General features: G+C 33.5%; 4 protein-coding genes, 1 long non-coding RNA gene and 2 pseudogenes across 9 annotated transcripts in view; 4 read left to right on the top strand and 3 right to left on the bottom strand.

The window, feature by feature from the left end:
* Window positions 1-2,951, top strand: part of LOC148549334 (pentatricopeptide repeat-containing protein At1g20230-like) — a 13,366-nt gene extending 10,415 nt beyond the window's left edge. Inside the window, exons 2-3 of the mRNA XM_088495721.1 lie at window positions 2,543-2,702; window positions 2,772-2,951. Coding sequence (XP_088351847.1) covers window positions 2,543-2,702; window positions 2,772-2,951 — 340 coding nt within the window. The remainder of the gene's footprint in view (window positions 1-2,542; window positions 2,703-2,771) is intronic.
* Window positions 2,952-4,124: 1,173 nt separating this feature from the next.
* Window positions 4,125-5,645, bottom strand: LOC107611386 (pentatricopeptide repeat-containing protein At1g20230-like; annotated as a pseudogene).
* Window positions 5,646-20,558: 14,913 nt separating this feature from the next.
* On the bottom strand, window positions 20,559-26,169 carry LOC107612589 (glutamate decarboxylase-like; annotated as a pseudogene). Its single transcript, XR_015896775.1, has 6 exons — window positions 24,270-26,169; window positions 23,878-24,082; window positions 22,894-23,086; window positions 22,232-22,706; window positions 21,758-21,810; window positions 20,559-21,281 (listed from the first exon to the last, which is right to left on the bottom strand). The product of XR_015896775.1 is annotated as a glutamate decarboxylase-like (transcript).
* Window positions 26,170-37,833: 11,664 nt separating this feature from the next.
* LOC107612588 (pentatricopeptide repeat-containing protein At1g20230-like) lies at window positions 37,834-42,886 on the top strand. Of its 2 annotated transcripts, XM_088497091.1 has the most exons (4): window positions 37,849-38,132; window positions 38,694-38,817; window positions 39,795-42,293; window positions 42,858-42,886. In XM_088497091.1, exons 3-4 carry the CDS (start codon window positions 40,036-40,038, stop codon window positions 42,883-42,885), a joined length of 2,286 nt encoding a protein of 761 aa, XP_088353217.1. In that variant the 5' UTR covers window positions 37,849-38,132; window positions 38,694-38,817; window positions 39,795-40,035; the 3' UTR covers window position 42,886. The 2 variants fall into 2 exon arrangements, with proteins under 2 accessions (XP_016169764.2, XP_088353217.1); XM_016314278.3 differs by lacking the exon at window positions 42,858-42,886 and having other exon boundaries at window positions 37,834-38,132; window positions 39,795-42,808.
* A 94-nt stretch (window positions 42,887-42,980) lies between these two features.
* Window positions 42,981-48,522, top strand: LOC148549333 (protein RBL-like). Of its 3 annotated transcripts, none has more exons than XM_088497094.1 (8): window positions 42,981-43,038; window positions 43,127-43,209; window positions 43,345-43,795; window positions 44,254-44,358; window positions 44,668-44,766; window positions 46,346-47,433; window positions 47,522-47,780; window positions 47,967-48,522. In XM_088497094.1, exons 4-8 carry the CDS (start codon window positions 44,340-44,342, stop codon window positions 48,146-48,148), a joined length of 1,647 nt encoding a protein of 548 aa, XP_088353220.1. In that variant the 5' UTR covers window positions 42,981-43,038; window positions 43,127-43,209; window positions 43,345-43,795; window positions 44,254-44,339; the 3' UTR covers window positions 48,149-48,522. The 3 variants fall into 3 exon arrangements, with proteins under 3 accessions (XP_088353220.1, XP_088353219.1, XP_088353218.1); XM_088497093.1 differs by having other exon boundaries at window positions 44,169-44,358; XM_088497092.1 differs by having other exon boundaries at window positions 43,345-44,358.
* Window positions 48,523-48,662: 140 nt separating this feature from the next.
* LOC107612378 (uncharacterized) lies at window positions 48,663-49,781 on the bottom strand. Its single transcript, XR_001613726.3, has 3 exons — window positions 49,630-49,781; window positions 49,479-49,533; window positions 48,663-49,393 (listed from the first exon to the last, which is right to left on the bottom strand). It is a non-coding gene; the product is annotated as an uncharacterized LOC107612378 (long non-coding RNA).
* A 17,151-nt stretch (window positions 49,782-66,932) lies between these two features.
* LOC148549332 (uncharacterized) lies at window positions 66,933-67,259 on the top strand. Its single transcript, XM_088496594.1, has one exon. It carries the CDS (start codon window positions 66,933-66,935, stop codon window positions 67,257-67,259), a length of 327 nt encoding a protein of 108 aa, XP_088352720.1.
* Window positions 67,260-72,089: the final 4,830 nt, after the last annotated feature.

Raw genomic sequence — 72,089 nt, 5'->3', positions numbered from 1 at the left:
TGTTAAATACGTTGGCTCTTGAAAGAATGATGAACATGAGACATGTTATTAATAATCTGAAAAATCATAAAAATGATTCTTGAAGCAAGAAAAAGCAGTGAATACAAAAGCTTGCAGAAAAAAAAATAGAGAAAGAAAAAGAAAAAGCAAGCAGAAAAAGCCAAAGCTCTTAAAACCAAAAGGCAAGAGCAAAAAGCCAATAGCCCTTAAAACCAAAAGGCAAGGGTAAAAAGGATCCAAGACTTTGAGCATCAGTGGATAGGAGGGCCTAAAGGAATAAAATCCTGGCTTAAGCGGCTAAACCAAGCTGTCCCTAACCATGTGCTTGTGGCGTGAAGGTGTCAAGTGAAAACTTGAGACTGAGCGGTTAAAGTCAAGGTCCAAAGCAAAAAGAAGAGTGTGCTTAAGAACTCTGGACACCTCTAATTAGGGACTTTAGCAAAGCTGAGTCACAATCTGAAAAGGTTCACCCAATTATGTGTCTGTGGCATTTATGTATCCGGTGGTAATACTGGAAAACAAAGTGCTTAGGGCCACGGCCAAGACTCATAAAGTAGCTGTGTTCAAGAATCATCATACTAAAATAGGAGAATAAATAACACTATCTGCATTCTAAGTTCCTATAGATGCCAATCACTCTGAGCTTCAATGGATAAAGTGAGATGCCAAAACTATTCGGAAGCAAAAAGCTACTAGTCCCGCTCATCTAATTAGAATCTGAGCTTCACTCAAAAACTCTGAGATATTATTGCTTCTTGACTTATTAGTAGTCTATTTTATTTATCTAGTTGCTTGGGGACAAGCAACAGTTTAAGTTTGGTGTTGTGATGAGCGGATATTTTATACGCTTTTTGGGGTTAATTTCATATAGTTTTTAGTATGTTTTAGTTAGTTTTTAGTTTATTTTCATTAGTTTCTAGGCAAAATTCATATTTCTGGACTTTACTATGAGTTTGTGTGTTTTTCTGTAATTTCAGGTATTTTCTGGCTGAAATTGAGGGAGCTGAGCAAAAATCTGATTCGGCTGAAAAAGGATTGCTGATGTTGTTGGATTCTGACCTCTCTGCACTCGGAATGGAATTTCTGGAGCTACAGGAGTTCAAATGGCGTGCTTTCAATTGCGTTGGAAAGTAGACATCCAGGGCTTTCCAGCAATATATAATAGTTCATACTTTGCTCAAGGATAGACGACGTAAACTGGCGTTCAACGCCAGTTCCATGTTGCAGTCTGGCGTCCAGCGCCAGAAACAAGTTACAAGTTGGAGTTCAACGCCAGAAACAGGTTACAACCTGGCGTTGAACGCCCAAAACAGCCCATGCACATGAGAAGCTTAAGTCTCAGCCCCAGCACACACCAAGTGGGCCCTAGAAGTGAATTTCTGCACCATCTATCATAGTTTACTCATTTTCTGTAAACCTAGGTTACTAGTTTAGTATTTAAACAACTTTTAGAGATTTATTTTGGATCTCATGACATTTTAGAAAAAAAATTTTGTACCTTTTGACGGCATGAGTCTCTAAACTCCATTGTTGGGGGTGAGGAGCTATGCCGTGTCTCGATGAACTAATGCAAGTATTTCTGTTTTCCATTCAAACATGCGTGTTCCTATCTAAGATATCAATTTGCAATTCAATATGAATGTGATGAACGTGACAATCATCATCATTCCTCCACGAACGTGTGCCTGACAACCACTTACGTTCCACTGTAGAATGAATGAATATCTCTTAGATCTCTTAATCGGAATCTTCGTGGTATAAGCTAGATTGATGGCAGCATTTAAGAGAATCCGGAAAGTCTAAACCTTGTCTGTGGTATTCCGAGTAGGATTCAGGGATTGAATGACTGTGACGAGCTTCAAACTCGCGAGTGCTGGGCGTAGTGACAGACGCAAAAGGATAGTAAATCCTATTCCGGTACGATTGAGAACCTGCAGATGATTAGCCGTGCGGTGACAGCGCATCTGGACTCTTTTCACTGGAAGGATGGATGGTAGCCATTGACAACGGTGATCCACCAACACATAGCTTGCCATAGGAGGACATGCGTGCGTGAATCAGAAACAGAGGAAAGCAGAATTTCAGAAGACAAAGCATCTCCAAAACTCCAACATATTCTCCATCATTGCATACAAGTATAATTTGTGTTCTGCCCTTTTATTCCTTGCAATCAAATTTGATAAGTGAATTATTTTATTATTTTCCTGACTAAGAGTTACAAGATAACCATAGATTGCTTCAAGCCAACAATCTCCGTGGGATCGACCCTTACTCATGTAAGGTATTACTTGGACGACCCAGTGCACTTGCTGGTTAGTTGTGCGAATTTGTGAAGAACTGTGATTTCCAATTTCGTGCACCAGGATGCCCAACGACTGTTTGATGAAATGCCTGAGAGGGATGTTGTCTTTTGGAGCGCGATTATCGCGGGTTACTCGTGACGTGGGATTGTTGAGAGGGCCAAGGAGATGTTTAGTGTGATGAGGAGTGAGGAGGTGGAGCCCAATTTGGTATTGTGGTATAGGATGCTTGCTTGGTTCAGCAATGTAGGGTGGCATGTTGAGGCTGTGGAGTTGTTCAAGACAGTGCTGAACAAAGGTTTTTTTCCTGATGGGTCAACCGTATCATGTGTGCTTCTTGCTTTGGGGAATTTGGAGGATGGAGTGGCTGCGAAACAGGGATTGGGATCGGATAGGTTTGAGGTCAGTGCGCTGCTTGATATATATGGGAAGTGTAGATGCATATAAAGGATGTTGCAAGTGTTTGATAAGGTCGATCATAGGGAAGTTGGTTCTTTGAATGATTTTCTAAATGGGTTGTCGCGAAATGGTTCTATTGACACTGCATTGGAGGTGTTTAGGAAGTTCAAAACACCTGCAATCTGGTGTAGTTTGCTTGGTCGATTCGATCCAGTTTGGTTACTTCCGATCCGGTCTGGTTTGCTTGGTTGATCCAATCTACCTTGGTTTGGTTCAACTGTTGATAAACTGTTACTCATTTAAGGTATTAGCCATTTATACAGACATAAACTGCAATAATGTTTAATGCTCCTTCAATAATGTTTATCTGCACCAATCATGCAATAAACAATGGCATTAAGTTCTTTTTCACGAGACATTACTCACAATTACTCAGAGTTCTTGCAGGAGTCCAAGAAGCCCTTCAAACCATAACAAATATTGATAGAAGTTTTATACTTACCTGATTACAACATATCATTAGAACAAATCACAATTTCATGACATTGGCAAAAAATAGATTGATCAAGATTGTATTATATGGACCTGTGCAAATAGGGTTTCACTATCAAGATCACCAAGGATAACATTAGAATAAGAAATAAATGAATGTTGTATTAAATATCAAAGATACCTTCTAAATTAATTTGATGTTTAAACCATACAATCAAGCAGTTAGGGTACTTTATAACTTGAGCGGGGCTGAGTATCACGAACTGTGCAATGAAATGCCTTCTAAAGACGAGCAGAAAACAACACTCCCATGCCCAGAATACACAATTTCATTCAGCAGAAACAAAAAAGATGCTGTTGACTTCATAAAATATAGAGATCAGAACGCAGTGTCATCATCATACCCAGATGAATTCAAAAATAAAAGTAGGATTGATAGTAATAAAATTCTATCCCAAGTTGACAGTAATGTTATTTATAACCGATGAAACACATGGTCAGCTCCACAAAAAATACTGGACGCTGTGAAGGCTAGCTTGTGAGGAACATTATCTCTAATTGATGTCTTTAAATTTTCTAATTGATGCTAAATCATGCATCTGCCAACAACATGGACAGAACTAAAAAGGAAAATCTGCTGATATAGACTACTATCGCCTTTTGGTATAATCTAGATCATACGGCTGACAGAAGATCTCCGTTAACGGAACAAGGGACTGAACAGAAATATTTATTTGTCAAACTGAAACCCACTGGGGACAGCTAACTATGATCTAACTGCCAATTGCTAAAATGACAATGCACATCCATTGCTCTCAACTTGACACTCCATCGCATCAAATGTATACAAAAATAATCTTGATTAGTGTATTCTGTGTTTGGCAGAAACGTGATGTCTCTAGAAATGAAGTTCATGAGAAATTACCAATAATCTCAATAAAAGCAAACACCATCCTTGAAATGGTAAAAATAATTTGTGTCTCTCATAAAAATTTTCCTCCCTTCCAAACTACTAATAAATTTTATAGCGGCATGGCAGTCACCACAGATTCTCAGGTTCTAAATCACTTGAAGAGGCTGCCCCGAACTCGTGTTGAGTAGTCCTAATACTACTGCCAACTTCTCACTGTGCCCACACAATATTTGCTCCTTCTCTTGTTCCTCCACATCGTGAAGCACAAGTCCAGTCTTAGGAAGGTGAACACATTTCTTCATCTCAACACTCAACTTTTTCGATTTTTCCAATATCTCTTGCATTTGTGGGTGCGTCTTGTCACCAGCAGCAAGTGTGTGTACTTTGTTTCCAATCTCAATCCAACTATAGCCAGGATTTTTCCTCAAATCCTTACTCTTCATTACATCACGAATTCTGTCTACTTCATCCCACATGCCCTTTGAAGCATAGATGTTGGACAGAAGAATGTAGTTTCCCGGGTTATCAGGTTCTAACAGGAAAAGCTTTTCTGCAGCAATCTCGCCTAAACTCAAATTATGGTGAACTCTACAGAAACTTAGTAAGGCTCTCCAGGTACAAGCATCAGGTTCTAATGGCATTTCTTTGATGAGAGAATAAGCTTCTTCAAGTTTCCCTGCACGACTAAGAGGTATCACCATGCAAGCATAGTGTTCCGTTTTAGTTTCAATGGCATGTTCTTTTGACAGGCTATTGAAATATTGCCTCCCTTCTTCAGTTAAGCCATTTTGGGCACATGCGTATAAAACACACGTGTAGAAAATCTCATCAGGCTCCATGCCACTCTCTTGTATAATTCGAAACATCTCAATTGTTTCCTTAGCCTTCCCATGCATTGCATATCCTTTCATTACTGCATTCCAAGAAACCAAATTTGGATCCAACATTTTATCAAAACAAAGCCGAGATAACTGGATTCTTCCACACTTCGCATACATATCTATCAATGCACTACTTACGTAAACATCATCAAATATCCCCTTCCTGAGAGAAATGCAATAGGTTTGCTTCCCATGCTTCAATGCTGAAATATGTCCACATGTAGGAATCAAGCTTGGTATCGTTATAGCATTAGGCTCCACTCCATGAGCCTGCATCTCTCTAAAAAGCTCCAAAGCTTCCATGTCCTTCCCATTCTGCACACAACTGTGTATCATAGAGGTCCATGTCACAACATTCAATTCAACTCCTTCATGAAGGAACTTCTTGAACACCTCCAATGCAGTGTCAATCAAACCATTTCGCGATAACCCATTTAGAAAAGCATTCAAATAACCAACTTCCCTCTAATCGACCTCATCAAACACCTGCAATATCCCCTGTATGCATCCACACTTCCCATATATATCAAGCAGCGCACTGACCACAAACCTATCCGATCCCAATCCCAGTTTGATCTCATAACCATGAACTTGTTTCACAGCCACTCCATCCTCCAACTGTCCCAAAGCAGGAAGCACACATGATACGGTTGACCCATGATAGGAGCAGAAATAAGCCAATTAAGAAATTAATATACGAAATACGTTGCGAGTACAGTTCTTAACCAGCTAAAATCCGTTTATCAATTTAGAAAGGTTGTCACAAAATTAGAATAAAAAAATACTGGGAGTATGAATCACAGGTCGTCTCCCAACGAGTTGACAAAAGGGTGCTATCTTATTAATCAAGAGTTTTCCGAGAAATTTTGAGAGTTGAGTGACAGAAAATAAATAATTGTAAATTAGCGCAATGAAAATTAAAAGAGATTTATATATTCAAACTAAAAAGCCTTGACTGGGAGAATGATTAATTGGAAGTTCTATCCTTGTTGGACTTCTCTCAAATGTAGTATCAAAAGGTTGTTATTTTCACCTAGTTAACACTTACTAAATAAAGAAAAGTCAAGTGATTGAGTTAACTCTTATTCGCAAATCCTAGTCCTCTTTCTTGGGAAGGACTAGCGTTAGTAAATAGAGAATTAGCTAACAACTTCCAATTTAACTAATCACTTGAGCATTCCAACTCAAGGGTCTCCTTTTAATCAACCCCCAAGTCAAGTTGGGAGTCTACTCTGTCAACATGAATACCATCTTCGTTGTTTTATAAGAGAAGTAAAAAGGGAACATAGTAATTAAAATCAATTGGAAGCAATTAAACAAATAATAAAATTTAAATAGAAAAGTACTTCTTGCATTAATAAATTCTAAAAGCAATCCAATTGTAACTCTGAACAAAGATTAAGGATATGGAAGAGTAAGGGAATAAGAAAACAAACTAGAATAGCAACTTCAATGGAGGTAATCCACTCTAGTCTTCTCTAGTCATGCTTTCTAAACTTTGTTCTTCATCTAACCAATCAACAAATATTTAATGTAGCAATGCAAACATCATGAGGTCTTTTCAAGGTTGTAATGGGGCTAAGATAAAGGTGAGAGTATATATACGGCTAAATGAGCTATAAATTGAATCCTTGACTAACCTAAGCTCTCACCTATACACACACTCTATATACTTTTAAAATCATGCCTGGCTACCCAAAATTCTCACTTTTGTATATTTTACATACTCATATACCGAATTTTTCTTAATTTCACCCCATATGCATTGATCTTTTATTAAACTTGACATTGGAGTAATTTTGTCCCCTTATTTATTTATTTATTTTATATTGTAATAATATATATATATATATATATATATATATATATATTATTTTTTTATTTTTTACTTTTTGAATGAAAAAAAGCAAACATAATATATCAATGCACATGGGTTTTTAATTTTTCTGGTCTCAATTGAGTAGGTACCCAAATTCCCAATATTTCATCATAACACATTTCCTATTAACCCATGTTCCCACAGTTTTCTCACACTTAGTTGATACACAATCTCTATCTTAAGCTAACCAAAGATTCAATTGAGGTAATTAATTGTTTTTCGCTTAAGGCTAGTGATGTGGTAAAATATAAAACAAATGGAGATTAAAAGGCTCAAAGTGGAAAACAAAGGTAGTTGAAAGGGTAGGCTATTTGAGATAAGTGAGCTAATAAAATAATGGCCTCAATCATATGCATGCATATAAACCCATTAAACATTGAACATATAGAGTGGAACAAAATAAAGATTACAATCATAGAGAAGAAAACACACAAGAATAAAATGTTATGGTTAAATAGTGTAACCATGTAATTAAGCTCAAGTCTAACAGGTTGTGTGTTCTTAACTCAAAAACCATGTTCCACTTTACAGTCTTTAAACAACTTTAACACAAATTTTTCAATTTAAATTAGTGAAATATTATAAAATAGAGTCATGAAAAGAAATTTATTACTTTAACCAAGCAAACATACATGCAAACAATTATTATCATGTAATCTATTCTATCTAACCAAAGAAAAACTAAAATGTTGGTGTTAAGAAAAAGCACTTACCTCCGGAAGTCAGGTACTGACCGACCTCCCCACACTTAAAGCTTGGCACCGTCCTCAGTGCCATCAGTCAGGAACAAAGGGGGCTGGTAACAACGTCTCCACCGTCGGGATTGTCATGGCTCCCGGTGCTGGTAGGTGAGGTGGAGTCCGGAGTGTCTGGTTCTTCTTCAGGTGGGTGGTTGCCAACAATCAGCTCCTTGAGGCATGTAAATTGGCGCTTGTTACGGCGCTCCATTCGCTTTGTCTTCCGGTCAAGCCGGTCCAACCTCTGAAGTATTTGTAGGAGCATCTGATTTGTTGAAGGTGCTTGTGATGTGGAAGGAGAAGGAATATCTCCGGCCAGGTCTGCGGGCCGGCTGGTAGTGGCTGCTGGAGGTCTGATTTACCTCCTGTTGGGGACAATTTGATCATCCCGCGGAAGTATGGTCTTGGTGTCCCCAGCTCTATAGGAGACTCCGGCTGCTGAGACTAGATTTGAAACCAAGGCGAGAAAGGGTAGGTTGCCCGCAATCTGTACGTGTCCCATGGCGTGCCGGAGGTGTCTTGGTAAGTTGAGAGGCTGGTCTATAAGGATACACCAGAGGAGAACAGCCATATCTACAGTGAAGGAGGACTCGTGAGTGCTCGGAAAGACGTAGTGGGACATAATCTGTGCCCACACTCGAGCTTCCAGGGTAAGTGCTGAAGCCAATATGCCCTTAGGTCGGGATTGATGGTATCCATAGATCCATCTGCTGCCAGGTTATGCTATAACTCTGAGGACGTCGTCCCAGTCAAATTGGTATGTCTGGCACTTGATGGAGGCTTCTTGGTATACGTCCAAGACTGCAGGGTTGGCATGTGAAAATTGGAGTAGAATTCAACTACCCATGAGAGGTTAACCTGCCGTGGCTGTCTCCGTAAGAATCTTCATTGTCTGCACTAAATGCAGGGCTCTACAAAATCAACAATGTGGGTAGGGAGGATGAGTAGGTGCTCGTTGTTGTAGTTCCGCTCAGCCAAGATGGGGAACATCTGCTCACAGTAGTGGTTAGTGAACCGCACAGTGTCCCTTGCTGGAAAGGCTTTCTCTGTTTCATCGACCCAGATGATCCTCTTGACTCGCTTTGTAGCTGGCTTGACTGATGTTGAGGATGGTTCTGCAGCTAGCGCTCTTTTTGTTCCTCTCCTTGCATGTGATTTGGGAGCAGCTTTCTCTTTACCCTTCTTAGTGGCCATCCTGAAAAGGGAAAAGGAAAGTAACATGTAAAGCCAAGGGTTAAAGTAAGGAGGAGGACAGTACAAGTGATAATCAATGTCAATGTAAAGAGGGATGTCGTTAACACATGGTCGCGACTACATGTGATCAGTTCATCAATAGAAATATAGCAAGTGCATATTATGGCAAGTAGATGCAAGATGTTTATTAGCATGCCGGCAAAGACATGAGTAGCATAGATCAAGCATCAATAGCTAAAATGTATTATCACTCGTAACAAACTAACAATCACGTTTGTATTGACAATTATATTCGATTAATAAAATATTGAAAGGATTTTGTGAAAAGCAGACATTAGAGTAGAAGGATAGAATAATTAAAAATGCACAATGCCATACGGGCTTTTTTCACAAATACTTAGTATGCATGGTAAATATGTTATTGAAAGTATTAAATTTGAACATGCAAACAACCCAAAAATAATTAGTGATAATTGTCAAACAACTCCTTAATAATCTACAAGCAATTATGGAAGAAAATAATCACCCAATTAGATTTCTAACACCAAGTAAAATAATGCAAGAATAAATAAATAATAAGAGAAGAAAGAAAATAGAAAGAAAGAACCTTGAGAAGAAGGTGACAAAGAGAGGTAATGGAGAATGTGAGGTGAAAAAAATATGATGGAAGGGGGAAGAAGAAGAAAAGAGTAAAGAAAGAAGAAGGAGAAAAAGAATGGAGAATAAGGAAGAAAGAAGAGAAAGAAAGAAGAAAGAAGAAAGAAATTAGGATTGGAAAAGAAAAGATAAGAAAAGTGGCAGCGCGGGGATCTAGTGGTATTGCGCGAGTGACACGCACGCGTATGCGTGGGTCGCGCAAATGGGGAGGCAACGCGTAGGCGTTGGTCACGCGTATTAAGAACAAAATGGAAAGCAAAAATTATTGAAAAGACAGACTACAATTATCAACTCCAAAAACTATACCATCCCATGCATCAAACACATGATAAGATGAGCACAAGTATTAAGAACTAACCAATAACTGCCAAACTTGTCCCATCCCAAATTACAAGATAGTGAAGAATAGGATCTAAAAGCATCAACAAATTATTTTTATTAGTGCAAAACTTCAATAGATTTGATTCACCATAAACTAAATTCACGATTATTAATAGTGCGTAAAATTGGAGAAAAGTAAATGAAATAGCATCTTAAAGAAATACTAAGCTTGAACATTTCCTGACAAGCAGATATCCAAAGAATGACAATATCAATATAAGAGCACTAGGATGAAAAAGATACTAAAATAAATTATTGACAATGTGTCTTCTTTTAGGAAGTACCAGCACATAGGAACCAAAAAATTGAATGTCTTCAGATTTATTGATTAATTAGGCCAAAAAGAAAGAAAGAAGGAAACCATGGAACTATATAATTCTGCATCACTAAAAAATACAGGTACTAGCTATGTGTTATGTTATTGCTAACTTGCCAAGAAAGAACCTAAGACAAATCCTGAATGCATATGAGAGGCCATACACAAAAATTCATAAGGAAAGCTATATGTATTAACGAAGTAAATCTTAAAAAGAGTTAGATGAAAATTTTATCAGAAGAAGGGATGTACCTGCTCACTATGTCTCTGGGGAAAGTAATTGACAAACGGATTTTCTGTCGGTAAAGAATTTTATAAAAATAATCACGTTGTAGGTATAGCTTCTAAACCAACAAAGAATCCTTTCGTACAAAAACTTTGGTTGTCACAAGTAACAAAACCCAATAAAGTTTATAACCGAAGTATTTAAACCTTGAGTCGTCTCTCAAGGAATTACAGGGAGGTATATTTATTATTGGTTATGAGTTTTCTGGGAAATTTGGAGTTTGGGCAATGGGCACAAGCATATGATTGTAAATTAAAGCAATAAAAATTAAAAGAGATTTATATTATTCTAAATAAAAATCCTTGAATGGAAGAATGATTAATTGGAAGTTCTATCATTGTTGGAATTCTCTCAAGCGTAGTATAAAGAGGTTGTTGTTTTCACTTAGTTAACCCTTACTAAATAAAGGAAAGTCAAGTGATTGAGCTAACTCTTATTCGCAAATCCTAGTCCTCTCCCTTGGGAAGGTCTAGCGTTAGTAAATACAGAATTAGCCAACAACTTCAATTTAACTATCCACTTGAGCATTCCAACTCAAGTGTCTCCTCTTAATCAACCCACATATCAAGTTGGGAGTCTACTCTGCCATCTTGCATACCATCTTCATTGTTGGGAGTTTGGAATAGAAAAGAGAGATGATAATTGAAATAAATTGGAAGCAATTAAATAAAAAATAAAATTAAATAAAAAAGTACTCTTTGAATTAATAATTTAAATGAACACTGAACCTGAAATTGAGAAGAAGAAGTCCTAAAATTAAGAGAAATCCTAAATCCTAAAACCTAAGAGAGAGGAGAGAGCCTCTCACTCTCTAAAACTACATCTAAAACCTAAAATTGTGAATTATGAATGTTGTTTTGTTTATGAATGAATGGATTCCCCTACTTTATAGCCTCTAATCTGTGTTTTCTGGGACGAAAACTGGGTCAGAAATAGCCCAGAAATCGCTGGGGACGAATCCAAACACGTGCAGGTCGCTGGTTTCGCGCAGATCCACGCGTGCGCGTCACTTTTATTCAGGGAAACTATGGCAAATTATATATCATTTCAAAGCTCCGAATGTTAGCTTTCCAACGCAACTGGAACCGCCTCATTTGGATCTCTATAGCTCAAGTTATGACTGTTTGAGTGCAAAGAGGTCAGGCTAGACAGCTTAGCAATTTCTTCAACTTCTTGTATTCCTTCCATTTTTGCATGCTTCCTTTCCATCCTCTAAGCCATTCGTGCTCTGTAATCCCTGAAATCACTTAACGCATATATCACGGCATCTAATGGTAATAAGAGAGGATTAATATTAGCAAATATAAGGCCAAAGAAGCATGTTTTCAATCATAGCACAAAATCAGGAAGGAAAACGTAAAACATGCGAATTGTATGAATAAGTGTGAGAATAATGGATAAAATCCACTAGATTAAGCATAGAATAAACCCTAAAAATGGGGTTTATCAGTAATAAACAAGACTTCCCACTTGAGGCAAAGAGACAAGAGAGCCAGCACAAGCATGCCACAGTTATGAATTCAAAGTCTTTCTCACCCCTGAAATTACCATCATCATAAAAAGAAGGCAAAAAAGGTTAACGGTGAAATATTGAGCTTTATGAATGATGAAACCATATAATTAACCATCCATGATTAATTAATAGGAAAATATTAAGTGAAAAGATAAAACAAAGATTACAAAACAGAGTGCTCTTGCATTTCCTTGAAGTACTTCATCTCAGTAACTAGAGTTTGACCCCGCAACAACACTAACTCCACAAGTTTTAACCTTTTCTTTTAAGAAAGACATTAATGTTACACCACTCTCTATGTTTTTAAACATAAACCACCCAAAAAAGGAACCTCTTTTTCTACTCCTTCATAAACAACCTTAAAAAAAACTTCACATAAGCCTCACCCCCACCAAACCAAACAACCCCCCAAAACACAAGCTTCAAATGAGGATGATTTTCACTATCCCATTTTCACAAACACAAGTGATGCATAAAAAACATAATAGGGGGTGTTTGAGTTGGGACCATATACTAGTATTAGTATTAATGATGCCGTTGTTAACATGAGAATGAGAATGAGAATCTCATGGTCCTTATAAGTTGTTGAAGGAAACAAAGAAGAATCCAAAAGAGAACAAAGAACCTGCAAAAAGTGTAGATCTTTATTTTTTATCTTCTCATAAAGAAGAAAAGGGTGGCATGTAGTAGAAGTAGCAAAGTGGACTGGGATTAAAGTAAGAATGAGTTAAAAGCCATCATCAATTTGCAACACAAGATTTACTTGAAAGTTAAGGCAATGAAACTAAACTAACTTTAATCACAAGTTCCTGAAATAATGTGAGTCCTCTTTATACACTCCTCTTTATTCTCTTCACTCAAAAATCTCTTCATCATAGAATTATCCAATAAATAAATTCCAGATTCTGTAGCTCCACCAAAACAGAAATAATGAATAAAACAAAACATCCCACTATATGTTCACTCCTGGGTCAGAAGAATCACAATGTCAGTCCTTCAACCACTGAGAACTATCGTCCTTGTGGTTATCAAGGCAACATCTCAGTTACAAAAAAAAATAACAGTCGTTGAACAAGAAATTATTTCTCAAATTTTAAAACCTTCCAAAACTGAAAAAATTGAACAAAGAATCAATCCTAGTGGATTATAGCAACAAAGGTAACTGTGTTACTTGCGCTATGTAATACTAAAAAAATCAAAATGGTGAATTGATACCAATAATAAAAACATTTTCAAAACTAAACAATTCATCAGGACTCAATCCCTCAAAATTGAATATATTAAGGCAGTAAGGCAGTTTTATGTTTTAACGCTTAGAAAAACAGAATCAGAATCGGTTCATTTGATGCTAAATCTTTGGAAAGACTAAAAATCTAATTGGATCATGGTGGCAAGTAAGTTCAGCTAGAATTGGAAGCACACCGGAGAATCAAATGAGGGAGTGAAAGAGATTCACCTGGGAATCGTTGGGGCAAAAGGCGAAGCATCGATGTACAAGCGAAGAAGAGTAGGACCTACAGGAAATGTTGAATTTATAAATGACTAAGTCGAGACCAAGGGAGGAAGGGAAATGGCAGAGTCCGACGAGGAAGGGCGAGGGTAAGGAACTGAGGATAGAGTGCTGCTGTCCGATAGAGATTAGGGCTGAGGTTGTACTTTATCAGTAGATTGGTATACAAAGAAGCTGAACAATTTTTTAGATATATTTTTTCTTTTGGTATGAAGAGGTAAGAGAGATTAGATTAGGGTTCATGATAAACAAAGTAATTTTTTAGTGTATATGAATAATGAAATGTATTTTGGTGTTAATTTTTAAATTGATTTAGATTTAAAATTATAAAACTAAAGTTAATTGAATTTTGATTAAATCAAAGAATTAGGGTTGTTTAACTTGTTTTTGTCCAATACAAAAAAAGAATATTGAAGTCTTTTTGTAAAAATTAAATAAAATTTATTTTTATTTTTATTTTTATTTTTATTAAAATATAAGAGTGATTTAGTAAAATTATTGATATGATATGTATTTAAAAAAAATAATTATTAACGTGAAAAATATAATCTACATATCGTGTTTTAATTTGCCTATATTTTTATTGTACTGATACGTATAAATTTATCGTAGTACAGAAGCAAACATCAATAAATATTTATAAGCAAATACTCTCTACATCAATTCATTATGGCGAAAACAATAGTTATTAGGATCCATCATGCACTGACATTGCTTATTGCTCTACAGAGCTACACATATATACATATACCGAAGGATTCAACCTCGTAGCAACATGCACACACACATATATAATATTCTGATAAAAGCAAATATACAAAAACAACACCGTAAAAAAAAATATAGGCAAAAACAACTCACACAAAGGCACCCAGAAAATCAAAGATCTCATGATGAGATGCCTAACATGCTCCAACTCTTTTGCCATCCACAAGCCTCCTCCAATACAAGGCAATCTCTTTCCGAGTCTCAAATGCACTCTTCTTAGCTTTTTCACTTGTCTCAATAAGACACTGCTTATTTGGTACGTTTTAAATTTAAAAATTAGAATCAAACACAAATTTTTTGGAGTCAATAATATTTCGATTTCAATTTTTTTCACAAATAAAAGTGGAACAATTAACTTTCCAAAAATTTATAATCTCGTTTCTGAAGTAGGTACTCGACTTCTAATGTAATTAGGTTTGTGTGAATTTTTTTTTTGAAATAACTACTCATCTTCTGAAATAGTTAGATTACTTATTTTCTGAGATTGATTTTTATTTAATATTTGGTTTACTCAAATTGTAAACTATGAGTAATTAATAAATAATTGGTTAATAAATTAATTATTATTTAAAAAATTAAAAAATTAAATTTTATAGTTTAAAAATATATAAATAATTAAAATATAAATTTTAATACTAATTATAAAATTTTTTGTCTAAAATTGGACTAACAGAACAAGTCGGTTAGATCGAGTCCAAATCGGACCCAAGACCCAATATATAAGGGTGGCAATGGGGTAGGTAGGGGCGAGTTTTTACTCTACCCGACCCCGCTCCGCCCTATAATAACTCGCATAGAACCCGTCTCGCTCCTACCCGCAGGTAGTAAAAAGTTGAACCCGCACCCGCCCCGCCCCAGCAGATATCCACCCCGTCCCTATCCGCCCCTATAATTATTAAAATTCGATAAATAAAATTAAATTTCAAAATTTATATAACCATCATCACATACATAACATAAATTAAAGTAAAAATTTAAATATGATACAATATTATTAATTATTTTACTAATTATTTTACATATATTACACATATTATATATCAAAATTATATATATTATATATATACCGGAGCGGGTAGGGACGGATATTACCTAAACTCGGCCCCGCCCTGCCCGTCTAAGAACTCTCCTCGCTAAAAACTCGCCTCGAGCGGGTAGGGACGGGGTGGGTACTCGCAGATTCGGGTGGTGTTGCCATCCCTAAATATATAAGGCTATGAAACTCAGCCTCCTTCTATTCATTTCAATGGAATCACGCTGCAAATTGGGGGAAAGGGGGAGCAAATAAAACTCTAACCCTCACCTCAACTTCAATTCCACATTTCTTTCATTTTGAAGCTCTGATTGACGAGTCGTTTGTAGTCACGCATTCGTCTTGAAATCCTCTTCAATTCTATCCAAACAAAGTGATAAGAAACTTTGTAATTCGTGCTCAATTCTTCCCTCCCTATATTTTTGTGAATTTGGATTTTGGTATTGAGAGATTTTGTAATTTTGATGGTTCAAGATACTCTAGCGGTGGATAATTGTTGGGTTTTACCTCAATCATTAATGGGTAATATCGGATTTGTGTTAAATTGGAGGTTGAATCGGTAAATTGGAGCGCTTGAAATCAATATTTGGTGGCTGAAACTTATAGCACTTGATTTGGAACCTTAGAGGCTGGGAACCCGATTTTGGTGTGGTCTTGGTGAAGTGAAAGCTTGAGGAACGGTGGAATTGAGGTGTTTAAGTTTGAAAAAAAATCGGTTAAGATATGATTTTGGTTTCTCGTAGTTAATATATAATGTCGTGTAAAAACTTAGGCTAGTTGACTTTAGGATAAGTTTAATTATGTCATTAGTGCATGCTTAGTGGATACAATTATTGGATGTTGAAGGGATATGAATTGTAATTGAAATGAGTAAGTGGTATTGAAGAATTGTATGTTGTATTGATATGGTGTAGTTTGAGTTGATAAAATTATTATGTAAATGCATGAATGTGGTAAATAAGATGTTGAGTTAGTGAAGTGTTGGTATGTTGGGTAATTAAATGATTAATGAGTAATGAGTTGGTGTTTGATGAGTTATGATAATGTTTGAGATGGCTTGGTTTAGGATTGAGTTGAATGTGGTTTGGAAAACTTGAGTTTTAAAGTTTTGGCAAAAACAAATTTTTAATCAATTTCGGCAAATTATAATTTGAGTCTCAGATTTTGGATTTGAATGGATTTTATTTCAATTTAAAGATAATTTTAAGAGCTTTAAAACGGTTTAACGATTGTGAAAATCAAAATTTTGTAGAGTAAGTTATAGACGTCAGAAGTTGGCTACAGAAAATTGAATTTGGCTAAGTTGCAGAAAACTTGTAATTCTGGTGTGCATGAGTACGCACGCTATCTTGTGCACGCACGAATAGCGTATGCACAAGAAATTTGCAAGTTATGTATACGCACCCAATGATGTGTATACATAAGCATGGGTAGGTCGTCTGGTGCGTGCGTACGCATACTATGATGCGTACGCACGATGCCCTATTTTACGACAAGCCTATAAACCTCCAAAACCACTATTTGGATGAAAATTCATTATTGGAACTATCAACCATTCTTCTAAACTTTTCAAACCTTTGAAAACTCTGTTAAAGGCCCGATAGTTAGGTTGTAGGCTACAGAATAGGGCTAAGGATATTAATGGGCTAGTTTTGGTATCAAAGGAGATTTGAAAAGTGAATGATTAATTCGATGAGATGTTGAAGGTCATGATGAGACATGAAGAGAATGATTGTAATATTATGAGATGATGATGAATGAGTTTAATTGAGATATATGCGAACAGGTAAGAGGCAGTGGCGTTGTCCACTTGTTCCGGATAAGAGATGAGGAAGAAGAATGATGAGAACTGAGTTTAATTATGAATCTTGAATGAATATGAAATAATTTAAATGATATTGAGTAATGGTTTTGGGGATAGATGAGTAATCCCTATTCGGGTTATAAGTTTGAGAATAGATGAGTAATCCCTGTCTGAGATGCGATCTTGAGGGTAGACAAGTAATTTCTATTCGAGTTATGGTTTGAGGATAGACGAGTAATCCTTATCCGGGTTATGGTTTGAAGCACCTACCTAAGTAGATGAGTAATGCCTACTCTGGGTTGGGTGAAACACCGGCATGAGTGGACGAGTAATACCTATTCCGTGTTGTGGTGTTCTGTCCAGGGTTGCTACCGGACATGTCAGGTTTGGCTATATAACTGACAGATGATATCATCGGCCATAGGGCAGACATGCATCATATGCACTTGTATGTTTTGTTTGAGTATGCTTTGTTTTGGTTTGCCTAATTGCTTATCTGTGGTTAACTGTTAACTGATCTAATTGTTGTAACTGCTATCTATATCTGTGCTTTCCTTGTCTATTTTGTTTGTCTTTGCAACTGAGAGATCCCTCATGCTGGCGGAGGTGACGCTGAGGGTAGTTCCACTGATGACTCGGAGGCAGAAAGTGAAGCATTGAGTTAGGGTTAGATTTAGAACTTGAATCCCCTGAGATAGATTATTGAGATTTCTGGTTTAGAATGAATTTTAAGTTTGAATTTGAGTGTCGAAGTTCTAGAAATACCTCTGACTTTTCTGAAAACTTATATATTATCAATGCGGGCACCTACCATATTGAGAACCCTCGGTTCTCATTCCATACATGTATTGTTGTTTTCAGATGTAGAACGTGATACACCATGTTGAGCTTGCTGGAGACTCTTGGGACGTGAAGATCTATCTTTGGGACTTTATACTTTGTGTTTTGTATATGCGCATGTATATAGATTCTTCGTCGTGTATATATTATATTTTTGTCCCTCCTAGAGGTTGACTTGGGAGAAAACAGGTGTTGTCTTGTGTTCTGGGATGCTTTTGGAATGTATATATATGTATTTATATTTTGGATGGCTTTAGCTTCGCAGGTCAAGCCTAGAACTTGTTATTTATATCGTTGGAACTCTAATCTTATATATATTATCTGTTCCATTCAATCTCATCTACCTTTCTGCGTTGACCCGATCGAGAGTGATGCGCTTTTCTGTTAGTGTTTCATTTAACTTTTTTTTCCAAGGCTCCTAGTTAAGCTATTCTTCATATATATCTATTTACATATTTTTGTTTTAGAGGTCGTAGCGCCTCACCACCTTTGATTTACGTCCTAGGCATAAAGCTCGGTGTGGTAGGGTGTTACACAAGTTCATATGATACTTACAAAAATTCCTTAATTTATTGGTATACTTAAATAAACGTTAGTGAGTATATTAATAAAAGGGTTAAGTACGATTTTGGTCCCTAACATAGAGGCCGAAAATTTTTTTCGTCCCCGGCCTTTTTTTGCTACAAAATGGTCCCAAAGGTTTAACTTAGTTTTAAAATCGTCTTTCGGACGAAAATGCCCTTCTCCCTTCTTTCCCAAAATGCAGAACCAGAAGCAGAACCACCACCACTACCACCCTTCTCCCTTACTCCCACAAAATACCAATAATCAGATTCAAGATTATTCAAATGCAGAAACTAACAACATCAAATTCAAAAACAAAATCAACACATAACAACAATAAAATCAGAAAAATAACAAATCAAAATCAGAATCAAAAGTAGAATCAGAAGTTGAAGCAAAGCAAAAACAAAGCAGAAGTAAAAGCAGACACAGACGCAGAAACAGAAAAAAGAAGCAGATCCAGATCCAGATCCAAATACAGATGCAGAAACAGAATCGAAAGCAGAAACCGAAGCCAAAGCAGAAGCAGAAGGTAGCAGCAGAACAGTGGCGGAGAGGAAGGAGGAGCAGAAACGGTGAGCAGCGCGCAAGTGGTGGCGCCAGTGCAATAATGCGGTGGTGCAGCGGTGTGGCCTCCCCTTCCCCCTTCTTCCTTCCCCTTCCCCTCGATTCTCTTTCTCCCTCCCTCCTCCCCCCCTCCCAAATCTCTTTCTCCCTCTTGAGGCTTTCTTTCTTTTTCTATTTTATAATTTTTTTAATGAGGGGTAATTTGGTAATAAAAATAAAAAATTGGTAAAAAAGATGATTTTAAAACAAATTGAAATCTTTGGGACCATTTTGTAGCGAAAAAAAAGTCGAGAACAAAATAAATTTTCAGCCTCTACGTTAGGGACCAAAATCGTACTTAACCCATTAATAAAATTATTAAATTATATTTAAATTTAGTAAATACTTTTTGATCTGTCACAAATTTATCTTTTTCCCAATTAAACACTTTTTTTGTCATATTTGATATACACATTTTTCTTTGAGTAATGTTACATAACTAGCAAATATTATATTTTTTGTCGGTACTTGGCCAGCAAAAATTTGCACCCATATTTACAAATATTTTGTGCATAAAAAATATTTAATTTGCACCTATATTTACCATAATTTTATATACACTTATATTTACCGAAATTTTGTACACAAATTATACATTTTGCATCAACATTTTTCAAAATTTGCACACATAAATTAATAAAATTTATTTATTAAAAATAATTTACTATTTGTGCTGTCAAATAATAGTCAAAAATAATAAAAGTTACTAGCCTCCAAAAATTTTTCTTATCTTTTACTTTATCTATGTATATGTTTAAATTTATTTATTTTTCTAACGAAGCTATTGTTTCTGTCTTTTTGTATTCAAAAAAATTAATTAAAATAATATTTTATTTTTTATAATTAATTGGAAGAATATATTAATATTAAAAATATTTATTAATGTAAATTATATAATACACGTATCAATGTTCATTGTCATATAATTTCATCGTACTATAGCAAAAAACACCTAGCAAAACACTTCCACTTTGAAGACTTCATCGCTTCATAATTTTTTTCCATACACACACTTGAAGACTCTTCAACCATAACCCAGCTATTGGTGGAATTGAATTCAAATCTAGTATAACCTAATACTCTGACACTTGTCTGATAGATGTGTTTTTGTGTCCAATAGAATTTTAATAAAGAATAAAAAATTTTTTTCCGAACACGTTTGGACACTGTAAATACATCACCTATCAGTATATCCAACCTCATTCTTAACATGTATTTTTAAAATGAATTTAAAAATAGTATCTATTATTAATTATTAAAATAAAAAATATTTTAAATACTTTATATAATTAAAAAATTTAAAAAAATTATATTTTAACATTAATAAAATATTAAAATATTATTATAATATATATATATATATATCAAATCCCTATATCTTATAAAAATTTTAAATTCGTGTATCCACATATCCCGTGTTCATATCCATACGTCATAGGTATATCTATCTAAGACAAAAATTTTACCCCTGATACACAAGCCTCAGCCACGAAAGCTTCACAAATATTTAATAAGCAAATGTTCTACATCAATTCATTATGGGAAAAACAATAGTTATTAGGATCCAGCATGCACTGGCATTGCTTATTGCTTTATAGCACTACACATATACATACCGAAGGACACAACCTCGTAGCAACATGCTTACACACACATAATGTTCTGGTAAAAGCAAATATACAAAAACAACTCATCACACAAAGGCACCCCAAAAATCAAAGATTTCATGAGATGCCTAACATGCTCCAACTCTTTTGCCATCCACAAGCCTCTTCCAATACAAGGCAATCTCTTTCAGTCTCTAATTCACTCTTCTTAGCCTTCTCACTTGTCTCATTAGCAACAGCTACCACATGTGCCTTTTTTGTTGATAGAGGGCTTGGAAGTGTGTTCAAGAGATCCACAACTTTCACCATGTCGGACACGAGTCTCTCCACCAATCCACGGCTAAAATCCTCCCTGATCACCACCCGGAGGACCGCAATGTGCTGCGTGTCTGGCAGCATTGTGTAGGCCGGAACTATCCAGCCGAATTTTCTCAGATGGTCTGACACCTCAAACACTGTGTTGGCTGCTGTCTTTCAAAGAGAAGGCGACAAGCGGCACGCCAGCGTCCTTGGAGACGATGTTGAACTGGCTCGTTTTCTCGATTCCCTCCCTCAGAATTCTTGCGTTCTCCCTGCAGTTCTCCATGATATTTTTGTAGCCCTTTTGTTTTACAAGAGCAAGAAAAACAACCATGTGTATTTAAGTTAGACAGATATTGCACAATGAAGCAGATATGTAAAGAAATAAGGGGCTAATATGTGGGAAGTTCTGTCTAGGATGTTGATTATGTGATTCTCTATGTAGTTATAATTTTTAAACTTTGGTTTAGTGGTTGAATGGTGGCAAGTTGGCAACTGTTCAATGAATTTTTATAGTCGTCAATTATTTTCCTATTATATTTTGCCTTTATCCTTGCCCTTTTATTATATTCATACAAATTGGAAGCTAAATCTCTTCAAATACTTGAGCAATATTAACAAGTCCGTTCCATTTAAAACAATTTATGTAAACACAGGGAAACTTATGAGTAATCTTAGACCTTTCATGTAATATCCTCGCTATCTGGATTAACCTAAAATATAAGGAATTATCATGCTTATAATTAAAATTCAGAATAAACACAATACTATAGTTACCTCAGTGCCAAGCCGTATAAATTGGTAAAATTGAGCAATAATTTGACTAGAGCCTGCCGAAAGAAAATGAAGAACAAACAAAAGCAGGGTTGTGTTGTTAAAAAAGATAATTGCTACAGAAAGAAAGGACACCATTCAATGAGACATAGCTTCACATTCTAGGTGGGGACAAGATTGTTTCAGCTCACTTCAAATTTGATGGATTCTAGTCTCTAGACAGACACATGCAGAGAGATACTGAAAACAACTCTTGGATTTTGATAGCTCCTCGAGCTGAATACTTAAAGGGTGAGTACTATATGAAGATGATAGTCGAGAACTGTTAAGTATTTTGACATATTTGATTAAACTGTTTACCATAAGCACGTATTCACATCTTAGCTATTATCTTCGTGAACATATTTTCATATGAACCGCCAACTACTTAAAGATAAAAATATATCAATTGCAAAAATTTGGCAACTCATCCATTACCTTTGGAGAAATTGAGGGTAAATGTTGGCTGATCCGATCCGAGATAGTTTATGTGAAAAACAAGTTCCTCTGGCAAGTCATCTTTCCTCCTCCAAACAACCCAACCGACACAGGGGTAGACAAGACCATACTTATGACCACTAACATTGATGCTCTTCACTAATGGTAAGCGAAAATACCACTCAAGATCAGGGTAGAGAAATGGAGCAATGAACCCTCTGCTGGCAGCATCAACATGAGTCGGGGTATTCCATCCTGTCTTCTTATTCTTCTTAGTAAGAAGCTCATTCATAAGCTTCACATCCTCAAACTCCCCGGTCAGAGTCGACCCCAAAATTGCCACCACAGATGGTGTTCTCATCAACCATTTCAACTGTTTTCACAGGGTCCATCACATAGTATCCTTCTGTGAGTTTCACTTCCTTAAGCTCAACCTCGAAATACCGTGCAAACTTCTCCCAACAAACCTGTGTAGCACATTTCAAAGAGTATTAAATGTCAATATCTAAAGGGACAAAGCTTCCAAAACCTGCCGCCACAAATCAATTAAATCACTTCCTTTCTACCATATCTCAAAATTAATTCACAGACTATGTATCTCCTATCCGATGATAGGAGCGTGCGACGAAGACTAAATAGAAGTTGAGATCGACCTGCACAAATAGCGCCGGTAACTATGTTAGGCTTATCATAAGGTTTGCCTTCTGCTTTTCTCTTTGCCTGCCATTTCCTTTTAAAAGCTAGACCTGCCAACATTATTGCCTCTGATGATCCGACGGTTCCCACACCAACTGCAGCCTCATCATCACCGATAGGAGCATGGTATAGGTGCACTATCATATTAACGCACCTATTCTGCACAATTGAACAAATTATACTTGTCAATGTCTCATGTTTAAATTGTAACTACCAGCTAATAAATTATTTACATATATAATATCACAGCTTTCAATAGTTCAATGTTACTACTTCACATAAGATTCAGAATTCAGTGGCTATTTCAGTTATAGCAATTCACTCCATTTTCTGACCAGAAAACACGAGATCTAAAAAGTTGCCAACAGAAACACCAATTTTTTAGGGCAAACATCATAAAAACCAAAATCTATCTATCATATGTAAGAAACTTTTTTATTCTAGTCTATGCTTTGACATAAAAAAATAAAAATAAAAAAAATCCCCCTTTCTCCAACACTTGTTACTGATAGATCTATTCTCCAACCAACGAAAATCTCAGCCTAATAAAATAAACCAATCAAATAATCAAGCTCTTTCAATATCACTTTCCCTCAATAAATTTATAAATTATAAAAACTTAAGGGTTTAAATATGGTTATGATCCATGTAAAATTTAGCAATTTTATGGTAAACTAAACCTATGGTTCCTATGATTCAAAGACAAGTAATCATATCCAAATTTATTTAATTTTGGATGACAGAAGGGACTAATTTCACTTCTGAATACTTTTTTTTTTTTTTACCAAAACCACCAAAAGAAAAAATCTATAAGGCCAAAAAACCTATTTAAGCCATGATTCAACAATCTTGTTCATGATTGAAGAGATCTCACATGACCCCCAATTAGTTTTTTATGATCAAGTGAAGTGATAAATAAATAAAGAACGAAAGAAAGAAACAGAGAAAACCTGGAGCTCAGTGGTGACAGGATACTCATCCATGGCAACGTAGTTCTTGTTAAGCGAAGCCATGATGAGCTTATCACACTCAGGCTCCATCCAAGTGGTCACAAAAGATGCCAAGTTAAGCCTTGGTGTTCCATCCAACATCAACTCATCGTTTATGATCTGATATGCTGCATCCTTTGGTATACACTTCTCTGGCATCTTGAACCTTCACCAAATTACTTTAATATTGATCATTTGTAAAATTAAGATTATTAGAAATTACTTGTGGAGAAGTGATATCATGACAAAGATTATATAAAATTAAGCATATGAGTGTTGAATTTGGTGAAGAAATGAGTGTGAAGTTGTTACTAGTGCAAAAATAAAGGGGAGATATTAAGATATATATACACCTGGGAATAGGGTCACGAACATATCTGGAAGCAAAAGTAGAGTGCAAGCTTTGTGTTTGTTCTTCAGGATCTGTGACAGCGGAGGTGATCACCATTTTCGATTGTTTTCTTTGTGAACCAACAAAGAAGAAGAAGAAGACAAAAACACTGAAGTGTGAAAACTCCTAAGAAAGCGAGAGTAAGTGTGTATTAAAGTGTGGAATGACAGGTAACAAGAGAAGGAAGAGTTAGAGATGAATGGATAAAGAAATGGAAAGAAAAGTGGTTGGTAATGTGTGCATAAAGAATCAGGTTGAGGGATCTCTCAACTCTCAACACGTAGATATGTGATTTGTCACCTCTGGCAACTTTCGGTTTTCAATCAACCTTAAATCTATGGGAATAATTGTGTATATAACTATATATAAATGAATTTGTTCATACGTTTTCATCTGTAACCTGTTCTGGAGCATGTTTGGCAATAAATTACTTGAGAAAAATAAGTGTTTTATAAGCTTTTGATATGGGTTGCTTTAGAAGCCAATCTAAATGCAGTCATGGATTTGCTAAAATATAACCAATTCTTCTTGTTAGAGATCAATTTATGGTTGAGATTTCTTCTTTTTCCTTCTTTGCAGTAAAAACAAAAGCAGAATAAAAGGAAAACATGGATATCAGTTAAAGTTTGGAAAATATTTGCATAAATTTGAAGCATGCTTACACATTTTTGGATTTCTGATTTTATCCATTGAGATATAAATTAAACTATTTTAACGGTTCAGATAGACGTATTGATAGTTAATGTGGACATCAAACAGTGAAGTTTCCTGAGTGCAAGCAACCGATTGAAAAGTTTTGCTAAATTATTTAAAATCCTAGTGTACTCTGCATAAAATCCACGTCCAAAAATGGCGTAAATTGTTAAAATATATATATGAATATATATAAAAAAAATATGCATGTACCTATAAATATTTTTATATATTTAAGGCACAAATTATTCATATGTATTTGTGTATAATAATAAAAGAAGTCTAGGAAATAAACTACAATATAATATAAGCCAACTCTCTTTTGTTATTGGATTTGGATCCTCTAAATTTTGAATTTCACTTTAGAGGGTAAAGTGTGATCTCTCACCATTTATTTCATAGGTGGGACCAAGAGAAAATATGAGAGAGAAATCATTCAAGGGTGAAAGATCACACTTTACCTTCTAAAGTGAAAATTCAAAATTTAGAGGATCCAAATTTTTTTGTTATTATCAAGGTTCTGAAAACCGGACTGGTTATCAAACCGTTTTAGTCACTAGTTCACTGGTTCATTGGTCCAACTGGTCTAACCGGTGATTCAACCGGAAAAACCGTTTTAGAATAAAATAATAAATAAATTATAAAGGACCAAAGATGAGGGTACTCCAAGAACTCCTATTAGATGCAACAACATTCAACATTATCACATATTCTCACACACACATACAAAGCCTTAACTCAAAGAACAACCACAGCAAGTGACATGGAAAGAAAATGTAAACACCGAAACAATCACAAGCATACAGAACATGTGAATATTATTATAGCAAACATAATAATAAAATAGCTCTTCTAATGCGTCTCTGAAAATATCCCAAATCAAGAAAACTACATAATCTGATCCACTTGATTCAGAAAGCTACATATATTAGAAAAATTAAGAATCAACTAAAAGAAAAAGAAAAGGAAGGCCTGGTTGATTCGATTCAATTGCCTGAAATGAAGAATCAAACAGGGCTGAGAAGCTGAGAGTTTAAATGTTAAAACTCAATATTCAAATAACATGACTCCGTTATTGTTATTATTACACCCTTCTAATGTCACAAACTCGATATATATTATAGTCCGTTGACACTTGTGTATTCACAACTTGGCCTCATCATTCTGATTCATACCTTAAGTAGAAGAAAAAGTCCCAATCAGCTTTCCTTACAATTTTATCCAGAGAGTTGGGGTTTTGGTTCGGAGTTCATGCCAATGATAATGACGAGAGGGACGAATCCGTGAATCAGTAACATAGGCAGTGCAAATTTTAACAAAGTTCATCACAATGATTAACAACAACAAAAAGCACTGAAGAAACACTCAGTAATATAGGCAGTGCAAATTTTAACAAAGCTCATCACAATGATTAACAACAACAAAAAGCACTGAAAGAACAGTGAATCAGTAACATGGGCAGTGCAAATTTAAAATTTATCATCAAATACAATCAGTGAGCAAAGCCAATCAATCAAGCACTGACTGAGCATTCTGTTCTGATTCTGTGACTGGGAAGCAACAAATTCAAGTTACAGCAACAAATTTAACAAATCCTAGTAAAGTCCCGATTTACAGCAAAAAAGCAAATTTATTGATTACCAATTCAGCAACATGCAGAAATACAGGTAGAAGGGAAATCTGGAAAAGAGAGAACACTAAACCAAAACATTAACCAATAATCACAAAACACTAAACCTTCACCCAGCAATTACAAACATTAGCACATTATAAAACATTCCAAAACACTAAACCTTCACCCAGCAAAACCAGCAACTACAAACAAAGCCATCAGTAAATTTGAACAAAAAAATTAAGAGCCATCGAGCCATCAGTAGATTTGAAAAAAAAAATTACAGCCATCAGCAACCAGCAAATACAAGACAGATCCATCAGCAGCAGACAATTACAATTTACAAAACATTACAAGAAAAATGGAACAAAAATTGAACAACAATTTCAGAACTTCAAACGAAGAAGAAGACCGAACATTCAGAAATTAAAAGGAAGAAGCGGAGGCGAAGAATTGAAAGCAGGGCCACTAACCTGGGTTCCGCGCCGAGCAGCCAGCGAAGATGAAAACGACGTGCCGAGCTACCTGGGGAAGAGGAAGATGAAAACGACGTGCCAGCGAAGAGGAAGCAGCGGCGGCGCTGAGGACCTGGGGACGGCGGCGACGATGAAGGGCTAGGGTTTTCCTTGGCTTCAGAGGTCTCCAGGGAGTGCACGAATGATTCGGGGAAGAAAGAAGGGGGGGGGGGGGTGTTTGGGTTCATGCATGGTGCTGCTTTTGTTTTGTTTTGCTTTGTTGGGGGGGGGGGGGGGGTTTGGGTTCATGCATGGTGCTGCTTTTTGTTTTGTTTTCAAATAAACAAAACGGCGTCCTTTTATTTGAACCGGTCAGTTATGGTCCGATCCAACCAGTTAATAACGGCTGGATTGACGGTTTTTAAGTGGTTTTCTCTAAAGTTCTAAAAACCGGACTAGACTGGTCGATTGAATTGATTTAACTGCGAACCGGCCATGTAAGCGGTCCAGTCCTCCTCCAATAACCGTTGGAGATAAAACCGCTTAAAAACCGTTGAACTGGCCGAAAATCGGCCGGTTAAGCTGGAGTGGTGACAGACCGATTCCTCTAAACGACGCCGTTTTTTTAATTGGTTTTAAAAAATGAAACCCGCGTACTCGACCCGCTCGTGACCCAGAACACCCCCCACCCCCCCCCCCCCTCTTCCCCCATTCATTCATCTCAGATCTCACATTCTCACTCCATCGTGAACCCTAGCCCTCTGTAGCAAAGGAATAACGTACCCAATACCCTAGCCCAGTAGCCCTCGATCGTCGCCGCAGTTCACAGGTCGTCAGCGTCGTCACCGTCGCCAGGTCCTCTGCACCGCCGCTTCAACCTCTTTCCCGTGTCCGGAACCCAGTCACTCGGCAGATCCTCTTCGTCTTCGCTGGAAGCTCGAACCCAGGTGAGTGACTCCTCGTCTTCATCTTCTCTGAACTTCTTCAATTTTTGTTCCTTAATTCTTCAATTCATCTTGGGTCTTGGGTCTGTGTTCTTCGTTCTTCGGTCTTCTTTTATATCCGCGTGTATTTAATAGGTTTTATGGGACAGGTACTTATGTCCATGTTCTCATTAGGGGTGGCAAATGGGGGAAGCCCGCCCTGCCCCTCCAAAAGGTTGCCATCTGGTAGATTGGACCGCTCCACCCCGCCTAGTGAGGCAGTCCTGAATTCCTCCCTCGCCCCGCCTAACGGTAGGTTGGCAGGTTGGCGGAGCCAAACCCGCCAAATCTCTCATTTTTATATAAATCATTAAATATTAAATAATATATATAATTTCACAACCATTTTAATAAATTTATAATTTCTAAATTCACAAACATTAAAGTCTTTATAATTATAAATATATAATAAACATAATTATAAACCAATTTTTTTAAAACAAAATAATAAAATTAACACTGTGCAAAGCAAAACAAATATTGTTGAAAACATATAATTAAACATCTTCAAAGTTATAATCAATCAAATATAAAATATAATCCAAAATATAACTTATAATATCTTTAATTATCATTTTTCTCCTCTTGTAGATCAATAACATTATTGAAATTTGTAAAAAAATGGCCTGACAAAAAAATGCTTGGCCTGGCATGGAAGTCTGCCCGCCTCGCCCCACCGAAACACGCTAAAACCCATGAATTAGGCGGTACAGGGTAGGCAGACTTTTTAAATTTGGCGGTCTCAAATTTTCAGCCCACCCCGCCTTTTTTGGCAAGTAACACAGGCCAATCCAATGGATTTCTACCCGTTTGCCACCCTTAGTCCTCATCCATTTTCACGTGGCAGGTTGTGAGAGTTTTTCAGGTCCCATCTAGCCCTAAAACACGAGTAATTCCTGCAAATACACGTTTCGGCTGTTTTTGTAATTATCCTTATTGCTAGCATTCGTTGGCTCGTGACGTTGAGCTATTCCAGTCACTTAATAAATGATTAGATAATCAAAATCTAGGATATATCCCTTTTCATAAAGTCACATGTATCCTTATTATAACAATATTAATAGGAGATAAATGGATAAACACTAAGCTATTTTTTGGATATAAGATGAAAAATAAAAGGAAAAAAATAGAAAGAAAGAAAGTGAGAGAAAAGAAAAATGGAAAGAAAAATATATTTTTTTGTGTTGTTTAGATGAAAAAAAATGAATAAAAAGAAAATAGAAGATTTTTTTTTTTTGCTTGGATAGAAAAAAAGTAAGAAGAGTATAAATTATAATTCAAAAGGTAACTCTGTACTTTTATCCATATTTGCACTTCTCCATCAATTTTTTTCACAACTTTAAAGAGAAAAAATTTACATAAATTCTATATACACCTTTTTTGTTTTCCATTCAATTTCTTTATTGATGCAAACAATGAAAAATTAATTTTTCCATCCATTTTCTTCTTCAACATTTTATTTCCGTACAAATTCTTTTAATCCAAATAATACGCAAATAAGTCACATTTTTCATATGTATAACAATAACTAATATCATATATTATAACTTGTAAAATCATAATATTTTGAGAAGTCATGTATAGACAACTTAAATATTGATAAGTCTAACAACTTTTAGAAAAAAATAAAAATATAAAAAAATTGCATGTTGATCCATAAATTTTTTTTAGTTTGTCCATAGTCTACGATTAATAAATTTAAAATTATATATATGTTATTTATCTTATATATTTTTTTATTATATAGAGACTTATAATTTTTTTATCGGCGATATTAGTGGTTATAGAGAGATTTTTACTTTTAAATAAACTTATAAAAAAATAAAAAACAAAATTGGTTGCGATTTTTTTTTTTACAATTCATTTAGTTTTTAGTTTAAATTAAAATTAAATTATATATTCAATTTATATTTGTTTGTTTATCTTAATGATTGTATATAATAGATAATATATTTAAGTATGTTTTGAAAGAAACTATTGAATTTTATATAATTCAATTTTCATATAATTTTATAGATAATATATTTAAATTTAAATTTTTATAAATTAATTTATTTTTGTTAAAGTGAATTACGCAATAAAAAATTCATATATTAAAGAAAAAAATAATCTATTTATAAATAAAAAATTAAAAAATTATTTTTAAAAGTTGAATATGCAGCTAAAAAAATAAATTATAACTTACAAAAATTATCTCTAAAATTTATTATAATAAATAGTAAAACTATAAAAGTCATATATCTATATAAATTAAATTATATTAAATTATATATATATATAATCAACTTAACTAATTAGTTATAATGGATTTGATTTAATAATTTAAAAAAAATTGAATAATCCTTTTTAAAAATATGCCAATTCAAATAATATAGATTGAAAATAGCAAAAAATATAACTAAATTATATAATACAATATAATATTCCTAGAAGTTTATTTTATAGTAGATCTAAAGCTAAGATATTTATCACTATCTGTGATATAATCTAATTTCACAATTATTCAAACGTTGTTTTTATGAAAAAATCGTATTATTTACTTTGAAAAAAAAAATATTTGCTCACTATTATAATTTAAATAAAATATATAATAGATATTAAACCAAATTATTTTAATAATTACTCAGTCACAAATATTCATCAAAGATATGAGATTTAAGAACAAACAAAGTAAATATAACACCTACAACTTTTACACTATCATGATAAGATGATTATCATAAGTCTTTTTAGCATAAATTAAATAGAACAACATATAATAATAAAGAAATAATCAAATCTAAAAAAGTTATAGAACACCTATCCTACACTATGAATGTTAACATTGAGAAAGCTTTAACCATTTATTCTTTTATTAGCTATCTTTTTATCTACTTTGTACTTTATCTACGAATATGTTAAGGACTAAACCTATATTTCAACCTTTTAAAATCTCATATATTCTTGCCGAACATAATATTATTATGCGTCGTCCATATTTACCAAAGAACCGAAAATAACAAAAGTATCTATTTGTTCTTTATAGAAACTATTGAATGGAAGAACCGTGGATAAAAAGATAATGTTCTCTTATAATATGTGTGATTTTTTATGATGATAAAATAAAAATAAAAGGCATGGAATAATATTGTGTATATTTAAGTTAATTTTAATCTTTTTTAATAACCAGATTTGTCATAACGTATTTAATAAATATTGACAGTTAATATGGATTATATATATTTTAAGTATAACATACATTTTATGATTTTGTAGGAAACAATATTAGTTTTAATTTATATATTTATTATTGGGTGTTAAAAATAAAAAGTATTTGTATTATTAGCACTTTTCAAACCTTTCTCAACTCCGACTGTGATTAGGTCTAAAAGGTTACCCATCTCGTCGAAAATAAATATAAGGTTTAATTACTCTGCAGGTCCCTATAATTTCACCGAATTTTCAATTAGGTCCCTATACTTTTTTTCTTTTCAATTGAGTCCCTATACATTATTTTTTTTCAATTTAGTCCTTATTAACGCTAAACGTTAAAAAATGTAAGTGAATTGTGAAATTACTTGTATACTCCTAGGGACCTAATTAAAAAGAAAAAAAAATATAGGGACCTAATTGAAAATTTAGAAAAATTATAAATATTCAATAAAAAATATTCCTATAATCCCTATTTAATGATTCTACGACATAAAAAATATTTCTATAATTCCTTTTATTTTATCACTATCATTTTTTTCTTATTTATATACAAATTGTACCAAAAATACTGTCTCTTTATTTTTTTGACTTTCAAAATACCTTATCTTAAGAATATACAAAAAAAATAATGGTTAAAATGAAACAGAGAAATAGTAGTAATAAGTATAATATAAAATTCAATTTTTATCACTCAAGTATTTATTATGACCAACATAATGAAAGAACTTGTATATGGCATATGGTAACAAGAATCATTGATAGAATAATAAGTAAAATTGTTTACAAAAATTGAGTTCTGTATAATTCCTCAAACAAGAGAACCAATTTGGCTGACAAAAACTCAAAAACAAGTATATTGAAGAAATGAATTTTCCTTATGGTAACAAGTACCATCCGAAAGAAATCCATCCGAAAGAAATCCCAAAAGGCTGCTTGCTCTAGCATAAACAGATATTCCATCTCCGTTGGATATGATCTTTGCCATTGCAACTGATGCCAAGTGACGCACAGGCCGTCGACAACCAAAAGTGAGCAGAGAATACAATGCATCCTCACACTGTCTTTGCCACAACAAAATATTTTCCTAGAAGATATGATAAATTGTAACATTAGAAAACACACTAAGATTTTTAATGAAAACCCAAATCAACAACAACAAATAATATCAAATGAATAGCACCAAATCTTAATTAAAAGCCAATTCTCAAAAGGTATGTTTTTTATTCCAATTTTAAGAGTGGCTGGTCTATTGAATGGACAGAAAATCCACATTGCAATGTCTGTGAAAGTTCCACCAAGTGCCGGCTGCACATGAACATAAAGCCTTGCACTTTGCAAGTCTCCACATTTGAGAAAGTCCTTTCTAGGAACAAAACCCCTGTACAAAACCCTTGGTCCATTCAATCTGCAACAACTTAGTTTCAGCTTGTATATACAAAATGATCTGGATGCACACAGCTAACGATGTTCACAGCAAAATTAAATCATAGGGATGGGGATACTTCTTAGCTCCTACTAAGAGTCCAAACAGAAAGAAGCTTTAAAAAATAAGTATGCCAAAGTAGAATTCATTTAAGACATCAATGATAGGAAACCATCATTTGCAACAAAACTTGATCATTACCTTTGTCAAGCAATTTATGCAAGTAACAAGAGTTTTCTCATCCTCACTAACCAATAGGGGGACAATAACCTGAAATATTTTAATTATTGATATCATTATTAAGTTAATAAAGTAACCCAAGTCCCATTCATTTGAAATACATTTACAAGCAAGAAGAGCCAACAAGTGAAAAATTCAAGAAATACATACACTTAAACATCTGAATAGATCATGCTAGGATAAAACAATAGTCAGGCAGTGCTCTGCTTCATTTGAGACCTGAAAACAGGACGAAATTTGCTGATTAGGAGAAGAATTAACAAGAAGACAAACAAGAACATCATAATGCTGGATACCTTAGGAACTCTATCCTTTGTTACATTAAGCAGCTTTTCAATAACAATTTCGACTGAACTTTCCATGGCATCTTTCTGGAAAGAATAAACAGAAAGATAGAACAACCTCTTATTATATTCCAAAAAGCCCATAAAAGAAATATGTATGGTTGCATTTACCAATATAGGCAAGGGCACAATGAAACAAAGTGGAGTGCATAAAAGGGGGTAAGAACCTGGTTTTTAAGCATTTCAACAAGCATTGAAAGAGCAAGCTCTCTGATTGAAGAATCTGAATCATCCAGCACCTCAAGCACAACTGTCAGAATCTGATTGAAGTACTGCAATGACGATGAAACAAACATCACAAAAGACAAAAAAGAAAAATCTAATATACTGTGCTATGCCGCAAGCCCGCAATGGTGAAATTTTCTTAGTTTTATCCCGACTGACCCCATTCTCAAAAATGTTATTATTTTTTCAAACTATTAATTAGCTCGAATTTTAATTTCTCAGGCTTGCATTCACAGTCCAAATCCCAAAATGAAAGCTTAGAATTAAAATTAAAAGAAAAAAAGATAAAACAAAAGTATCCGTCCAATGCATGTGTCCATCAGCAAGTATGAAGCTTTTTTTTTGGGGGGTACATGCTAAGACCTCCAAATTACAGGTCAATGGTGCAGCAACATCAGAAAACAACTTAGTATTATTGATAACAAATCTAAAGGAAAATTTCTAAAATAAAAAATGTATATAGATTCTGAGTAAGAAAAAATAAGGTTATTTCGCCCCTACCTAAGTTCAAGATGCAGAACTTCTTCGGAAACTGTTTGCTTAATTGCGGCCCTGATGAATAAGGCTTCGACTCCATTAACTAGCAGCAGCAATTTGAAAATTTTGCCGATTTGTGGCTGGCGGTGTGCACATTGATGAGTTTGGGGCAAGAAGGAGAGAGAAAGCTGACGTTGATTGCAACGCTGTGTGGGTCTTGTGGAGAGTTCGGAATGCTGAGATATTTGAAGGAGAAAGAACCACAACTCAAGTGATTTTTGTTACGGCATCGAAGCTCCAAGATTTGTCGCTAACACTTCCAACCTTAATTCATCTTTGTTCCGTCGACTGTTGCTGGTAGTGGATGAATGGCCTTCTTCTAGTGGCGACGAGCATGGGAGGGACGCCGAGCAGAGGAGATGCCGCAAGAGGGGACCTTACGGTGGATCCAGCGGGAGCTCAAGAAGTTAGGGCTACTGGGTTAGGATGGGGTGAGTGTGGGACAAAATAATAAGGGGTTTTTTTGGAAATTTTTAAAATATGATGGTATCTTTGATTAGTTTTTTTTTTAAATATGAGAATATTCGTTTATTTAATAGAATATTCCGTTATTTTAAACGTTTTTGTTACGGTAAGGACTAAATTGAAAAAAATTATATGGTATAGGGACTCAATTGAAAAGAAAAAAGTATAGGGACTTAATTGAAAATTTGGTGAAACTATAGGGACCTGCAGAGTAATTAAACCTAAATATAATCTAATCAATTTTCATCTGATAATGCTATACATTGGCATAATCATAGGAGAATTAACTTTAGCGAGATAACAATATGGTATTTACTTACCACAGGAGAATTTTTATATATAGAATTATCAATCAACTATGTATTGCTTCTGATGAAAATAATATATTCAATATGGATATTGTTTGTTAGGTAAAAGATAACAAAGAAAATTAATTACAATGGACATATTCATTATAAAAAATATTTTTCTATGTAATATTATAAAAAATATCATGGTCACCCTGAATTACTACAGGTTTAACTTTCATCAGCAGCGGTAAAATGCTTAAATTGAGACATTTTCGGACTATAATATTTGTCAAACAAATAATTAATGAAACACTCATCCATACCTTCTCATTTTAAGTACATTTATACATAAAAAAAGAAAAGTTGAAATAACAAAAGTGATAAAAATGATGATTCTTATAATTTTGTGTGGCTATCTATATATAGAAGACCAGAAAACTATAATTATCTAACAAAATTAATTTGTATTTATTGTATTCAATTTGAATAGGTAAAAAATTATCTTATTTTAATTTAGTCCTTAATTCATATGATTTGAATTTAGCTCAATATATATGATTTGATTTGATTTAATTATTAGTAAAAAATATCTGGAGAGCCTATTTTATTCATAAATTTATTATTTTAACAATTAATAAATTAATCTAATTAATTAATTAATACAGATAATTAGTATAATTAATTTAGTTTAATAAAAAAAATACTAACAGAATATTAAAAGAAATAAATTAAGAAATATTACTAAATCAAATTGATATAAATTATAATAAATTGTATGATACTTAAATATCTAATAAAATCAATTAGTTGATATAGTTAATTTATCATCACAAATTGTATTTAATGAGTTAAAAGAAATAAATCGCTAAACATTCTCAAAAGCATGTCACGTCAACTACATTATTAAGTGCAGAAATCTTATTTTTATATAATAGAATAGATAATAAATTGAATAGATGAGAATATGATATGTGACATATTTTAATTATAAAATTGGTAATATATAATAAAAACTTGATTTTTTTATGAATCCTTATTGCTTGTTCGTTGTTAGTTTTTACGTAATTACTTAATAATTTCTGCCTATGAAACTATCAACTACCTAATATTATGATTTAGTTAATAAGAATGATGACATTACTATTTTTTCATAAGTTTTGTTATTATTTATAATTAGGAAACAGCCATATATAAATTTATTTTCTTAATAAATGTTAATTTTGTTGTAAAATTTTATATTACCTTTAAAATTTTAGCGTAATTGAGTCTAATTTTTATATTTTGAAATGAATTTACTTAAAAAAATTAATATGTAAATCACATTAGTATTACAAAATTACTTTATTAACATAATTAGTAGTGCTTACTTGAACCATTAAATTTAGTTTATAATGATATTAAAGTCAACCTATTTTATTATCTTGTGCTTTCAAAAAATCTACACGACTGACATAAAAATCTAATAATTGAAAAAAATACATTACAATGAGTATATTCATTTTAATAAATATTCTTCTATCTAATACTATAAAAAAATATTGGTCACCTTAAATTACTACAGGTCAACTTCCATCCACATTTGTAGAATGCCTAAATTGAGATATATTCATCAAACAAACAATCAATAAACCATCATTCGTACTTTCTCATTTTGGGTACATTTATACATAAAAAAATATACATAAAGAAAAAAAGAAGAAGAAAAGAATAGTTGAAATAGCATTTGCGATAAAAATTACGATTCTTATAGTTTTGTGTGGACATCTATATATAGTAGACCAAACGACTATGATTATCTAACAAAATTAATTTGTATTTGTTGTATTTAATTTGAATAGGCAAGAAATCATCTTAATTTACATGATTTGAGTTTGGCTCAATATATATAATTTGATTTGATTTGATTTTATTTAATTTAATTATTAGTTAAAAATATCTTCATTCTCTATTTTATTCATAGATTTATTATTTTAATGACTAATAAATTAATTAATTAATGAATTAGTACACACAATAAATTTAGTTTAATAAATTAAAAAATACTAATAGAACATTAAAAAAATAAATTAAAAAATATTACCAAATCAAATTGATATAAATTATAATAAATTATATAATATTTAAATATATAATCAAATCAATTAGTTGATATAATTAGTTTATCGTAATAACTTGTATTTAATGAGTTAAAAGAAATAAATCGAGAAATACTCTCAAAAGCATGCCACGTCAGCTCTATCATTAAGTGCAGAAATCCGATTTTTATATAATAGAATAGATAGATAGATAGATTGACCATACTGTAGCAATCATCTTTTTTTTTTTTTTTATCTGTTGAGCCCAAATTAGTAATTCTTATAAGTTTTGATTTAATATATTCATAATTTACTTTTACATGTTATAATATATATTCTTGTTTATCTTCTCAATTTTTTTTTTGTTTTATTCTTTTAATAAGAATAAAAACAAAAAAAATCAAAGAAAAAAAAAGGAAAAAAACACATATTATTGCAAAATTATTTGAAAAAAAAAGAGTAAAAAAAAAAGAAAGAAAATGCTACAACAATGTGGGATATGAATGTTCACGTGAGACTTAGGGAATGACTAATGAGACTCAAACCTGATACCTTTAAGTAACCAAAAAAAAAAAAAAAATTCCGATACCTTTAGATGAGGATGGAAAGACTATATTATTTGAGCTATAGTTAGTTGGTAATTTAGTTTGACTTAGTTGCCAACAAAATTTAAACGTGTAGCAAGACTGGTTTAATAATATCATTTTACATCATGATTTTTTTTATAAAAAATATTAAGCGTATATTAAAATTAGTCACTAAAACTAATTATCAATGTTCTGAAAATCGGACCAGATCGGTCGGTGAAACCGATTCAACCAGAAACCGGCGTAGAAAATGGTTCGATCATCCTCTTGAAACCGCTAATTTTCAAACCACTCAGAAATCGCTGAACCAGTCGGTTATTGGCCGGTTGGACCGGACCGGAAGCCGACCGGTTCTTGTGAACGGCGTCGTTCTCTTTATTTAAAAAAAAAAAAAAACCCACGTTCAGCCCTCATTCACCCAACCCCTTCCCCCAACCCAAGCCCCCAAATCGTGAATCACTCCCTCTGAACTCTGAAGCAAAGTTCAAAATCACCCAACCAAAACCCTAGGTTCTCCCTGCAACGATTCTGCCGCAGTGCCGCCGCCGTCCGTGCTGTCGGGGCCTCCGCGTCCTCTCTTGTAGCTCGGCGTCCTCCTTCCCCCTGTCTCCGTCCTCCCTGGCTTCTCTCGAACTTGGAGCAGCTCGCCGCCGTGTCGCCGGTCGCCGACGTCTCGCCGGTCGCCGTTCGTGTCTCCATTGAAGGTTAGCTGCTCTGCTTTCACTTCTTCGGTTCTTCTCTTCCTATTATGCTCTGTTTGCTGATTTTGTGAAATTGTGAATGGATTAATGGAAAATCAAATAATTGATTTTGTGCTGCTGCTCTTTTTTTAATTCCTGCTCTTTTTCTAGGATTAATGGAAAATCAAATCATTATTGAAATTTTTGTTTAGCTTTATTGATTTCAGGTTTAGTGTGAATAGGGATTACTTGTTGTTCTTTTGTAATGTTTGTTGCTAAATGCTAAAAATGGAAATCAAATCAAATGCGATTTGAATGATAAATTTTGTTGCTGAATGCTGAATGCTGAATGCTGAATGCTGAATGCTGAATGCTGAATGCTGAATGATAAATGCTGTTGGTAGTATTAATTTTGTGCTGCTATTAATTTTCTGGCTATGCTGCTGCTGTGGGTTCTGAGTTCTGGTGTGCTGTTGTGTGTTTGTGGCTCTTCTGTGTTGATCATCTTTCTCAAATGTCAATGTTCACTTTTCACTTGCGTTGTGCTGATCATCTTTCTCAATTATTGTCAATGTTCTTTATCAGAACTGAGAAGGAAAATGGCAATCTGAACCAGCAAAAGGATTTCCGCAGCGTCAGCGCGTGCTCACACTCGCAGGAACAAGAAATTAACTTTTTCTTCCCTCTTTCTGCACTCGTTCATTGTATAGTAAGTCAACTCTTTGGATTACTGGCATAATTGAATTGGAGATTCAAGAGACAGTTGAATTCTTAATACTGAAAATTTGTTCTAATTGTGTTGTTTGGTAGGAACTAATATAATCTCTTCATGGCTTTATCATTGTTTTTTTCCAAGTTATGCTAGTTTCTTGTAAGAGAATTAAAGATAGCTAGTCTGGCCTTCCGTTTTGCACAAATAGGAATATGTTAATACGACCATTTTATCAAAACTATAGTCACAATTAGGAAGTTTAATTTAATAGTATATGATGCAGATACGTCTCTGGTACAGATATTTGAGTAGAGACGAAGTATTTGTACATTATAGCTTGTATATGTTGCGGAATAGGATAATAACAATTAAGAGTATTGAGTATTGATATACTTGTTATCTCTCTTTGAAATGTTACTTTCTGTATTTACTGTTTTAATTTAGCTTTGCATTCTCTCGGGACTTCTTGGAACAGCGATTATAGTGTTGTTTATTGGGTTCCTTTCAATATATCATGGTATTATGTGATATCTTCACACCTACTATTTGAATTGGCATTTCTCTCAATAGTCACTCACAACCTGCTTCTATATTCTAGGATGTTTATAATTTATTTATTATTTTATTTTAAAACAGTTTTTCTGGTTGAACCACGGTTAGACCGGTTGGACTATTAAACCAGTGAACCAATGACTGGAGTGGTTCAATGACCGGTCTGGTTCTTGCTAATTACTAATATATTTATATATAAATATATATAGTCTAATTTATTTGTCATGTATATTTTTATTTTATATTGATGATTAATTTTGATAATTCATTTTAATATACAATGATTGTTTTTTTATATTTTATGTTGCATGAATTTATAAAAAAAATATTATCAAGATTGATTTCCTAAAATGGTAAGAGAATGAATTAGTTTTCCCAATAATGATTACTCTTGAATTAAATTTCTTTCTTAATTCTTACAGAAGAGCAACTTGTGAAGCTTTGATCCTCCGATCCGTCGTGGTAGGCGATGCTCTTTGCAGCTGTCTCTCTAACCTCATCGCATCTTATAGCAGAGTACGCTAAACAAGCTATGCAATAGCAACAATAAACCTTCAATCATGTTCGCACCGAAAACCCCAATCCCACTTCATCTTCCTCCTTCCCACCCATCGCAACACTAACAACAACAGTCAAACACAACCCCAACAAAGAGATTTTTTTATGCCCTCCATGTTCAACGGAATCTACAACATAATCTCGCAATGCCTGAGTTCCAGCACCATTACCCTTTCCCACGCGCGTCAAGCCCACGCGCACATTCTCAAGCTCGACCTCTACGGCGACACCTACATCGCCACAAGGCTTCTCTCTCACTACGCCAACAATCTCTGCTTTTCACAAGTCACAAACCTCGTACTCCATTTCTTCCCCAATCCAACCCTCCCTTCCTTCACCAGTATCATCAACGCCTTCGCCAGGTCCCACCAATACGACGCCGTTCTCCGCCTCTTCTCCCTCATGGGTCATAAGGGTCTTGCCCCTGATGGGTTCCTTCTTCCGAGTGCAATCAAAGCCTGTGCTGCGTTGCAAGCCTTGAAGCCCGGGCTGCAGTTTCATGGGTATGCTTTTGCGTCTGGTTATGCCTTGGATTCAATTTTGGCGTCTTCTCTGGTGCATATGTATCTGAAGTGTGATAGTATTGGGGATGCCCATCGACTGTTTGATGAAATGCCTGAGAGGGATGTTGTCGTTTGGAGCGCGATTATCGCGGGTTACTCACGACGTGGGATGGTTGAGAGGGCCAAGGAGATGTTTAGTGAGATGAGGAGTGAGGGGGTGGAGCCCAATTTGGTATCGTGGAATGGGATGCTTGCTGGGTTCAGCAATGCAGGGTGGCATGTTGAGGCTGTGGAGTTGTTCAAGACAGTGCTGAACGAAGGTTTTTTGCCTGATGGGTCAACCGTATCATGTGTGCTTCCTGCTTTGGGGCAGTTGGAGGATGGAGTGGCTGCAAAACAGGTTCATGGTTATGTGATCAAACAGGGATTGGGATCGGATAGGTTTGTGGTCAGTGCGCTGCTTGATATATATGGGAAGTGTGGATGCATACAGGGGATGTTGAAGGTGTTTGATGAGGTCGATCAGAGGGAAGTTGGTTCTTTGAATGCTTTTCTAAATGGGTTGTCGCAAAATGGTTTGATTGACACTGCATTGGAGGTGTTCAGGAAGTTCCTTGATGAAGGAGTTGAATTGAATGTTGTGACATGGACCTCTATGATATCCAGCTGTGTGCAGAATGGGAAGGACATGGAAGCTTTGGAGCTTTTTAGAGAGATGCAGGCTCATGGAGTGGAGCCTAATGCTGTAACGATACCAAGCTTGATTCCTGCATGTGGAAATATTTCAGCATTGAAGCATGGGAAGCAAACCCATTGCTTTTCTCTCAGGAAGGGGATATTTGATGATGTTTATGTAGGTAGTGCATTGATAGATATGTATGCGAAGTGTGGAAGAATCCAGTTATCTCGGCTTTGTTTTGATAAAATGTTGGATCCAAATTTGGTTTCTTGGAATGCAGTATTGAAAGGATATGCAATGCATGGGAAGGCTAAGCAAACAATAGAGATGTTTCGAATTATGCAAGAGAGTGGCATGGAGCCTGATGAGATTTCCTACACGTGTGTGTTATACGCATGCGCCCAAAATGGCTTAACTGAAGAAGGGTGGCAATATTTCAATAGCTTATCAAAAGAGCATGCCATTGAAACTAAAACGGAACACTATGCTTGCATGGTGACACTTCTTAGTCGTGTAGGGAAACTTGAAGAAGCTTATTCTCTCATCAAGGAAATGCCATTAGAACCTGATGCTTGCATCTGGGGAGCCTTACTAAGTTCCTGTAGAGTTCACCATAATTTGAGTTTAGGCGAGATTGCTGCAGAAAAGCTTTTCCTGTTAGAACCCGATAACCCGGGGAACTACATTCTTCTGTCCAACATCTATGCTTCAAAGGGCATGTGGGATGAAGTAGACAGAATTCGTGATGTGATGAAGAGTAAGGGTTTGAGGAAAAATCCTGGCTGCAGTTGGATTGAGATTGGAAACAAAGTACACACGCTTGTTGCTGGTGACAAGTCGCACCCACAAATGCAAGAGATATTGGAGAAATTGGAAAAGTTGAGTGTTGAGATGAAGAAATGTGGTCACCTTCCTAAGACTGGACTTGTTCTGCACGATGTGGAGGAACAAGAGAAGGAGCAGATATTGTGTGGGCACAGTGAGAAGTTGGCAGTAGTATTAGGACTACTCAACATGAGTCCGGGGCAGCCTCTTCAAGTGATTAAGAACCTGAGAATCTGCGGTGACTGCCATTCCGCTATAAAATTTATTAGTAGTTTGGAAGGGAGAGAAATTTTTGTGAGAGACACAAATCGTTTTCACCATTTCAAGGATGGTATTTGCTCTTGTGGAGATTATTGGTAATTTCTCATGAACTTCATTTCTAGAGACATCACGTTTCTGCCAAACACAGAATACACTAATCAAGATTATTTTTGTATACATTTGATGCGATGGAGTGTCAAGTTGAGAGCAATGGATGTGCATTGTCATTTTAGCAATTGGCAGTTAGATCTTAGTTAGCTGTTAGCTGTCCCCAGTGGGTTTCAGTTTGACAAATAAACATTTCTGTTCAGTCCCTTGTTCCGTTAACGGAGATCTTCTGTCAGCCGCATGATCTAGATTAAGGCGATGGTGGTCCATATCAGCAGATTTTCCTTTTTAGTTCTGTCCATGTTGTTGGTAGTGCATGATTTAACATCAATTACGAAATTTAAAGACATAAATTCGAGATATTGTTCCTCACAAGCTAGCCTTCACAGCCTCCAGTATTTTTTTGTGGAGCTGACCATGTGTTTCATCGGTTATAAATAACATTACTGTCAACTTGGGATGGAATTTTATTACTATAAATCCTACTTTTATTTTTGAATTCATCTGGGTATGATGATGACACTGCATTCTGATCTCTATATTTTATGAAGTCAACGGCATCTTTTTTGTTTCTGCTGAATCAAATTGTGTATTCTGGGCATGGGAATGTTGTTTTCTGCTCGACTTTAGAAGGCATTTCATTGCACAAGTTCGTGATACTCAGCCCCGCTCAAGTTATAAAGTCCGCTAACCGCATGATTGTATGGTTTAAACATCAAATTAATATAGAAGGTATCTTTGATATTTAATACAACATTCATTTATTTCTTATTTTAATGTTATCCTTGGTGATCTTGATAGTGAAACTCTATTTGCGCAGGTTCATATAATACTATCTTGATCAATCTATTTTCAGCCAATGGCTTGAAATTATGATTTTTTCTAATGATATGTTGTAATCAGGTAAGTATAAAACTTCTATCAATATTTGTTATGGTTTGTAGGGCTTCTTGGACTCCTGCAAGAACTCTGAGTAAATGTGAGTAATGTCTCGTGAAGAAGAAATTAATGCCATTGTCTATTGCATGATTGGTGCAGATAAACATTATTGAAGGAGCATCAAACATTATTGCGGTTTATCTCTGTATAAATGGCTGATACCTTGAATAAGCAACAGTTTATCAACAGTTGAACCAGACCAAGGTAGACTGGATTGACCAACCAAACCAGACCGGATTGGAAGTAACCAAACTGGACCGAATCGGCCTACACTACACCAAACCAAGTGTCGGGGGGTTTGAATATTTTAGTCCAGTTTAAATTTTTTTTACATCAACCCTATGTGTGATTAACTATAAACTAAGGTAACCAATTTAGGTTAGTTAGCTCACTAATTCGCTTAAATAATTGTTGAAAATTCGAATCACGTCCTGTACATCCAACAATCTATTTGCCCGCAGCAAACCCTTAATGGAGCTCAGATTCGTAGTCCTTGACCTATTGGATTGGAAGATGCTATGGAAAAACAAATAAATAAATATAAGCTAAGGTAACCATATCCTTCTTGATTCGAATGCAAAAATATTCTCATTAATATAATAAGCAAGATCAGATATCATATTCCGGTGCTCATTGATTTAATTAGGGGCCATAAAGTGTTCGGGACCTAGCCGGGTCTTTAGGCCGGGCAGGGCCATGCACACCTCTAGTTCATGGTTGAAAATGGTAGATTATTCTAATTACTGGTTGTTTGTTGAAATAGCATTGCGCAAGGTGTTTTACTTTTAATCCAACGGGTATTACAACTTTAGGTGAGGTCACTATCGAATGCCAAAAGCCTAAACCACACCTATTTGGGTCTGATTTCAATTCCACTGTTTTAGGAAGATTGATTTCTCATGTTATTTCACTTCCTTTGTCAGTATAATAAGGCAGCACCTTCTGATAATCGTGACAATCGTTGCAAGCTTAACTCTTTTTGCCTTTGTTTGTTGTTGCCGGCACAAGAGCTTGTGCCGTTGTCGGAGCAAGACCCCTCAAGGTTGCTGTTGGCTCCGCCGCCTCCTCAATGTACTTTTGAATTTCGTGGAACAATGAACACGCCCATTATTGGTTAGTTTTCTTCCTTTTATTCCTCTCGTCCTTCACTTCATTGAGTTCTGAGGACTTTTTTCACTTGTTTCAGCTACGTTTTCCTTTTTTTTTTCCCCTAGCTACCTTACTTTGATGATTTGTCATAAACATATTTTTCTTCTATTTTCGAAGTTGATGTTTGAACTTTGTAAACTATGATCGGAAATTAACAAATTAAGGGTAGGTACCGGCTTGTGTCTATGTTTTTTTTTTTAATTTTAATTTTTGTTTTTTTTTTTCTTAGTTGTCCCTTCATTCTAAAACCATTATTGTGTGAATGTATTGAAGATCCGTTGCAGGGAGACTTCCCCGAAGTGATTGAGGAGTATTTGGAGCATGGCTGTATGAAATGTATTGCCTTCAATCGCCGCGGTACCCTTCTTGCCGGTAAACACACTAACGAAAATTTGTCTTCTTGTTTGGCAATGCAATTTTTGTAATTTTTTTTTAAAAAACACAGCCTAATACTCTTATTTTATACATGAATTGCCTTTACAAATGAACTGTTTGTCACTTTTGAATGGCACTTTTGTGATCAAGTAACTTTCCTCTAGTTGTTCAGAAGAATAGAATAACATGTTTCAACTTATGTTGGGGTGAGATATAGTAGTCATTGGATTTAAGGGTGGAGAATCTATGCTTAATTTTAGTAGTTTGGCTTGTTTGTAATTCAAGTTATTGGCTTGAAATAATTGGTAGGACTTTAGGAGTGCATTTTGCTTTGCAACTGGTAACTTTGTGTTGAGAACTTATATTATTGGTAACCCTCTTTATATGGATTAATTACATAATTAAAGACAACCTTAGGACATATTTGCAGATTAATACCCATGTAATTATGGCTGTAATGCCTGTGTGGTCTAATTTACACATAGAAAGTAAAGAAAGAAAGAAAAATAGATTAGGTTTCCACCTAATAATCCTAATATGCTCAAGTGCAATGCCCACTGCTAAGCAGCAACTTTTCCTAATATGCCAGAATTTCAGCAGTTTCTTTGCTCTCTAGAACTCATGGTGGGATGCTAGGATCCAGGAGATGAAGGAGGTAGTTCAGTACTATTAGCGTGGGTGCTATGTCTAGGGATCCTGGTGGGTTGTTAGGAATTAGGATCCAATTGAAATATATGGAATTTTAGTATAAAAATGCCTGTATGGGATCCACAGGAGGGTTTATAAGGCCTTGGGTTCTCTAATTGTGAATTTGTGATAGCTAATTTTTGGGGCGTTGTTCTTCAATGGTTGTTATTAGATGATTTAGATCTACCCTCAAAATTAGGAAAAATTTTCCTGACCAAAGTTACCTTTCTTGTCACTGGTTAACCAAACACAATTTATTAATAAAATTGAAACTTTTTTTTACTCCATTGCAATTAGTGTGTTTTTCTTAAGAGCCTTCCTGATATAATTTTTAGAATGTTAGTTTCTGTGAACATATGGTGTGTGGAACATTTGTAGAGTATCATGGCTTCAGGATTGTCTGATGGTAATGTCTTGTTTAAAGTTTAAACTTCTATTGATGATTGGCTTTTGTTATATTAACTGCTTCTTGGGATACCATTAATAGTGTGTTTAAAATATCAAATTTATTTGACCTACCTCCACTATTAGAAAAAAAAAAAAGCAAGCTGTATAACGATTAGATTGTCAGCTAACTAAGTTAGTTGTTAATTTGTATTTTACACTTTAAAGTTCCTAATTTTTCATACCATTCAGTAAGGGAAGAGGTGCATCGGCTATAATTATTTGCAGGCTGTAATGTTTGTTCTGGTTTAATCTATTATTATTATTATTGTTGTTGTTGTTGGTTTTGGTAAATATTACCACTACTGCTGAACTTTTATGGCATGTTTGGTTGGGGGTAAAGCAAATTTATACATGAAAGTGGTGGCACAATTATTACTAGTTGGAGATACTATGTGCAATCAACTTACGTGCTCGTTATTATTTATTTTTTTAATTGAATCAGCTGGGTGCAATGATGGAAGTTGTGTTGTCTGGGATTTTGAAACCCGGGGAGTTGCTAAAGAGCTTCGGGATAATGAATGTTCTTCTCCCATAACCAGTGTCTGTTGGTCAAAGTGTGGTAATCGAATTCTTGTATCTGCCGCCGACAAGTCGTTATCATTATGGGATGTTTTGAGCGGTAATAGAATGACAAGAATAGTCTTGCAACAAACCTCTCTACAAGCCCGTCTTCATCCAGGTTCCTCTATGCCGTCTCTATGCTTAGCATGCCCTCTCTGGTGTGCTCCAATGGTTGTTGATTTGAATACAGGCAACACAACTTCACTTAAAGTTTCTGTCTCAGAGATATCTAATGGACCAAACCTTCCATCGCTTAACAAGTGTTCTGATGGAATTACCTCCTTCACACCAACTGCTGCTTGCTTTAGTAAGTATGGCAGTCTGGTTTATGTGGGGAACTCAAAAGGGGAAATTCTTGTAATTGATCATAAAGATGGTGAAGTGCGTGCCATGGTTCCTATCTCTGGTGGTTCTGTAGTGAAGAACATTGTGTTCAGCAGGAATGGACAGTATCTACTTACAAACTCAAATGATCGAGTAATCAGGATCTATGAAAATCTTCTTCCCTTGAAAGAGGAAGTAAGGGCACTTGATGACCTTAATAAGAACTTCAACGATCTTGATGGAGTTGAGAAGTTGAAGGCTGTAGGAACAAAATGCTTAACTTTATTTCGGGAATTTCAAGATTCAATTACAAAGGTGCACTGGAAAGCGCCATGTTTCAGTGGTGATGGTGAGTGGGTTGTCGGGGGTTCTGCTAGTAAAGGAGAACACAAGATTTACATTTGGGATAGGGTCGGGCATCTTGTGAAATTCCTTGAAGGGCCTAAGGAAGCTCTTATTGATTTAGCATGGCATCCTGTACGTCCTATTGTTGTATCTGTTTCTTTGAATGGAATAGTTTACATTTGGGCTAAAGATTACACTGAGAATTGGAGTGCATTTGCTCCCGATTTCAAAGAGCTTGAGGAAAATGAGGAGTATGTAGAGCGAGAAGATGAATTTGATTTGATTCCTGAAACCGAGAAGGTAAGAGGTTGCTAGATTATTGGTCATGCTGGCCTTCTCTTTCGTTTTTCTTCTCCTTTTGTTTAGTCCTTAGTTCATATGCACGTAGGTAAAAGGTTCTGATGTTAATGAAGATGAAGAAGTTGACATTGTAACGGTGGAGGAAGATGCTGCTTTCAGCGACTCTGATATGTCTCAAGAAGAGTTATGCTTCTTGCCTGCAACTCCCAGTTGTGATGTTCCTGAACAAGATAAGTGTCTAGAAAGTTCTTCAAAGCTAGTGGACAGTACCAACACTGGATCCCCACTTTCAGAAGAAGCTGGGCCAAATGGACATATGCCGAATCAAGCCTCGAGTCCAGTTGAAGGTAAAATCGTCCCTTATGCTTGTAGATGTGTATTTTAGATTGCTTAAAATTGCTATTTCGACAAGCAGTTAAAATTTATTTCGTCTCATTTCATTTAGCTATTGTCTTGAAATTTTGAACCCCGCTAGTGTAAACTACCTAGACTTTTGCATTTTAGGAATTTGGCACTTAAATTTTCTTTTGCAGATGATGTTGGGGGTGAACGAGTTAAAAGAAAACGGAAACCTTCTGAGAAGGTGTTGGAGTTACAGGCAGAAAAAATAAAGAAACCATTAAAACCTAGCAAATCCTCTAAACCTAGAGGCAAATCTTTGGTTGATCAGGATAATAGTAATGGTTTTGACGGTGTTGAACTTACAGATGAATAATAGCAGATTGCAATTTCTTCTGTGTTGGAAAAAAAGACATTGTACTATAGTTTACTTACTTTTCATATCCAGGATCCTGACAAGAGAAAGTTAATGGTTAGAAATCACATAGTATGGATTGGTCACGTGAATGTTTTATTGAATTGATCTTGGAACTAAACGTTTTTGTATAGTTGAACTAATTTAGTTAGTTTCAGAACTAGTTGGGTTTATTGGTTTTAATCGTAATGCACAAGTGCCATTTCCGTAGTATGTGGATTGACTCCGGTAAGCTACATTTCTGACCATTTTTAGCCAACTTGTAGAGTTGTAGCCTATTTAAAACATGAATGTTTTATTATTATTATTTAGATATGACGAGTCTGTCATTTAGATGTGCTGTGTTAATCACCTTTGTTCCTAAAGCTTTTGTAGTACTCTGTCACATGTATATTGTATAGATCTAATATTGCAAATGTTGCCTATGATTAACATACATAGGTGATGACTGATGACTGACTAATTAAATCAATGAGCACCGGAATATGATATCCGATCTTGCTTATTATATTAATGAGAATATTTTTGCATTCGAATCAAGAAGGATATGGTTACTTTAGCTTATATTTATTTATTTGTTTTTTCATAGTATCTTCCAATCCGATAGGTAAAGGACTACGAATCTGAGCTCCATTAAGGGTTTGCTGCAGGCAAATAGATTGTTGCATATACAGGACGTGATTCGAATTTTTAACAATTATTTAAGCGAATTAGTGAGCTAATTACTAAACTAACCTAAATTGGTTACCTTGGCAATAATCACAAATAGGGTTGATTTAAAAAAAATTAAATTGGACTAAAATATTCAAATTTTTGACATTTGTTTAAGCAAACCATTAAAGCAAATTACTAATGAGCTAACCATTAGATCCAACTTGTTTGTGTAGAAGACGATTTTGAAGCCTGCAACCTCGTGATTGTGGACTTGAACTGGGCTTGAGGCCCTGTAGACATTTTGAAAAATTGGCCCTCTTTTTGAACAAAAACAAAAAGAAAAATTGGGCCTTTTAGATTTGGGGTGTTTCGGAAACTGCGAACCAGTTGCCATGGATGGATTGATGGGGAGGATAGCTACTATAACCCAAGGCAACCTACTTAGGCAAAAAGCAAGCCCTGAACACCAAAATTCAGCTCTAGCACCAATACTAAGCTTCCAATTGAGCTTCCAACACATCCAATAGCTTCATATCACATATGTACATACACCTAGGACATTTTTCACATACACATACCCAATACTTAATACCAACACACTTAATCAATGAAATAGTTAGGGTTCTAGAATTCTCACCTTATCCAAACGTCAAATAAGTAAGAGTGAATGTTTTCCTTAAGCTAATCGGGTCCTAATAAATCAAAGAAGCAAAATCTCAACACCACTCTAAAAATTTTTGAAAATTTTGGGAAAAGAGAAGCTGAGAATGAAAATGGAAGTTTCTTACCAAATTATTCACCGGGCTTTGTAGAGATCGACGCTGCGGATATGTGGCCGCAAATGGTGTAGCGATTGGAGCTCGAAGCAGAAAATTATGGAGGATTGAATGGAAGACAATGGTTTATTATTGCTCCTCCACCCCAATTGTGTTTCCCCAGCGTGTTTAGCTTATGGGAAGAGAAGAGAGTTGAGCTCTCTTGAGTTTTATGAGACTTGGGTTGGGCCTTGGGCCCGGTTCGGCCCGTTTCGCCTAATTTTGGACTAAATTTTTTAAAATTGGTGTCAAATTTCTTATTTTAATTAGCTTTATCTGATTTTACTATAAAATTTACATTTCTAATTTCTTTTATTAAAAATTAATTTATTGATTAATTTTACACTAATTTTATGTGGTTTACATAATTCATATATAAACATATGAGTCTTTCTTATCTTTAATGGATTAATATGAAAAAATATCATATTCATTTGTGTATTTTTTTTAATGAGCCTAATTGTTGGTTTTTGTAAGGAATTGATTTGATCTTTTATATGAATCACATTTTTTTAAATCTTTATTTTGAATGACATGACATTTATGGATTCTATTTCTCTATTTTTGTGCCACTAATCTAGACCATCTCCTTTAAGATAAATCATATTGATAATGATTCTTTAACAACTAATTTTTCCATTGATTCATTAGAGAATTGGGAGTTCTTGGATATAAATTTAAAATCAAATATTTTTGTATTTCAAAAAATTAATCTTTTATTTATTTCATTCTTAAGAAAAAGGGATTTTCGATGATATGCAAAATCAGATTTTAACTTATATATGTTAATAACTTGGGTTTCAGATAATTTAAAAAAAATATGCTTGTGACAATGACGATAAGTCACAAAATTTATGAGAATTCGTATTCCTAAGATCATATAATCTCTTGAGAAGCAAAATAAAGTAAATTAGACTTTTATTTGTTTGATCTAAATAAAAAATAATAGAATATAATAAAATTATTTTATTTATTTATAAGAATTTAATATTAATATATAAATATAAATCATATTAGATTTCACATTATTCTGTTTCATATATCATATATATAAATAGATATGAAACAGAATAATATAAATTTAAAAAATAATAAGATTAATATAGAAAAACTATTCTATATTAATGAACTATCTCTCCACGGATTATGAAAAACTTTCCACTAGAAATATTCTAGTTATTGCTTCGACTTATATTCCCCAAAAAGTGGATCTCATTCTAATAGCTCCAAATAAATTAAATACATGAGAGGGCTTTGAACTATAAAGGATTAGGCGTGCAAATAAAAAAATAAAAAAAATATAGATATTGAAATTTAAACCTTTTTTTTACATGAAAACTTAGAAATATATAATATTCTCTATTATATATGATATGATTTTATAGTAATATTAATTATATTATATATTAATATTTTTGAATATGTGAAAATTTTAAATTATTGAATGAATATAGAAATTTTATTTGGAATATTTTAAAATTTTCTTTTATATATATATATATATATATATATATATATATATATATATATATATTATTAGAACTGTTCTAATAGAATACCATATAAAAAAGAGATATTAGATAGAGATTTTAGGGATCTAAAATTTAAAATTTGATTTTTGTTAGTTATGTATTAACACAAATAGAATGTCAATTTTGAGAATATTAACTCTAGTTTTTAATTAAAAAAGAAATATAGTAAAACATCTGATTTTTTTACATGAAATGAATATATCTATAAATCTCAAACTTTCTTTTAGGTTATGAGATAATAATTATGAAATAATAAAAAGATAATAAGATATGACAAAACCTATACCCAAAATTGATTTGCCTAAAAATTGACGTATTGGTTCATGTAAACATGCTCGTAAAATACCAAAGGGCGTTATTCATGTTCAAACTAGTTTCAATAATACCATTGTCACTGTTACCAATGTACGGGGTCGAATAATTTTGTGGTCCTCTGCAGATACTTGTGGATTCAAAGATACGCGAAGAAAAACACCATTTACCGCCCAAACCGTAACAGAAAATGTTATTTGAACAGTAGCGAATCAAGGCATGTAATAAACAGAAGTCATGATAAAGGGTCCTAATCTCGAAAGAGATGCGGCATTAAGAACTATTCGTAGAAGTGGCATACTCTTAAATTTTGATAGGTGTAATTGTCGTGACTCGCCAGTAAAAATTTTTTTTAACTTGCAATAAAAAAAAAGAATTCTTTTTTTTTCCTAAGTTATTTTGATTTAATTCTCTGTAAATGCAAAAAAAGTGTTTATGTAGAAATTTTTTTGTGCGAATATATTCTTTTTTTTAGACTTTTTTTATTCTTTAATTAATTGAATTGGTTTAATATTATAGTGAATTGAAATTGATAAGGAGTTCGCCAATAATGCTCAAAGATGGACTTGTTTTAAGTGCCTATTTATTTTCTATCGGTATCTATAGATTTATCACGAGCCGAAATATGGTTAGAGTCCTTATGTGTCTTGAACTTATACTGAATACAGTTAATATAAATTTCGTAACCTTTTCTGATTTTTTTTATAGTTGCCAATTAAAGAAAAATATTTTCTCTATTTCTGTTATTGCCATTGCAGCCGCTGAAGCTGCTACCGGTAAGCTGCTATAGTGAACTTGGTAGACACGCTTTTCTTAAGAAGCAGTGCTAGAACATCTCGATTCGAGTTCGAGTGGCGGCATTGCATCTTTTACTCTAACAGAGTAAGTCCTAAAATGAATTCAATTTCTGATTTATATTCCTAGTATTAGTTATTGGGACACCTTATATTTATGATATTTTCAACTTTAGAGCATATATTAATTTATATATCATTTCTGGTTGTATCAATTATAATTTCAATTCATTTGATAACTCTATTAGTCAATGAAATGTTAGAATTTCATGATTCGTCCAAAAATGGTATGATAATAAGCTTTTTCTATATGAAATCTTAGGTCTAATTACTTCGTGTAATTTACAGGTCTGCGAATTTATGAATATATTAAGCCTAAATCGGTAAAAGAACTAAATTTTAGTCTATAAATTCTGTATTGTAATTCTATTTTGTATAATAAAAAATTTAAGAAAAATGATTAAACCATTGATTCTTTCGAATCTTTTTCTACCGTATTTAGAGAATTCCTTGTACTGCAGTATTAGTTAGTTATAGTATATATAGTGAAAAAGACTATTTTACTTTGCGTTTTTTCAACCCAATAGATTAGAGCAACATGATTATGTCACTGTTTTTATATTTTCATGTCCTACAATTAAAATAATTAATAATTTTTTATTATTGTAATATAAGAAAAATAGTTGGAGAATATTAAGAATAGTAAAAATCAAAATAGGAAAAACGAGATTCTAGGATTTTAAGAGAGATTTATTTTTTATCTTTTCCTAGAGTTCGATTATTTTTTTATTGTAGCAAAATATCGAAATAGAAAAATATTATCTTAACGAATTGATAGCGGGAATCGAACTCGCATTTTTTTCTTGGCAAAGAAAAATTTTACCATTCAACTATATTTGCATTTTTTAGTTGTATATATTTGATACGTAATATATCAATTTTATTTGTGCAAAGTTAGATTTGATACTCCATTAGGCATAATTTGAAAGAAAGTCAAAAAATAGAATATATATATATATATATATATATATATATATATAAAAGATTAATTTAGTAATAGTTCTTTCTATTAATACTTATAATATAAAAGGATTAATTGTAAAAATTAGTCGTATAAATAGAATAAATAAATAGAATAGTATTGAATAGTATTCAATTTGAGAATTTTTATAAAGGATTTTGAATAGATTCGAAATTTAATAGATTAATAAAATATATAAATCTAAATATATCACTACCATTGAATATTCAAATTTATTTTTCTATTAAGCCTTTTTTTATTTCGTAGATATGAAATGGGTTATATAAAACTCGCATGCCCAGTAATCCATGTGTGGTATTTAAAATGTCTTCCTAGTTATATCGCAAATCTTTTGGATAAACCTCTTAAAGAATTGAAGGTCTAGTTTCTGCGGTGTGTGATTTAATCAAAATTTTTATTGTACCGATTTGGAACAATAAATTGTCATTTCAATCAATTGATTTTTTTAATAAGTATTTTGATTTGTTTTATCGAGAAGGTTTACGATTCGAGTCCGTATAACCCTACCCTAAGATAATAACAACTCTGTTGTTCCGATGAGAAGAACCTATGATTACCTTTTTCGAAAATTTTCAAACAAATAATTTCAACGAAATCTTTCAATTTTTTATTATACTCTGTTCAACTCTGTATTTCTCTATCAGTAGAGTACATCGAATGTATAGAAATGGCTCTAACAGAGTTTCTGTTATTCGTATTAACAGCTACTCTAGGAGGAATATTTTTATATGACGCTAACGATTTAATAACTATCTTTGTAGCTCCAGAATGTTTCAGTCTATGCTCGTATCTACTTTTTGGATATACCAAGAAAGATGTATGATCTAATGAGGCTATTACGAAATATTTACTCATGGGTGGGGCAAGCTCTTCTATTCTGGTTCATGATTTCTCTTGGCTCTATGGTTCATCCGGGGTAGAGATCGAGCTTCAAGAAGTAGTGGATGGTCTCATTAATATACAAATGTATAACTCCCTAGGAATCTCAATTGCGCTTATATTCATCACTATAGAAATTGGGTTCAAGCTTTCCCCAGCCCCTTCTCATCAATGAACTCCTGATGTATACGAAAGAGTGTGGTTCGTTCGATAAATTCCTACCTCTATATCTATTTCTGAGATGTTTGAATTTTTTAAAACTCCATGGACATGCAGAAAAGAAATGTTATTCCCACTCGGATCAAGACATAACTTTACTTGTTCAAATAACAATTAAGGTGGAGCAGAGTCAAGAATAATGAATCCCTTTACGAAAATAGATTCATTTTTCAAGTTCGTTATTACGGATAGTTCCTACAAAGGATCGAACTAATGACGTATACAATACTTAAATTCTCGATGTAAGTGCTACATACATAGTCGATTCTCATCTTTCAGAGACTACGAGTATAATAGGAGCATCCGTCGACAAAAGGATCACCATAAGATATAGGCGCTCAACGGACCTTTTTGAATCCTCTAAAACACCTACTGGATTTCAATTCAATTATTTTTTTGTGCAACTTAGGCTAGGAGATTCATATTTGAATTTGAAAACTAGTACTATGGTTCTTAAAAACTAAGAAATTTGTGTTATTATTAAAAAATTTCGTTGTATTTTTATTCTGATAAGTTTTGTATAATTCAAAACGTTCTCTTCTTCCTCTTCATCTTCTATTACTTCTTCTTCTTCATCTTCTTATTTCATTTTCTCATAATTCTTTTTGGGAAAAAAATTAAACAAAGAAAAAAAAAATATAATGTTGCAAAATCAATAGAAAGAGGAGGAGGAAAAAATGCAGCAACAACAGCAATGATAAAAAGAACGACGAAGAGTTTGTATTGAGAAAATATGAATTTCGATGGACAGTTATTTAATTTTTAAAAAATTATCTAAAATTATTAAATCACCCTTCTTAATTTAACCTATCCTCTTCCTAATCTTCAATCTTTTGCCACGGCCGCCACCCCAATTCCCAACCTACCACCCAAATCCTTCCTCATCTAATCTTCATCCCCAGCTAGCATTATTATCATCGCCGCCATCACCGCTGTCTACTTCTCTTTGCCACCCCCAAATTCTTCTTCATCCAAACCTTGCATAATGTGTGTCATCTTTGTCATCTCCTTTGTGAGGGACAATAACAATGCTGATGACTAACTCAATTATTCTACCCTAAAATCACTACTTGGCCTAGATCTATGGTTTTGTAACAAAGAAATATAAACTTTACCTCCTAAAAAAAAGACCTTTTGTAGAATTTACTATAATTCTATTATTCCATTTTTTTAGTAATTTAATAGAAAGTCCATTAAACTTAAGTTGATCTAGGCCATAAGCAACCTATGTCGGGATAACCCCCCTTTTTGAAATACTTTGATAGTGCTCTTTGATTGTAATAAAAAAAAATCAGAGTACAGAAAATCATCTTCTTATTCTTTCTGTCAAGAAAAAAGATGGTAAATTAATTGATCAAAATATCAGTTAATAAAAAAGCTGAATGCAAACAAATACATGTTGAGTTTTTTAAACAATTTAAATCATTTTTTTAATAAGCATTTTGATTTGTTTTATTTAGAAGGTCTACGATTCGAGTCCGTATAACCCTATTCTAAGATAATAACGACTCTATTGTTCCGATGAGGAGAAGAACCTATGATTAACTTTTTCGAAAAATTTCAAATGAACAATTTCAACGAAATCTTTCAATTTTTTATTTTACTCTGTTCAACTATATGTATTCCTCTATTAGTAGAGTACATCAAATGTATAGAAATGGCTCTAACAGAGTTTCTGTTATTCGTATTAACAGCTACTCTAGGAGGAATATTTTTATATGACGCTAACGATTTAATAACTATCTTTGTAACTCCAGAATGTTTCAGTCTATGCTCGTATCTACTTATTGGATATACCAAGAAAGATGTATGGTCTAATGAGGCTATTACGAAATATTTACTCATGGGTGGGGCAAGCTCTTCTATTCTGGTTCATGGTTTCTCTTGGCTCTATGGTTCATCCGGGGTAGAGATCGAGCTTCAAGAAGTAGTGGATGGTCTCATTATTATACAAATGTATAACTCCCTAGGAATCTCAATTGCACTTATATTCATCACTGTAGAAATTGGGTTCAAGCTTTCCCCAGCCCCTTCTCATCAATGAACTCCTGATGTATACGAAGGAGTGTGGTTCGTTCGATAAATTCCTACCTCTATATCTATTTTTGAGATGTTTGAATTTTTCAAAACTCCATGGACATGCAGAAGAGAAACGTTATTCCCACTCGGATCAAGACATAACTTTATTTGATCAAATAGCAATTAAGGTGGAGCAGAGTCAAGAACAACGAATCCCTTTATGAAAATAGATTCATTTTTCAAGTTCGTTATTACGGATAGTTCCTACAAAGGATCGAACTAATGACGTATACAATACTTAAATTCTCGATGTAGGTGCTACATACATAGTCGATTCTCATCTTTCAGAGACTGCGAGTATAATAGGAACATCCGTCGACAAAAGGATCACCATAAGATATAGGCGCTCAACGAACCTTTTTGAATCCTCTAAAACTCCTTCTGGATTTCAATTCAATAATTTTTTTTGTGCAACTTAGGCTAGGGGATTCAGATTTGAATTTGAAAACTAGTAATATGGTTCTTAAAAATTAAGAAATTTATGTGTTATTATTAATAAATTTTGATGTATTTTTATTCTGATAAGTTTTGTATAATTCAAAACGTTCTCTTCCTCTTCTTCATCTTCTATTGCTTCTTCTTCTTCATCTTCTTATTTCATTTTCTCATAATTCTTTTTGAGAGAAAAAAATCAAACAAAGAAAAAAATAATATAATATTGCAAAATCAATAGAAAGAGGAGGAGGAAAAAATGCAGCAACAACAACGGTGATAAAAAGAACGACGAAGAGAATGAAACACGCAAAGAAGACGACGACGAAACGCGAAGAAGAAGGAGGAACGCAAAAAAGAAGGAGAAGAAGAAGAAGCAGCAGCAACAGCAGTAGCAGCAACAGGAGGAGGAGGAGGAGGAGGAGGAGGAGGAGGAGGAGGAGGAGGAGGAGGAGGAGGAGGAGGAATGCGGGATACAAACGTTGGAGGAGGAACGTAAAGAAGAAGAAACACAAAGAAGAGCGACACTATTTCACGCGCGTTATGTAAGTGGGTTTTGTTGGATTATGGTTAACTTGTTTGCCAAAAAAGCTTGTATGTGTAGGAGGATTGTTTTTCTTATTTTTACTTTGAGTTTTAATATACTTTAGTAATTATTATTATTTTCACTTCTCTATTATATTAATAAATAATATTTAAAATTAAAAAAATATTATTTTGATCCACAAACATTTAAAATACTGGCAAATCTATGAAAAAATAAAACAAAATTTGTATTGAGAAAATATGAATTTGGATGGACAATTATTTAATTTTTAAAAAATTATCTAAAATTATTAAATCACCCTTCTTAATTTAACCTATCCTCTTCCTAATCTTCAATCTTTTGCCACGGCCGCCACCCCAATTCCCAACCTAGTACCCAAATCCTTCCTCATCTAATCTTCATCCCCAGCTAGCATTATTATCATCGCCGCCATCACCGCTGTCTACTTCTCTTTGCCACCCCCAAATTCTTCTTCATCCAAACCTTGCATAATGTGTGTCATCTTTGTCATCTCCTTTGTGAGGGACAATAACAATGCTGATGACTAACTCAATTATTCTACCCTAAAATCACTACTTGGCCTAGATCTATGGTTTTGTAACAAAGAAATATAAACTTTACCTCCTAAAAAAAAGACCTTTTGTAGAATTTACTATAATTCTATTATTCCATTTTTTTAGTAATTTAATAGAAAGTCCATTAAACTTAAGTTGATCTAGGCCATAAGCAACCTATGTCGGGATAACCCCCCTTTTTGAAATACTTTGATAGTGCTCTTTGATTGTAATAAAAAAAAATCAGAGTACAGAAAATCATCTTCTTATTCTTTCTGTCAAGAAAAAAGATGGTAAATTAATTGATCAAAATATCAGTTAATAAAAAAGCTGAATGCAAACAAATACATGTTGAGTTTTTTAAACAATTTAAATCATTTTTTTAATAAGCATTTTGATTTGTTTTATTTAGAAGGTCTACGATTCGAGTCCGTATAACCCTATTCTAAGATAATAACGACTCTATTGTTCCGATGAGGAGAAGAACCTATGATTAACTTTTTCGAAAAATTTCAAACGAACAATTTCAACGAAATCTTTCAATTTTTTATTTTACTCTGTTCAACTATATGTATTCCTCTATTAGTAGAGTACATCGAATGTATAGAAATGGCTCTAACAGAGTTTCTGTTATTCGTATTAACAGCTACTCTAGGAGGAATATTTTTATATGACGCTAACGATTTAATAACTATCTTTGTAACTCCAGAATGTTTCAGTCTATGCTCGTATCTACTTATTGGATATACCAAGAAAGATGTATGGTCTAATGAGGCTATTACGAAATATTTACTCATGGGTGGGGCAAGCTCTTCTATTCTGGTTCATGGTTTCTCTTGGCTCTATGGTTCATCCGGGGTAGAGATCGAGCTTCAAGAAGTAGTGGATGGTCTCATTATTATACAAATGTATAACTCCCTAGGAATCTCAATTGCACTTATATTCATCACTGTAGAAATTGGGTTCAAGCTTTCCCCAGCCCCTTCTCATCAATGAACTCCTGATGTATACGAAGGAGTGTGGTTCGTTCGATAAATTCCTACCTCTATATCTATTTTTGAGATGTTTGAATTTTTCAAAACTCCATGGACATGCAGAAGAGAAACGTTATTCCCACTCGGATCAAGACATAACTTTATTTGATCAAATAGCAATTAAGGTGGAGCAGAGTCAAGAACAACGAATCCCTTTATGAAAATAGATTCATTTTTCAAGTTCGTTATTACGGATAGTTCCTACAAAGGATCGAACTAATGACGTATACAATACTTAAATTCTCGATGTAGGTGCTACATACATAGTCGATTCTCATCTTTCAGAGACTGCGAGTATAATAGGAACATCCGTCGACAAAAGGATCACCATAAGATATAGGCGCTCAACGAACCTTTTTGAATCCTCTAAAACTCCTTCTGGATTTCAATTCAATAATTTTTTTTGTGCAACTTAGGCTAGGGGATTCAGATTTGAATTTGAAAACTAGTAATATGGTTCTTAAAAATTAAGAAATTTATGTGTTATTATTAATAAATTTTGATGTATTTTTATTCTGATAAGTTTTGTATAATTCAAAACGTTCTCTTCCTCTTCTTCATCTTCTATTGCTTCTTCTTCTTCATCTTCTTATTTCATTTTCTCATAATTCTTTTTGAGAGAAAAAAATCAAACAAAGAAAAAAATAATATAATATTGCAAAATCAATAGAAAGAGGAGGAGGAAAAAATGCAGCAACAACAACGGTGATAAAAAGAACGACGAAGAGAATGAAACACGCAAAGAAGACGACGACGAAACGCGAAGAAGAAGGAGGAACGCAAAAAAGAAGGAGAAGAAGAAGAAGCAGCAGCAACAGCAGTAGCAGCAACAGGAGGAGGAGGAGGAGGAGGAGGAGGAGGAGGAGGAGGAGGAGGAATGCGGGATACAAACGTTGGAGGAGGAACGTAAAGAAGAAGAAACACAAAGAAGAGCGACACTATTTCACGCGCGTTATGTAAGTGGGTTTTGTTGGATTATGGTTAACTTGTTTGCCAAAAAAGCTTGTATGTGTAGGAGGATTGTTTTTCTTATTTTTACTTTGAGTTTTAATATACTTTAGTAATTATTATTATTTTCACTTCTTTATTATATTAATAAATAATATTTAAAATTAAAAAAATATTATTTTGATCCACAAACATTTAAAATACTGGCAAATCTATGAAAAAATAAAACAAAATTTGTATTGAGAAAATATGAATTTGGATGGACAATTATTTAATTTTTAAAAAATTATCTAAAATTATTAAATCACCCTTCTTAATTTAACCTATCCTCTTCCTAATCTTCAATCTTTTGCCACGGCCGCCACCCCAATTCCCAACCTAGTACCCAAATCCTTCCTCATCTAATCTTCATCCCCAGCTAGCATTATTATCATCGCCGCCATCACCGCTGTCTACTTCTCTTTGCCACCCCCAAATTCTTCTTCATCCAAACCTTGCATAATGTGTGTCATCTTTGTCATCTCCTTTGTGAGGGACAGTAACAATGCTGATGACTAACTCAACAATTCTACCCTATGAATCACTACCTGTCGTGTCTCTATTTGCCAACAATTTGTTATGCCACCAAGATCGACGACGACGGCGACTTCTTTTATGGCACCGCGTAGTGATGCTAAAACCACGGTCGGATCCTTTTATACAAGACAATTGGATCAAATAGGACATAGCTAATCAATTATTTAGTAACATGAAGTCATTGGATTATTAGGGATTTAAGAATTTTTAGAAGTTAAAAACCCACTTGAAATCCCATACAGTTGATGCACTAGAGAATAGTGATTATTAGGAGGGGCATTAAAATTAGTAGCTGTGGCTGCCAACTTGTTTAATGCATGGATGCTTTTTCCCGATGCAAAAGTTTCTGTGTGAAATCAAATGATGGATAATGAATTCACATAAATGCTTTTTCCCGATGGACACGTTATAGTGGTGATAAAGAGAAGAATGCGGTGGCAGCAGTTGTGGTTGGCAGCGGCAGTGGCGGGGTTATTAGCTGCTAATCCTGCTTAGCATGTTTTGTATAACTTTGGAAATCCCAAAACTCCGGTTACGGCCAGAGGTTCAAACCTTTTCATATTTGCATGTTTTGATTGACCAATTGCCGATAAAGTAGGAAAGGAAAATTTGATACATTGTCTATTACGGCACGAAATTTGGACCATGGTTGAAACGCAATGCAATTTCATGTACTTGCACATTAGTGGGGTAATTCAATTGACTTTGCTGCTGAATATAACTTTGGCTTCCTCGTTGTGGTTCATCATGCGTTGACCTGAGCTTCAAAATCTGATTCTGATCGCTTGATCACGGCAAGTAAAACTGTACAATTCCTTGATTTCCTTCTTTCTTTCTTTTCTTTTTTTATTTTTTACTAGTGTATATTCCCGTACCCTGTACGGCATAATACATAAAATTATATAAAAAACTTATTAAAAAATTAAATAATATATATAATAATTATTATAAATATTTTATAAAATTATAATTAAAATCAAACTCTGAGAATTTTAATATTAAAATATTAAAAATAATTAATATTTGTCTTAATTAATTTGAGTTTGTTAAGTGATCATTTCACTCGTCCGCTTAAATAACTATTAGGAGTTAGAATCTCGTCTTGTGTATATAGCAATTCATTAGCTAGCGATAAACCCTTAACAAATGGAGTATCAATACGTGGTTAGACTTAGCAGGAGTTTCCGAATACGCGGGTACCCGACCCATCCATACCCGGATGAAGAGGGTAATAACTTGACTCCAGTCGGGGCAGATTTTGCTCAGGACAGGACATGGTCGGGTTTAGGTATACCCGCCCCAGATATATACATATAAACACTTTTTAAGAATTAGGATTTGCCTCACATCACAGATTCAGTGATTCATAGCTTCAGTCTATACTCTATAGCCATGCAAGATAAACTTAGTCATCCTCATCCAAAATCTTCTTCTTCTCGACTTCTTTACAAAAAACCGCATAGCTCCCGTCATCGTTGTTGCTGTGTCCATCGCCGCCTACCCCTTCACAACTCCCATCTTCCTTCACAACCAGGGACGGACCCATGTTTAATATAGAGGGGGCATTTGCCCCCACAAATTTTTTTTTAAAAAATAAATACTTATATATATATATATGCCACTTATTATATTATATTTGTCTAAAAATAAAATATAAATAGTTCTTTTGTATTTTATGTTAAAAAATATTTTGTTAAACTTAACACATAATAATAATTATATTGTTAAATTTGATTTAGTATGAAAAATAAATAAATAAACTCAAAAAATAGTGATAATTAATTTTATTATATTAGTTAATTAATTAATAATTAAATTAAAACTTAGTTTTTTAATTAAATACAACTTAAATTATTAGTGATTTTTTAAAAATTGTTTAAGATGAAAAAATATATTATCTATATATTAATATATTGTAATTATTTTGGTAAAAAATTTATTTATATTATAAAAATTATAATAAGTAGATTTGACAATTAAATATGAGATAATAAAAAGTAAAATAATTATTTAAAAATATATATAAAAAAATAATAATTAGTCACGTTAAAAACAAAAAAAATCCTTATAAATATTTTTTTGTTATTTTAAATATTATACTATGTGTATTAAATTATATTTTTATCATTTTAAATATTATAATAATGATTGTGTGTATATTTCTAGTTCTTATCATTATGTATTAGATAGTTCTAATTTTAAATTTTGAATATATCTAAACAAATTTGAATATATCTAAACAAATTTTGTAACAATAACTAATTATTGTTACGAAAAAATCATAATTTGTAACAATTTTAAATTTGATATAAATTTTTTTATCACAAATACTCCATTTTCTTGTAGTAATAGCAACTCGTTACCGGCCAATTATTGATTCTTAAATGAAATTCAAATTCATGACGGATTAGTTCTTAACTTGTTGAGTATCGTGGGAAGCAAAAAAAAATATCTATACTTAAATTTTATTATATTTTTGCCCCCGTTACTAAATTTTTTTGGGTCCGTCACTGTTCACAGCTCATGTCATCATCGCTGCTCATCCCGTTACCGTCGTTGTTGAGCCCGTCGCCACCTTTCTCATGCCGAGTCCCTTCTCTCTCTCTCTCTCTCTCTCTCTCTCTCTCTCTCTCTCTCTCTCTCTCTCTCTCTCTCTCTCTCTCTTCCACAGACTCATCACTTAGTCGCTGTCACTATGAGTCCGGACGTTGTCGTTGCAGTTTCATCTGAGTCTGTCACCAAATAAAATAGAACTTTTATTCAAGTTAAAAATAGACATGCATGAGATTATTTTTGCATGTAATTTCTAATTTTTCTCATCCAAATTTGATCTATGTGGTTGAGTATTTTAGTATGGGATTATCGTGGTTTTGTTGCGACACTAATGTGATAAAAGTTTCGATAATTTCATAACTAATATAGACCAGATTATTAAAGTAATAAGAGAAATAACATTCAGATTTGCGCGTAAAATTTATAAGAGGTGATTATCTCAGAAAAATATATATTTATAACCGAAGTAGAAGATTGTTAGGAAATTATTATTTCTTAATATATTTATGGACAATACATATATTAATTATAATCGCAAATGAAGTAATTTCACATTAAATGACTTATATAACATTGATCTCATTTATTGTCATAAATGTTGAATTAAATAAGTCATTATTACTTTTGTTTTGGATAAATGAGATTAAAATCATAGGTACTCTTTTATTTGAGTTTTAGGGTTTAATGAGTGTCACACTCAAATATAAATAATGACTTCAGAATTTTGGTCTCCAAGACATCAAACTCGCCTTAGTAGCTCTTTTCCCATAGTAAAATTATGATTCAGCCCTATCAGAAATACAGAAGGTTTTGGTTGACGAAGATCAAAGAACCACAAGAGGCAAGCTCTCTGATCTCAATCATACTCTCAAATGAAGAGACGCTTCCACGCTCTTAGTTATATTTTTTAATGCTTTAACATGGATGATCTTGAGGTTGAGAAATCCTAAAATTTTCTGCTAAAATAGAAATTTTATTCAATCAAATGATAATAAATAATTTTATTGAATTAAATTATATTAATACGATCATTGGATGATAAAGAATGCTAGAAAAATAAATAAATAATATTTTAAGAGTAGAAATATTAAATTGTCATTTCAATTTACTTTTTTAATCAACGATAATAAATATCTTAAATTAATTAAATTTTTACAAAAATTATACACCTAAAACTATTTCATTTTTTCAAAAATCTTTTGAAAATATAATGGTTCAATGAGAGGTTGACTATTGAGAATTGAATATAATATTTTTAAATTCGTATTTTCAATAAAAAGATGTACTTAGTTCTATCCATTCTAAATAATTCTATATTCACTATTACTTATCCATCTAAATAATTTTAACATTGATAGAATATTATTTTTAGATGCAAAAAATTTAAAATATATTTATTCTATTTCAAAAATTAATATTCATATTTAACTTAGAATTCCAACAAATATGACAAAAAATGTTATATTTTTTAGTTAAAAAATTAAAGTAAAATATTTATAAATATATTTTTGTTCTTTAGCTTTAGATTTTTTAAAAAAATTTGGCAAGTTAATGGAATCTAATCATATTTCTATAACATATATAAGAATGTATATTACGCATAAATAAAAAAAAATTAGGTATAGTCAGAACAAATACATAAATTAAAATAAAATTTAGAAAAATAAGAACCAATAAAATATTGAAGAAAAGAAATATAAATAGAAGAGAAACAAAATTATTAGACAGAAGAGAAATAATTTAATAAATTTTATGTGTATATAAAAGAAGAATAAAAAGAAGATATACAGTACCTTATTTAATTTAACAAGATTTATGGGAATAAACACATAGAATAAGAGAATAAAAATAAAAACAAAAAGAAGCTAAACATCTGAATTAATATAAAAAAATAAAAAATAATAAAATAATGATAATCTATCATAATCTTAATCTTTTAATATAACCTATTCTATCTTATAAAAATCGGATTTCTGCATTTAATGATGAAGCTGACGTGGCATGCTCTGGAGAGTATTTCCCAATTTAATTATTTTAACTCATTCAATACAATTTATTATTATGACTTAGTTATATCAGCTAATTGATTTGTTTAGATATTTAAATATTAATATAATTTATTATAATATTTATTACTTAATTAATTTTACTACATTAATTATAATTTTTTATATTAGTTAATTTATTTATTTATTTATAAAGTCTGAAATAAAATAAATAATTTATTATTTATTCTAATTAAATTCATTAAATTTAATTATACATTATATACGAATTAATAATAATTTATAAATCACTTTATATTATATATGTATTAACGAAATATTATGCATACATGATAAATAAAAATATTTTTAAACATTTTAATTATATTCATTTTAATTATATTGATATTCTTCTAATTCTTATTCATTAACCAATGATTTTATTAGTGGCAAGTTGTTAACCCATTTATATTGACAATAATAATAATTTTATTAGGATAAATATCAAATTCTATTCCTAATATAAAAATATAAAATTTAATTCCTTCCATTTATATTTTACTACTATAAAAGACCATGTATGCTAGAAAAAAATATCATTTGTTTACCAATTACTCTTTTATTTGATAGCTTTTACAACAATTATTTTTCTTCCTATGAGGTGTCGTTGCAAGAAGGCAACTATCGTGGACACAAACTACCACACTATCTAACTTTCGTGCTCATCATTCAGAGCTATATAAGATATGTTATTTATGAAGTATTTATAGACCATGGTGTTATCATGTATGCATAAATAAAAAATATTTCGTATTTAAATTTAAGTTATTTACCTGTTTGTGGTATATTGTAGTGTGAAATTACTTTCAATATGTGTTGTGTAATGATATTATGTTCTAATTTAAGCTTTTACTTTAGAACTGTATTATGATTTTATCTCATTATTTTTTTTTAGATATCAAGTTGACGTATTTTTATTTATTATTATTATTGAAACGTACTTTAGAATTGTATTATGATTTTATCTACTTAATCTACTAAAACTGGGTTTTCTTCCTGTAAGACCCAGAATCTTTGAAAAGTCTTATTATGATCAAGTCTCAAATCATACTGTTATTTATAGCCTTAATTTCGGAAATCACTTTATTAAAGATAATTAAGGCAAGTTTTGATTTATGGGATTTGAAATAAGTTATGATTATTATCCAATTTCACAATTATTGGATTATTTTCTATATTCAGAGTATAAAGTTAGTAGTTGTGAAATAATAAGGATTTCTATATGATTTGAATTAAATAAGTAATATTTTCAATATTAATACTGCTACTTTGAAAAATAAGGGATTTAATTATATTACTCCGAATTATTTGATTTGGATATTTTATTGAAAATAATTTGTGAAATTGGGGAGCAAATAGTATTTTCTATATATAATTAGTGTTGGATTTAATTTGGGTTTCAATTACTATATTACCCCTATTTTTATTTGAAATTACGAAACTACCCCTAACCCTAAAAACCCTAACCCAGTTACCCATTCCCTATAACCCTACAGCCACCAAAACCCTCTCCCAACAATCAGCAGCAGCAACGGCTGCAAAGATGAAAGAAAGAAAGAAATAGAAAGGGAAGCAGGGGAAGGGGGTCTGCCGGAAGAGGAAAGGGGAGATCTGAGAGTGAGGGTTTCGCCACCAGTGGAAGGAGGGAAGCTCGCTGCGCCGCACCGCCGGCAGCATCGCCAAGCTCCCTCACCGTCGCACCATCACGTTGCCACCGATCTGCCGCCGCCATGGCCGTCGCGAAGGAGGGAACCCAGAACAGAGAGGCGCACGAAGAAGAGAAGCTTGCGGCTAGCCTTGTCGCCGCCACTGCTTCCGTGTCTTCCAACGGCGCTACTATCGCCGCCGTGAATCGCGGCCAGGGGGGAGCGAGAGCCCAGGAGAGAGGCGTGTCACACTCTGCTGCGGTCGAGCCAGCCTTGCTGCCTCCGCTGCTGGGGGTTGTTTCCGTCACGGTCGTCGCCAAGAGGGAGAGAGCAGTGCGGGAGGAACAGAATGCGATGGAGGAGAAGCCGGCTCCGCCACTGCTGATCTGCTGCTCTGCAGTGCTTAGCTGAAGCTTCTGCACTGTTGCTGTCGAAGGAGGAGGAAGCCTTGCCATTGTTCTGGTCACCAGGAGCAGTCCGGTGGCTACCGGAACCACCGCCGGGGATGCCGCCGCTTGGCTCAGTCACTTCTCCTTAGTTACGGTAAGAGTTACATTCCGGAACCCTTGAAAATCTGCACTTTGTTATATTTGGGTAGGAATCCTAAGGTTTTGATAACGTAGGGCTGAGTTCGAGTTATGGCATGTCACGGTTAGAGTTGTTGTTGCTGTTACGAGTAGTTGGGGCTGAGGTTGCCTCTGCCGCCAGAGCTGTTGCCGGGGTCGGTTCGAAATCGCAGCTGCTTCGTTTCACTAATTCAGTAAGTATTTATGTTTCGAAAAGCCTCGCGTTAGTATTCTATTGTGTTCGGTTAATGAATATGAGTTTTGATAACGTGGGGTCGAGTCCTGATTATTGTATGTTGCGATTAGTGTTGCTATGGTTATTGCGAACGTGACTGGGAGCTGAGGTTTTGGTTGCCGTCAGTTCGGGTTGAGGCGGAAAGGACTCTGTGAGACGTTTGGATTATGGAATTGCGTTTTGAGGTAGGGGCGCTTTCCAAAAACTATGTTTTATGTATTGGAATTATTACATATGGATACTGATGTGAGACAATTGGTGTTTGGTGATTGCATCTGCCTTATGTGTTATTTGATTGACTAGAGTGATTATGGATGTTGGTTTGGTTGAATTGTTGTGCGGCTTTATGAAATGTAATGTTTTGTAGTTGATTCTTTAAAGATTTGAAATCTGAGTTTGATCCGTTGAGCATTGATTTGAATTGAGTCAATTATTTTGATAATGTGAAAAGTCAAACGCACTTTTGAATTCAGCCTGGTTTACTTTAATTGACTTGGTTTTGGACAAATGATTTGTTATTGAGCCGTTTCCTTAAAGCTTTGGAAATTAGTTAAATCGGTTGACATTGATTTGATTTTGAAATGGTTTCCTTGAGATATGCCACTGAGGCGACTGTTGGATTTAGCGTGATTTTGAATTGATTTTTGGGTTCTGGACTGTTGAAAAGGATTGAGGAACGGTTTAGTTGGGACCCGAACCGGGTGGCAAAGTCCAAGTTTTAGGGGAGATGCTGCCGAAATTTCTATAAAATCCGAGGCTTTATTTGAAATGTTATTTGGGAAATTTGGAGTTTAATGCCTTTCCTATTTACTTGGAGGATTGTGAATTTATGGCTTCTTTTATTATTTTTACTTAGAACAATTATGAAAGCGATGAAGCTACGCTTTGAAAGAATTATTGAAAAGAGAAGCATGATTCCTCCTTACTTTTCCGAGAAGAATAGTATGTCTTTGGGTACAAGTTATTCGAAAAGGAATTTTGCCTTGAGGCTGTTTTAAAAGGTAAAACTGGTTTATGTTTTTCTCTATTAAACATAAAGAGTGTCCATTGGAAGAGTTTTCGTGATTTTAAAAGGAAGTGGATCTCGATTGACGAACCTCATTATTTTGACGTTTTGAATAAGATTCAGAGTACCCTTTGAACTCTAGTTTAACACAACAAAAATGATTCTCTTATCAGTTTGAAACGCTTCAGGTTTAATTATGGAATTGAAGCCGGTTTTTGTTTAAGAAAAGGAAATGGTTTTGAAAAGAGTAATTGATTACATGACTCGGATTGGCTTAGATCCTATTTTACTACCCAAATAAGGAAGCCAAGATTTTTAATGATTTTAAATGAATTTGGCGAAATGAGTTGTTATTCTTCCCTAAGGACTTGGGACTTTGCCGAGGAACTTTTGTTACAAAAATCCCATTGTTGGATGGGTGGTTTTGAATGTTTCAAAAGGAATCTTTAACTTTCCATGGTTTTGGAAGTTTTGGAAAGAGAATGCCGGGAGTGGCTATGTTTTAAAAAAGGGAACTCACTTTGAGTAAATTGGCTTATGAGCCTGAGATGATTTGAGAAACGAGATTTCTAAAGCCAAGGCTGAAAAGAGTTGAAACTTGATTTCAAAGTGAAACGAATTGAGAAAATGATTTATGGCTTAAATGCCGATTTCATAAATCTGATGATTTTTGAATGGTGGAAGTGCTGTTTTATTATGAGCCGGAATGGCCATGTATGATTATGAATATTGACTGGTTCTGGATTGAACCGTGAGCCGGAATGGCTGTGTGTGATTATCAATATTGGCTGGTTCTGGACTGAACCGTGAGCCGGAATGGCTGTGTGTGATTATCAATATTGGCTGGTTCTGGACTGAACCGTGAGCCGGATGGCTGAGATGGATGTTGATCCATGGATGAGATTGAATGCATGTATATGCTGAATCATTGATAAATGTGAATGTTGCACTTCCACTATCGGAGATGAGAGTTTCACTGGGAGGAAGCAGTGGCTAGCCACCACGTGCTCCAGGTTGAGACTCGAAGCTCTTTTGACCCTATGTCGTAAGTGTGGCCGGGCACTGTGAAAGTCCCGGATGAGCTCGCCCCCGTAAATATTCACCAGTGAGGGTGATGGATATGGATCATGATTATGATCAAGTTTATGATGAGTATAACTCGAGTTGGGGATGCGCGACAGAGGGACAGTCCAATGGTTAGCTACCAGGACTTGTCGGGTTGGCTCTATAACCGACAGATGATATCATCAGCCACTAGGGATAGGCATGCATCATATGCATTTGTGTGACATTGGTTGGGTGTACATATTATACTTGGTTTGCCTATGTGATTAATTGCTAACTGTTCTACTTGTAATAACTGTTTGTTTGTGCTTGAACTTCCTATCTGTGTTTGCATCTGGGACTCTGTTGGATTGTGGTGATTGGTTGTTGGTTGGATTGTTTGGGCCTAGGGCCGTGGTTGAAAAGAGATGAACTGATGGTTGATTTCGGTTTTGTGTTTCTGGTTTGGAATAAATTATGAAAGGCTATTTTGGTTCCGCATAGATAGACCGTTTTGAAAGGCTTTTAAGTTTTTGAGAATTGAATGGTTCCTCTTTCAGAAAAGATTTTCGACTTTACTTTTATTGTAAACCGTTGTTTTTGAAAAGAGGCATAAGACGGTTATGAATCACTGGTACGGTTTATCTTCATGTATCCTATTACAGTAATTCCCAAAAACCCTCTACTGAGAACCCTTTCGAGGATGATGTTCTCACCCCCCTATATTTTTCCCCTTTCAGGATATGGGCGCAGAAGTTACGAAGAGTTTATTTAGTTGTGGTTGAAATGCTCTGTATTACTTTAGACTATTATTTGTACCCTCGCCTTTATCTTGAGATATCCTGTAAGAGGGATAGGAATTGTATTGTCTAATGCTTGTAATATTATTTATATATATGTGTGTACATATATGGATGGACTCTTTATGAGCTTTTGTAAATTGTATGGTATCCTGTGAATGTACGCTATCGAACGAAAGTATTTTTGGGAGCGGTGTTGCGGTTTAAAGTTTCAAACAGGCTTATATTTTAGTATTAAATAGTATAAGTCGTCGTAATATCCGATCTATCAGAGTTGCGCAGCCGGAAGCGTGAGCTTTGGTAGTTAGGGTGTTACACTCCCAACTTATGATGGTGAGGTGTCATTTTCTCGTGAATCCATTTTTTCTCCAAAATGATTGCACTATTTCACTCTTTTAAATTTGTTTTTTAAAAATTATCTTTAATTGATATAATTATATTATAATTAGTATTTAATGAATGATACATAATTATAGTAATTTAAGATAATCTCTTTATTATAATTATACTAATCTCTTTTAAATTTATTTCAGAAAATTATTTTAATTATAATTATATAACAATATTATACTTAGTATTTAATAAATAATTCATAATTATACTAATTTAAAAAAATATATCCATTATAATTATATAAAATCAATAACTAATGTATTAGTAACCTAATTATCAGTCAAAAATATTTTTAATTATTTTAATTATATTAATTTTAATTATATTGATATAATTCTATATTTTATTCATTATCCTAAAATTTTATTAGTGACAAGTTATTATCTTAATGGTGACCTATATAATAATAATAATAATAATAATAATAATAATAATAATAATAATAATAATAATATAGAAAATTATATTTTAGAGAAATATAAATTGATTATTAATAATTAGTTATTAATAATGATAATTATATGATTAATTTTTAGTAATCATTAAATATATTTAATATAAATAACCAAGTTTAATAATTAGTTAACAAATAAAAGAAAATATTATTCCACGATTGTAGAAGCAACAACAAATAATATATAAATAACTAATTTAATATTAATGATAATTCAATATATATATATAAAATAACCAATTTAATATTAATAACGATAATTATCGTTATTATTCAATAATAATAATAATAATCTTCTTTTCTTTTATTAAAACACTCATCTAATTGAATTAATATAAATATTTAATGAAAATAAAGGATGGATTTTTTGGCTTGAAGGATAATACAATCGAATATTCTTGAAGATTTTAAAGCTATAAGTATATATTCTTCCTATATTAATATACGCATGCATGTTATCTCATTTTTTTCATAAATAGAAAATAGCATTTACCCGTTAAATTTGTTAGTTGCTTAACCGATTCATCTTATTTATTGTGATTGAGATTGATATATAATCATAAAGATTTTTTTCCTCCATTAATTTTAGTAAAAAAATCCATGACGTAAAATAAAATAAAATAAAGTCAGTATCTACTTTTTTCTCAATATTTTTTTATATTTACGGTAAATATTAAATGTAAAAAAAAAATAAATTAATTATTATCACTTTTATTTATTTACATTCATAATTAAATTTAATA

This window comes from Arachis ipaensis, chromosome B8 (genome assembly GCF_059453495.1).
Source record: "Arachis ipaensis isolate K30076 ecotype BB chromosome B8, ASM5945349v1, whole genome shotgun sequence".
Lineage (NCBI taxonomy): Eukaryota > Viridiplantae > Streptophyta > Magnoliopsida > Fabales > Fabaceae > Arachis > Arachis ipaensis.
Note: the sequence above shows the minus strand (reverse complement) of the source record. Positions and strands in the feature narration are given on the sequence as shown.

What these genes read in the sequence shown, in the direction of transcription:
- LOC107612588 (XM_088497091.1), top strand. Translation starts at nt 40,036, where the DNA reads ATGCCCTCCATGTTCAACGGAATCTACAACATAATCTCGCAATGCCTG. An exon ending in TGCTCTTGTGGAGATTATTG is followed by an intron (nt 42,294 to 42,857) that starts GTAATTTCTCAT and finishes TATTTTATGAAG; the next exon opens with TCAACGGCATCTTTTTTGTT.
- LOC148549333 (XM_088497092.1), top strand. Translation starts at nt 44,145, where the DNA reads ATGTTATTTCACTTCCTTTGTCAGTATAATAAGGCAGCACCTTCTGAT. An exon ending in AATGAACACGCCCATTATTG is followed by an intron (nt 44,359 to 44,667) that starts GTTAGTTTTCTT and finishes AATGTATTGAAG; the next exon opens with ATCCGTTGCAGGGAGACTTC. An exon ending in TGATTCCTGAAACCGAGAAG is followed by an intron (nt 47,434 to 47,521) that starts GTAAGAGGTTGC and finishes ATATGCACGTAG; the next exon opens with GTAAAAGGTTCTGATGTTAA.
- LOC148549332 (XM_088496594.1), top strand. Translation starts at nt 66,933, where the DNA reads ATGGCCGTCGCGAAGGAGGGAACCCAGAACAGAGAGGCGCACGAAGAA.